The sequence below is a fragment of the Arachis stenosperma genome, chromosome 2 (genome assembly GCF_014773155.1).
Source record: "Arachis stenosperma cultivar V10309 chromosome 2, arast.V10309.gnm1.PFL2, whole genome shotgun sequence".
Classification (NCBI taxonomy): Eukaryota; Viridiplantae; Streptophyta; class Magnoliopsida; order Fabales; family Fabaceae; genus Arachis; species Arachis stenosperma.
The window spans coordinates 106,906,250-106,978,338 of record NC_080378.1 but is presented as its reverse complement, the minus strand read 5'-3'; the positions used below and the strand labels follow the sequence as shown (position 1 = coordinate 106,978,338).

Sequence of the window (72,089 nt, the reverse complement as noted above, 5' to 3'; positions counted from 1 at the left end):
ACCCACAAGAACATCTGACGGTCTTCGAGGCCAGAATGAATTTGGAAGAGGTAGGCGACGAGGTCAGGTGCCGCGCCTTTCCGGTCACTCTGGCGGGACCTGCAATACGGTGGTTTAATAACCTCCCGCAGGGCTCGGCGGCTAGGTTTTCGGACATTAGCCGCACTTTCCTAGCCCAATTTACAACCAAAATTGTAAAGGCAAAGCACCCGATCAATTTGCTCGAAGTAACTCAGAGGTCCGGCGAGCCGACCAAGAAATATCTAGACCGGTTTAACGACGAGTGCTTGGAGATCGACGGGCTAACGGATTCGGTTGCTAGCCTGTGCTTAACGAACGGACTTCTAAACGAGGACTTCAGAAAGCACCTCACCACAAAGCCAGTGTGGACAATGTAGGAGATCCAAAGTGTAGCCAGAGAATACATTAACGATGAATAAGTCAGCCAGGTTGTGGCTGCCAACAAGTGGCAGCCCTCTTACAGTCAAACCCGGCAGCATGGTAGCGGAGAAAGATAGAAGGAACACGCCAGAGACGGCGGTCCGAGCAAGACACCCAGGTCGTTTCCTCGAGTCGAGAAATTCACAAATTACACCCCCTTACCATCCCCATCATAGAGGTTTATCAGCAGATAGCCGAGAAGGAAATTTTGTCGAAGCCCCGACCTCTGAAGGATCGAACCGGGGTAAACAAGAGCCTCTACTGTGATTATCACAAAGGCTATGGACACAAGACACAAGATTGTTTCGACTTGAAGGATGCGCTGGAACAAGCGATCTGGGACGGAAAGCTAGCCGAATTCTCCCATCTCATCAGAGAGCCAAGGAGGCGAGATCGCGATCGCGAGGGAAAGGACAAGCCCCGCGCGGTGAAGCGACGTCATGAGCCGGAGGACAACGAGCACGGCCTTACCATAGTAAATGTGGTAACGGCAAGAAACGCACCCCCAAAATCGAGGTCGGCACACAAGAAAGACGCCAAGGTCCTTGTGGTTTCCTCATCCTCTTTGCGAAGCTCCAAGAGGCTCCCACCCATCGCATTCGGTCCAAAGGACCAATGGTTCGATGAGGCCGCGGAAAACTCTCCCATGGTCATCACGGCCAGAGTCGGAACCGGCCTCATCAAGCGGATCCTCGTGGACACCGGGGCTGACTCGAATATCATGTTTCGCAACGTGTTCGATGCCTTAGGCCTACGGGATGCCGATTTAAAGACGCACCAACACGATGTTGTGGGTTTGGGTGACCACTTCATCAAGTCAGATGGGATAATCTCCCTACCAATATCTGTAGGGTCAGGACAGGGGCGAAGGTCGGTAATGCCCGAGTTCGTGGTTCTACGAGACTCCACGGCCTACAACGTCATCCTAGGGAGGAAGACTATCAACGACCTCGGAGCAGTAATTGACAAACCCCATTTGTAGGGTTTATCTTGTATTGATTTTAGGAGATTTTATCACCTTTTACCCACATTTATTCAATGAAATAGCATGGTTTTGTATATTCTCCTTTAATTGTGCTTAAGAGTGAAAACATGCTTTTTAGGACTTAAAATAGCTAAATCTAATTCTCCTTGATTCCATTAGATGCCTTGATATGTTTGCTAAGTGATTTCAGATTTAGAAGGCAAAGATTGGATCAAGAGAATGAAGAAAGAAGCATGAAAAGTTGGAGAACTCATGAAGAAATGAAAGAACCGGAAAGCTGTCAAGCCGACCTCTTCGCACTTAAACGACCATAACTTGAGCTACAGAGGTCCAAATGATGCGGTTCCAGTTGGGTTAGAAAGCTAACATCCGAGGCTTCGAAACGATATAAGATTTGCCATAGTTGCTTCACGTATGGTGGCGCGCACGCGCAAAGTACGCGCACGCGCCGTTGCTGCCACCTAGTTCACTTAAAGCAACATGTGGCCAGCGATTTTAGAAGCCTTGTGGGCCCAATCCAACTCATTTCTGATGCTATTTAAGCCAAGGATTGAAGGGGAATCAAGACACACTTTCAGACTTTTCATACTTTTCACACTTTAGAACTTTTAACCATTAGTTTAGTTTAGTTCTAGAAGTTAGTTTCTAGAGAGAGAAGCTCTCACTTCTCTCTAGAATTAGGATTAGGATTAGGATTAGTTCTTAGATCTAGGTTTTAATCTTTGCTTTCTTCTACTTCTACTCTTCAATTCCTTGTTGTTACATTCATCTTCCTCTATTCTTTTGTTGTAATTTCCTTTATGTTTTTCTTAGATTTTGTTGTAGATCTAGAATTGTTTCTTCTACTCTCTTTCAATTCAATAAAAGGTACTTCTTAATAATTGTGTTCATTTGATTTGTTGTTGTTAATTCCTTGTAATTGAGTAGTGTAGATTTACTTTTCTTGCAATTTACTATGCTTTCCTCTTATGCCTTCCAAGTGTTTGATGAAATGCTTGGTTGGATTTTAGAGTAGAATTTTATACTCTTGGCTTGGAAAGGTAACTTAGGAACTCTTGAGTTACTAATGTCCAAGTGATTGATGATTGGGAGCCATTGACTCTAGTTCTCACTAATTGAATTGGTGGAGAGTTAGGACTTATGGACTAGGATTGATATAGCTCATTTGACTTTCCTTTACTACTAGTTAAAGGATGATTTAATGGGATTAATCCTTGCCAATTCTCATATTGTGGTTAGTGATTAGGATAGAGATCCTTGACTACCAACCCTTGCCAAGACCTTTTTAGGCCTTAGTTTACTTTCTTGCCATTTATCTTTCATGCTTCTTATCAAAACCCCAAAAATAACTCAAACCAATAACAAGACACTCTATTGTAATTCCTAGGGAGAACGACCCGAGGTTCCAATACTTCGGTTTATAAATTTAGGGGTTTGTACTAGTGACAAACAACTTTTTGTACGAAAGGATTATTGTTTGGTTTGGAAACTATACTTTACAACGAGGTTTTACTTGAGAAATTCTAAACCATCAAAAAGTCAATCGTCAGTAATCAGCACAAAGATGTTGATAATGAAGTTCATCGCTGATAACGGATATGTGGTATCCATAAAAAGAGACTTGAAAACAGCAGTCGCTTGCGACAATGCCAGCCTCTCCTTAAGGAAGAAATCTAAAGATGCATCGAGGGTGTTCCTCGCCGACTTGGACGCTAGAGTCAGCGACAAGCCGAGACCCGACCCGGAAGGGAATTTAGAGAGATTCAGAGTCGGTGACACCGAGGAGAAGTTCACCTTCGTGAACAGAAACCTCCCGCACGACCTGAAGGAACCTCTAATGGAAATGATCAGGGCTAACGGCGACTGGTGCACGAAATTGCAATCACACTTTTGCAATCCCGCACAACTAACCAGCAAGTGCACTGGGTCGTCCAAGTAATACCTTGCGTGAGCAAGGGTCGATCCCACGGAGATTGTCGGCTTGAAGCAAGCTATGGTTATCTTGTAAATCTTAGTCAGGATATCAGAAATTATCAGGATTGATTGTAAAAAGCAAAAGAACATGAAATAGTTACTTGTATTGCAGTAATGGAGAATAGGTTGGGGTTTTGGAGATGCTCCATCCTCTGAATCTCTGCTTTCCTACTGTCTCCTTCTTCAAGCACGCAAGGCTCCTTCCATGGCAAGCTGTATGTAGGGTTTCACCGTTGTCAATGGCTACCTCCCATCCTCTCAGTGAAAGCGATTGCATATGCTCTATCACAGCATAGCGGAATTCAGCTGTCGGTTCTCGGTCAGGCCGGAATAATATCCATCGATACTTTTGCGTCTGTCACTAACGCCCCGCCTGCTAGGAGTTTGAAGCACGTCACAGTCATTCAGTCATTGAATCCTACTCAGAATACCACAGACAAGGTTTAGACCTTCCGGATTCTCTTGAATGCCGCCATCAGTTCTAGCTTATACCACGAAGATTTCGGTTAAAGAATCCAAGAGATAACTACTCAATCTAAGGTAGAACGGAGGTGGTTGTCAGGCACACGTTCATGATTGAGAATGATGATGATTGTCACGGATCATCACATTCATCCGGATTAGGAACAAGTATTATCTTAGAATGGAAGCAAGCATGATTGAATAAGAAACAGTAGTAATTGCATTAATCCATCAAGACACAGCAGAGCTCCTCACCCCCAACCATGGGGTTTAGAGACTCATGCTGTGGAAGGTACACAAAGAAAACGTGTAAAGTGTCATGAGGTCGAGTTGCTACGCCGGTTTGGGCCATCAAATCTTGGGCAAAGTATGGACTATTATATATTGCTGGAAAGCCCAGGATGTCTACTTTCCAATGCCGTTGAGAGCGCGCCAATTGGGCTTCTGTAACTCCAGAAAATTCACTTTGAGTGCAGGGAGGTCAGAATCCAACAGCATCTGTAGTCCTTTTCAGTCTCTGAATCAGATTTTTGCTCAGAACCTTCAATTTCAGTCAGAAAATACCTGAAATCACAGAAAAACACACAAACTCATAGTAAAGTCCATAAAAGTGAATTTTAACTAAAAACTACTAAAAATATAATAAAAACTCAACTAAAACTACCAAAAACATACTAAAAACAATGCCAAAAAACGTATAAATTATCCGCTCATCAGCGACCTATTTGCATGGACGCCAGCCGACATGCCGGGAATAGACCCCCAACTTATGTCACATCACTTGGCCGTGATGGCGGAGGCCCGACCGGTAGCTCAAAGGAGAAGGAAAATGTCGCAGGAGCGAGCAGAGAAGGTGGCCAGCAGACGGCTAGCCTCCTCGAAGCAGGATTTATTCGAGAACTCGACTACTCGACTTGGCTGTCGAATGTAGTTCTAGTAAAAAAGCACAATGAAAAATGGAGGATGTGCGTGGATTATTCCGACCTCAACAAAACATGCCCTAAGGACTGCTACCCCCTACCCAATATTGATGCACTCATCAACACGGCAGCGGGATATCGGTATCTGAGCTTTATGGATGGTTATTCTAGCTATAATCAAATTCCAATGCACCGTCCAGACGAAGAGAAGACAACATTCATAACGCCGGGAGGAATATACTGCTACAAGGTAATGCCGTTTGGCCTGAAGAACGCTGGGGCCACGTACCAAAGGTTAATGAACAAGATATTCAGCGACCTCATAGGCAAAACGGTAGAAGTATATGTGGACGATATCCTTGCAAAGACCACCCGACACGAAGACCTATTAAGCGACCTGGGAAATGTGTTCGCCTCCCTCCGACAACACGGCATGAGACTCAACCCACTCAAATGCGCCTTCGCCATGGAAGCAGGAAAATTTCTAGGGTTCATGATAACCCAGAGGGGGGTCGAGGCCAACCCAGAAAAGTGCCAGGAAATACTCCAGATGAAGAGTCCGGGCTGTGTCAAGGATTTGCAGAGGTTGTCGGACAGACTCACCGCCTTATCCCGTTTCCTCGGTGCTCGGCTACTAGGGCGCTACCATTTTTTAACCTTATGAAAAAGGGGATAGTGTTTGAATGGACCCCGGTGTGTGAGGAAGCATTTAAGCATTTCAAAGAGATCCTCGCGACACCACCTGTGCTCGGGAAGCCCAAGGTCGGAGAACCGCTCTACCTATACCTGGCCATAACGGAGGAAGCGCTAGCGGCAGTTTTGGTACGAGAAGAAGGGAAGGTTCAACAACCAATTTACTTTGTAAGTAGAGCACTACAAGAAGCAGAACTGAGATATAGCAAATTAGAAAAGCTGGCTCTAGCACTGCTAACCTCTTTCCGCAGACTACGGCAATACTTCCAGGGTCACCAAGTGGTCGTGAGAACGGACCAGGGAATCCACCAGGTGCTCCAAAAACTTGACTTAGCGGGAAGAATGATGACTTGGGCCATCGAGCTATCTCAGTACGATTTACGATATGAGCCCCGACATGCGATTAAGGCACAAGCAATGGCAGACTTCTTGGTAGAGGTAACGGGAGACCCGACCGAGGAGGCGGGCATACGGTGGAGGCTCCATGTGGACAGGGCCTCCAACCAAACGTCCGGAGGTGCCGGGGTCATATACGAACAATCAATCAAGTTTGAATTTCCCGTATCGAACAACCAAGCGGAGTACGAGACCCTCCTGGGTGGCTTGATCCTAGCTCGGGAAGTCGGGGCTACGTTGGTGGAAGTGTGCAGTGACTCACAGGTTGTCACCTCGCAAGTAAATGGAAGCTACCAAGCCAGAGACTCGCTGTTGCAGAAGTACCTGGAGAAGGTCAAAGAGCTGAGCAAACAATTTGAGGAGGTCACGGTCCAACACGTTCCGAGGGAAAAGAACACACGGGCAGACCTCCTATCCAAGCTAGCAAGCACAAAACCGGGAGTCGGCAACCGGTCCCTCATTCAAGGCATGATAAAAGAACCAGTAGTTGCCCTCTACCTGACAAAGATAGGCCCTTCTTGGATGGACCCCATCACTAATTTCCTAGAAAACGGCAAACTCCCTAACGACAAGAAGGAAGCTAAAGCGTTGAGAAGGGAGGCGGCCAAATATGCGATCATACAAGGCCAACTGTTTAAAAAAGGACTTAGCCGGCCCTTACTGAAGTGCCTGCATCCCGACCAAACGGACTACATACTCAGAGAAGTCCACGAGGGGTGCTGTGGCCACCACATCGGGGGCAAAGCCATGGCAAAAAAACTCATTCGAGTTGGATATTACTGGCCATCGATGATGATGGACTCCAAAGAATTCGTAAGGAAATGCGTCAAGTGTCAAGAGAACGCCAACCTCCACAAAGCCCCAGCAATCGAACTAAGTCTATTGACTTCCTCCCGACCTTTCGCACAGTGGGGAGTCGACCTACTGGGACCTTTCCCAGTTGGCCCGGGACAAGTCAAATACCTCATAGTTGTCATCGACTACTACACCAAATGGATAGAGGCTGAACCACTGGCCAGTATATCCTCATCCAATTGTCGAAAGTTTATGTGGAGGCAGGTGATAACTCAATTCGGCATTCCAAAAGTCGTTATCTCTGATAACGAGACACAGTTCACTGACAAGAAGTTCGCAGAGTTCCTCACCGGTCTGGGCATAAAGTAGAAATTCTCCTCTGAAGAGCACCCCCAGACGAACGGTCAAGTTAAGGCCGCAAACAAGGTCGTCTTGCTGGGCCTCAAGAAGCGGCTGGCCAACAAAAAAGGTGCATGGACAGACGAACTCGCCTCGGTTCTCTGGTCTTACTGAACAACGGAGTAGTCGTCCACAGGAGAAACCCCTTTCCGCCTGACGTACAAGGTGGATGCAATGATACCCGTTGAGATCGGCGAGCGGAGCCCACGATTACTTCTGAAGGTGGTAGAGGAAGCTGTGGAAAAGGGCCTAGCATATGAGGCTAGGGAGATGGCCCATTTGTCAGAAATAGCACTAAAGCAAGGAATGACCCTACGCTACAACAACAAAGTACTCAAGAAAGAATTTGAACAAAATGACCTCGTCCTGCAGCGTAATGATATCGGACTACCGACTCAAGGGGAAGGTAAACTGGCGGCAAACTGGGAAGGCCCCTACAGAGTCAGAGAGGTGATTGGCAAGGGCGCCTACAAATTGGAGAAGCTCGATGGCAAGGAAGTCCCGAGAACTTGGAATGCAGGTAACTTGAGAAGATTTTATTCCTAGCTCAAACACGCCAATTAGGCAATCCGACGTGCTCAAGGGTTTACTTTTGTTAAGTACTTATTATGACAATAGACTTGTTTAACTACCGATTAATGTTTACTTGTCAAAATTACCTTCCCATTTACTTTTCTCCATTTACGCATCTCACGACAACAGGTTCCTTAGAATACATGTTAAACGGGACAACGATACGGTGTCTCGGGACTGATCACCCCGGGAGCCAACTAAGTTAATGCCATAACAAATGGCTACAGCAAAGCTATAACTTGGCTTCGCCAAATTAGCAACATAATGGTAAACAAACACGAGTGACAAGTCAATACCAAGAAAACGGCAACAAAACCAAATGAAAACGCTACCAGATAAGCAGAGAAAGATAATAATTACAAGCCGGCCAAGCGACTACTAAAGTATATCAAAAAGAAAGTTTCACAAGTTCCACAACAAAATCACAAACCCCATGCAAAAATACAAGAGATCATTTCTTGGGCATATCGACAATCTTGCCATCCTTGATTGTTTTAAAGACCCCGATCGCCGACGTGTCGAAGTCAGGGGCCACGATTTTTACCTGGGCTTTAAGAGTCTCTTCAATCACCAGGATCGCACTTTTTCCCTACTTCACGGTCTCTTTATGCTTCTTCTTAAACTCTTTAACTTCAGCTTGAGCAGCCTTAGCCGATGAGACAGCCATATCACATTCTTTCTCCAAAGCGACCACCCAACCTTGCGCGGCATTGAGCTAGCTTTCCAAAGTCATCTCCCGCTTGGTCAAACGGGAAACGATAGCATCAGAGGTCTTCAATTTTTCCTCGGCAGACGCGGCCTTCTCCTCGGCAGTCTTAAGCTTCTCCTTCGCCTCAGATAGCTGCTCCCGAAGCGTTTCAAGTTGAGTTTTAAATTGATTATTGGCTGTAGCAGCAGATTCGAGCTTCCTACGCAACGACTGCATCCCCGACAACTCGAACTCGGCCTTCCGAGCTATAGCAGCACCACGAAGGAGGGTACGATACATCCACCTCACCTGCCCCGCAAGGTCGGAGCCATGGAAGTGTTCCTCCGTGCCAGGAAGCAACTGGGAGTCTATGAAGGTCCCAGCATCGAAGTTCCTCTCCATCACGGTGAAGGCTTGATGATTGAATTTTTGACGGTTTAGAATTTCACAAATAAAATCTCGTTGAAGTATAGTCTCTAAACCAACAATAATCTTTTCATGCAAAAATTTGTTTGTCACAAGTACAAACCCCTAAAATCTATAAACCAAAGTATTTAAACCTCGGGTCGTTCTCCCTAGGATTTACAATAAAGTGTCTTATTATTGGTTAGAAATGTGTTTTGGAGTTTTGGATAAGAAGCATGAAAAGTAAATGGCAATGAAAATAAACTAACAACTATAAAAGGCTCTTGGCAAGGTATGAAGATTAGAAGTCTTATCCTAGTTATCCTTCTCAATTGTGATGAGAATTGTTCATTGCTACCACTTAGTTAACCCTTACTAAATAAAGGAAAGTCAAGTGGATGAATTGACTTGAGCCACAAGTCCTAGCCAACTCCCAAGGAAAGACTAGCTTTAGTGCACTCCAAACCAATTAGCAATCTCTCCAATTACCAATCAACAAAGGAATTAGGTAATTCAAGTGTCACTAATTACTCTACCTAGACCAAGAGGAACAAAATCTATACTATATCTAGAAGAGGCATTTCAACAAACACATAATAGGCAATAAAAGTAAACAACATAAATTGCAAGAATTAAAGAGAGATCTAACTACAAAGGCAAGAGATCAACAATAGAAAAGCAAAGAAGAACAATTATTATGAATTACCTCTTATTGAATTGAAAGAAAATGGAAGAAACAATAGTAGATCTACAACAAAATATAAGAACAACATAAAGGAAATTACAACAAAATAATGGAAGAAGAATGAATGTAACAACAAAGAATTGAGAAGATAGAAGTAGAAGAAGATGAATTAAAATCTAGATCTAAGAACTAAACCTAATCCTAATCCTAATCCTAGAGAGAAGTGAGAGCTTCTCTCTCTAGAAACTACTTCTAAAACTAAACTATGACTAATGATTAAAAGTATGAAAGTATATTCATTCCCCCTTCAATCCTTGGCTTAAATAGCATCAGAAATGAGTTGGATTGGGCCCACAAGGCTTCTAAAATCGCTGGCCACGTATTGCATTAAGTGGGTCATGTTCCACCATCGGCGCGTCCGCGTACCGTACACGTGCGCGCCTCTATGCGCGATGCAACTATGGCAAATCTTATATCGTTTCGAAGCCCCAGATGTTAGCTTTCCAACCCAACTGGAACCGCATCAATTGGACCTTTGTAGCTCAAGTTATGGTCATTTAAGTGCGAAGAGGTCGGCTTGATAGCTTTCCGGTTCTTTCATTTCTTCGTGAGTTCTCCAACTTTTCATGCTTTCTTTCTTCATTCCCTTGATCCAATCTTTGCCTCTTAAACCTTAAATCACTTAAAAAACATATCAAGGCATCTAATGGAATCAAGGTGAATTAAATTAAGCTATTTTAAGTCCTAAAAAGCATGTTTTCACTCTTAAGCACAATTAAAGGAGAAGTTATAAAACCATGCTATTTCAATGGATAAATGTGGGTAAAAGGTCATAAAATCTCTTAAATCAAGCACAAGATAAACCCTAAAAATGGGATTTATCAGGGCTCCTTCAGGGCTGGAGAATGACCTCTACTTCTTGGGGGTGGGGATGACCCTCAAGTCGTCTTCCTCGGCTTGTTGAGCAGAAGACGAATGCCCGGTACCAGCCGCCTCCTCATGAACAGGAGAGACGCGCGCCCCGTCAGAATTCTTGTCCGACATATCGACATCACGGGGTGAAGGCACTGCCTGATCCTCTTTGTTCCTAGGAGGGGTCTCCAGCTTTCCATCGGCCTTCTCTTCATCACTCTCCTCCAAAAAAGTCTTGTACAAACTCTCAAGGCCTATCACCTCGGCAAACATTCCCACTACAACAAATAAATAAACAAGTTAGTCGTGTAATCGGCATAACTAACCAAAGCAATGATAATGCAAGAAACAAGTCAGAGCTACTCACAAATATAATTCCAGGCGACCTTCCGGTTACCCAAAAGAAGGTGGGGATTCACATGGTTTCTCCCAAAAATGGCCAACAACACATCGGCAATTTTTTGTCCACGGCGGACATCTCCTTGTAAGTCACTTTAATAAAGGTGTTAGACCTCGCCCCAAAACTCCAATACGTCGGGATGAGACGTTCCCCCTCTAACGACAACCAGAAGGGATGGCGGCCTTTGACTGGACGCACTTTAAAATACTTGTCCTTAAACCCATGATAAGAGTCCTCAAAAAAGCCAAAAATCCTCTGACCCTGGGAAGATCGGAAGAACAGGAACCCTTTCCTCGCTTTCCCTTCCTTGGAAGGATTAGTGACGTTGAAGAAATAAAGGAAAACATCGACAGACACCGGCAGCTCTAGGTATTTACACACCATCTCGAAACAGCAGATGGAAGCCCAACTGTTCGGATGCAGCTGCGACGGCGCCACGGAGACCCGGTTAAGGAATGCCATTTGAAAAGCAGAAAAAGGAATACGAACCCCCACTTGGGTGAACATGGACTTATAGAACCAAATCCAGTTGGCAACCCGGGGGGGAGTGGAAGTTGAGCTCGTATAGCCGTTCGTTGGGAGCAGGAACGAAAACGTCGTAGTTGGCTTCCTCGTCAGTTCCGCCGCACAAGTACTCGGCTTGGCGGAACTCGATAAGTTCCTCCTCGCCCATTTGGTTCGGGGAATCCTTCACGTCGGAAGTCACCCAAGCGTACGGGTTGTATCCTGCATTGGAGGAGGAGGCTCGTGAGACGATGCCAGGCATACCTACAGTGGGGCTACCACTTGGTTAGTCTACGAGGTCGGGAGCTCGGAAAAAGCCCAGAAACTACAGTTAACCTATTCAGTAACTAGAATTAAGCATGGCTGAAGCAGAAACTAAGCAAAAGCCTAAAAAGCTAATACCCTAGAATGGTAACCCCCTAACGCACCTACTTAACACTAAGGTCATTTAGCATACATGTCAAACAAACAGCATACATACAGAGGAACTGATGATGAAGGTAAAGTGAACACAAAGCAGAAAAAGAGGAGATGAGTGCTTACCTGATTAATTGTGTTGGCTGAGAGGAAAGCAAGAAGGTGTGAATGCTCAGAAACATGGAGATCACAGTAGGAAATTCAAGAGGATGGAATGAAAATGAGCAAGGAAATGGAATAAAAGTGAGGCGTGAAACTGACTCGAAGCGCGAAAGGTAGGGGTAAAAAGTCTTTACTCACAGGGTTTGAAACGACCCATTATGAGCATTAAATGTCTGGCGCGAAGAATGAGACGACGAATGGTTATCCCCAGCAACGAACAGACACGCGCGTGAAAGACACGTCCTCTCCACGAGCGGCCGATTTAGCGACAACGCTCGAGAGAGGGCATAACACGCCACCAATAGCCCTCACATCCGTTGCTAGCGCATTGGGGGCACTGTTACGGTCCGGCCCAGACCGTTTGCGGGCCGACCCGACCCACTGATTACCCGATCCGAGCGGTCGGGTACGAGCAGCTCAACCAGCGACCTGGACATGCGTCCTTGACAGCTCTTCACTACAGCTGTGTGAAGAAGCTTCGAGGAAGGAGTGTCTGTCCTTGCGGGGCCCACTTCTGACACGGTATTTATGGGGAAGGCCCTACCCCTCTCCCAAGGTACATCACATACCACTCTCTCACTTTTCGCCTGCACACGAGACTGACTAGAGCGTCAGAGTGTCCTTGCAGGTGACACTCCCTCTTCTCCACATAAGGAGCTCGGGATGTCGGCTACTCCAGCTCTACTCTCGCGACTCGGTCCAAGGCCACACCCCGCCTATCCAACCGAAAATTCTTTCAAACCGTCCGATACCCGACCAACTGAACAATATATTTTCAAAAACAAAAATAAAAACGCATGCGATGCCTTCAAAACGTTGAAGGTGTATGTTAAAATATATATAATGATTGTAGAATTAAGACTCTAAGAATAGTAGAATAGAATACTTTTTTTATTTAAATTACTTTATGCTGAGCAACAAAAAACTTATCAACTCCAACTAACAACTAGATACGCAAAAAGAAATTGCATAAAAAATAGAACCGTATTATAAATAATGTATTGTGAAAAAAAATCTATCGATAATAAAATGAGTTTTTGGTGGCAAAAGAACTACAAAATTACCTATTTCTTAACCCAATCTCTCTCTCTTTTTTTTCTCTCTGAAGTGTGATTCTCTAAAAAAAATTCACTATTATTATTGTTGCGGTTCTCTCTCTCACTTCTTTAACTGATTTTTCTTATTTCTTTTTTCTATCTATAAAAATTAACATGATTTTGCTAATTATGATTTTGGTATGATTGAAGCTTTAAACTAATTTGGATTTATCGTTGAAATTTGAATATTTTAGTATCAGATTGAAGATTATTTGCTAATTTATTTTTTTGACTCAGCAATAAAAAGATAGTATTACCATATGCTCCAAAAATATACCAATTTCTTAGAACAATGCAACTATGCAAGTAGAGCTAATTCATACATTTGGCAACTAAAATTAGTGTGACCTACAATGCTACGAGACACATAAAACTAATAACTAATGGCCTTTAATTACTTAAGTAACGTAACTTTATTCACGTACTTCACTACCTATCCCCTTCTAAATTTCATGGTAATAACATTGCATATCTCAGTTTTATTATACTAAATAAATAATATGTTAAAGTGATCTAAATAATTAGAAAATAGAAATAGTAGTCTTCAAAAAATATTTAAACAAACACAGGAAAATAGAAAAAAATCAATCCAAAAAAAATATATTTCCCAACCTCTTAATTAAAGAATCAAATTATAATGGATACTTATTTTAAATATTCGTGACATAAAGTATTATTTATTAGTTATTATTTTATATTTTTAAGTATTAAAATATTTAATTTTATATATTTTAATTTTATTTATTTAGTTGGTAATTTAGGTTTTATGTTAGTGGATTTAGGTAGTATTTATTTTCAAAGATTAAAATTAAAATTGGAAGACTAAAATTCAGTATTATATTTAGTGGATAGAGACTGGAATTAAAATTTCACTCCCAAAATGCAAAACTTTAGTCTTTTTATACTTCTAAAAAGTGGAGACACAAGTAAGAGACTGAAATATCTGGAGACAAAAACTGAAATTTTAATAGCATTTTCTTTAATAACTAAGAGTATTTTAGTAAATATTTTTATTTCATCTCCATATTTATCTTAAATCAAATAAGATACTAAGACATAATTCAGTTCTATATATTTTACACCAAACATAATACAAAGACTTAATTTAGTCTCAGTTTTTATTTCTCGGTCTCTGGCTTTCAATCTCAATCTCCCTTCAAGACGCAGTCTTAGAATTTTCTTTATTTTAACCTAATATGATGAGGTATATAAATACCTCCTAAATTATTGTAGCCATGATAGAGAGATTAGAAGTTTGAAAACTCACTTTTTGATTTGTGACAAAATCATATATAGACAAATGAAGTTAAGTGAGTCCCTCTATTGTTGCATCATGAAATTGGATATAATGTAAAGTGATTCTCTTTGATTCAATTTCAATTTGTCATAAATTATAGTGTAGACAGATTAAGTTGAGTGGATCTTTTTCTTATTACATAAAAAAGTTGAATAAAACATTACAAGACACACGGATACTAGCGTCGGCAAATTGCCTGCCTTTTCTCCTGCTACAATTTGCCAAGTAGCAGCGATTGCCATCCGAGCTCTTCAATGTAACGCAGAATCAAATGGATCAAATTAGCGTCGATTCTATGAATCACCACTGCTAACCCCAACCCTTTATCATATATTTGGTGGTTGTGATACCTAAATCATATCAGATTACCCAAAATCAAGAAAAATAGGAACCTGCAAAAGGAGACTGGAAGTACGCGGACCCTTGTTCTCTGCTCTACCATGTGCCGCTATGTTACCATGGAGTCGCGTGGTTGTCGACTCATCCTCCTTTCACCATCGTCGACCGTTCTCCTCTACTCTACAATGTGTGAAACCCCTAATCCCTCTTTCATAATGTGTGAAACTCGCCCTGTTTTCTGTTTCACCGTGCGCATCTGTGCCGTCTTTAAGTCATGTGGTTGTCTAGACATTTTCTTCTCACCATCGTCGATCGTTTCTCTCTCCTCCACTATGCGTGAAACCCTTACTCCTTCCTCCACCGTGCGCGATTTGAGCTATCATGGCCTCTCTCCTATCACTGATTCGTTCTTCCATCCAAATTAATTTCCTATTTTCATCAAAATTTTTTATATCTTCTTAGTTTAGATTATACTTTTAAGTTAATTTGATTCAGATTCAGATTTATATGATTGTATATATTTTATATATTAATTAACTATTTTTAATTAAATAATCAATTATCAGAATAATCAACTTTATTATAATAGAATAATCAAATTTACAATTAACAAATAATTAAATTTATTTAGTGTTATATAATATTTTTTATAAGATATTAAATATATATTTTTATATACAGTAATTATATATATAATTGTGTTATATTATAAATTTATTTTTTTAAATAAAGAATTGAATACCACCCAAATTTATCCAATAATAAAATAATATTTTGAATGAAAAAGAAAGTTGACAATCAATTTGAAGTTTAACTAAATTTTTTTATTTTAGGTTTGATTTTATGTTTTTCTATAAAATTTAATAGAGGCCTGCTACACATACAAATCTTTTTTACTTACAAATTTTACAAATTAGCACAAGCTCAACAAAACACACGCACATTACTCTCACATTCAAGAGTAAATATATGCAAGTTATTCAACCACTTTCTGTTTCCAAAGCACGTTACTCACCATGCATTATGAACGACTCTTCTTCTTCTTCTTCTATGAAAACGAGTTTCTTGCCAAATTTGTTCGATCTCCTTCGTGCGTTCTCTCTTCGCCTTTTCATTCGTTGTTTTACCTGTGTTTATCACTGGTATTCTTGCTTCGTTTTTTTCGATTTTCATGGTTTCTGAAATCAAGCTTTGAAATCGTTTTGAAGATAATGGAACTTTAGAAATACACCCAAACGATTACAGAAATACACCCAAAGAATTACAAAAATACACCCAAAGAATTTAAGAAATACACCCAAAATTCGTTGAAGTACACCTTATGCATAATTTAGAACTCTTTCTCTTTCTCCCCCTCATTTTCTGCTGCTTCTTCTTTTTTATTTTCTTATTTCATATTCTCATAATTCTTTTTAGAAGAAAAAAATCAAACAAAGAAAAAAATACATAATGTTGCAAAATTAAAAGAAGAACGAGGAAAAACACGACGATGAAGATGAAACACTTAAAAAACGATTTCAGAGTTTGATATCAAAAAATAATGAAAATCGAAAATAACAAAAAAGGAAAACAAAAAAAAAGTATGTAAATGAAAAAAAAAAAGAAGACAAAAAATTTAAAAAAGAAAACACTTTTCAAAAATTAAAAACCTGTTAGAGACGCAATCTATATTCGGATATATGAACCTTACTTCTGTGACATATGGCACATGAGATCTCCATATGATGGAGATATATAAATTAGGTAATAGAACATTAACTCATTTGTGGGTCACATACATACATCATGATTCACTTATTCTATTCTGGTTCTAATAAATTTAGAACAACAAATATTAAACTCAAATAAAATTCTGTAAAACAAAATCATGTTAAACAAAAATTATTTGGTAGCTAAATTTTTAGTATTTATAAATTTTTTATATTCAAATGATATTATATTATCGAATATAAATAAAATAATTCAGACAGAAATTACTTTTTTTAATTTAAAATAATAATAAAAAATATATAAATTATTATATCTCTAACATAATTTATCACGTAAAATTTTTTTTTGAATTTGAGTGATTTTTTATAAATTTTTTTTCTCTTTTTATTTGTATTGTATTTTTTTTAGAAAATAACTAAAATTTAGTTCTAAATTTTTATTTTTTTTAAAAAATTAAATTAATAAAAAATATAAATAGTTATATTCCTAACAAATTCATTTGATATATACCTTTTGGCTGAAGTGTCACATACAATTTAGCATGCATATCTCGTTATTCGTTCACATATATATAACCTTATCTCTTCTGCTTCGGCGTTGGACGGTTAATGTCCATATATATTAGAGTTATAAATATGGTGTATGTGAATAATATAAGCTCGTAATATCTCACCTAGGCCACACAATAATGGATTCACTTCTTCTAATTCCATATCTAACCCTTTCAACATTATTGTTGCTATTCTCTTTGTTTTTCAACAAACACAAAGCTACTAAGAGCACAACAAAAACTCCGCAAGATCCTAAAGGCCTTCCAATAATTGAAAACCTCCTCCAATAATTAGCTACTATATATTTATATATAAAAATATATAGTATTTAATTTATTTTTAATACATATTATTATGTATTTTAATATATATTTTATATAATAATTAATTTATAAAATTAATTTTTATGTATCTATAATATAACTATAAAATAATTATCTTATTAGACAATAGCTATAAAAGTCTCTATTTTATAAAGTGGAAAATTACTATCAAATTCGTAAGTCAAATAAATAGCATTTTCTATTAAATTATTAGGACCGTCTCCTTTCACAGTGCCATTTTTTTTAATTTATGTTACATCTTGACTTAATTAGTGAAACATTACGGTAATTTATGACACCGAAAATGTATCATATATTGTCGCTATATCTAATATTATTTGTATCCTTATATTATATTACACATGAATAATCACCTAATGAATATATTCTAGAGTAATTTTTGGAGGCCAATAATTTTTAATTTTTTATTATTATTTGGTCAGTATAAATATTAAATTATTTTTAATATATAATTTTTATTAATTTATGTGTATAAATTTTAAAAAATATGAATATAAATTTTATTAATTTATATATATAAAACTCTGATAATATAAATATAAATTAATACTTACTAAATACGAACTAAAAATAATAATATTTATTAATTATATAATATTATTCCATATTATATTGTATATGTTCTCACAATATAATTGATTAACTTCCTGTATAAGTTGAATCTGTGACTTTGTCATCAAATTTATTTAGCACCACTTTATTCACCTATAATTTTTTTTACTGGCACATCTTTTTCGTTATGCCTGTAGGACAATGAAACAATACATTGTTTGCTTATCCCAATCACTCTTTATAACCATGAAGACGAGTGAGATCAAAGGGTCCGAGCAAAACTTTGCATTATAACATTGAGTCCCTTTTCCACTATGAGAAATTCCCATGGATCCTTTCCATGCCATTTTCTGATGAGCAGGATCCTCTTTTAGAGGCAAGCTCAGAGCATACTTTTATGGCACTGGATTGAGGAAGAAGGAAATAACACTAGCTAAGCTTTCAGAGAGAGAACGAAAATTTTAGAACATTTTTTTAAGGTAGGAAAAGTGGATATATTACAATGTTCATTCAAGTCTGCTTACAAATGGGGATGAGCACCTCCTTTTATAGAGGTCTCTAGATAGAAGTGATATCTCACGAAATCTGAACAAACCTATCTTACAATGACAACTGGAGGATAAGGATAAGCCTTATCATGAAATCTAAACAAACCTATCTTACAATGACAACTGGAGGATAAGGATAAGCCTTATCTTCTTTCTAGCTTTTCTGAGACATGTGACAAAAGTCACTTTATTTTAGCACACTCAATAATTATACATAGTGGGGCCACTGCTTTAGTAAAGGGACGGTTTGAAATAATCTTCTGGAAGGGTCCCATCTCCATCTGAAAATGATGAATCAGAAGCTAGATTGACGATCCCTAAATCCGTATCCGGGTCTTGTAGGTAGAGAAACGGGTCTTCAGTGTTTCTTTCATTTGGATCTTGGGCATCTTGCAGGTATGGGTCGTATGGGTTTGATTTTGGGCCTTCAACATCATCGCCTATTCCTGCATCAACTCTGGTTGGGCTTGGTGGTAAAGCATACACTCTTCCACCTAGATCTTCAGAATTCAGATCTTCTTCAGAATTTCTGTTTGGAACATGTGTTGACGTGCTGGGCTGGTCTCTTGGAGCATAAAAAGAGTATTGTCCAAATTGATTGATTATTCCTGAAGTTATGAATCTGGACTGAAACTCCTGGAGGGTTATTGGGGGAACATCTGATCGGAACGGAAGTCCCTCAATTACATCTCTTTTTCTACATAGTCCAGGCTGCCAAAGTTTGTAAAGGTATTTAGCCAAGGCATTTAAGACTGTCTTTTCATCAGTAGGCCATATGGTAGAATACCCGACAATATCAACTTTGTTCATGGTGTGTGCATTTGTAGTATGTGCTCTACATTCTGTGAAATAATCTCTCTGAAGGGTGACAAAGCAACAGAATTTCCGCTTTGTCTTGGAGGGTTTATCCCATAATTGGTGTTGCTCAATCATGTTATATAACATCCCTCTCCATGCCCCAAGTGGTGCATACATAGTGAATAACCGGACTAGGTGAGACTGGGCTTCAGTGCGGTTACACAGGATGTGATATACAGGGAATAGTGGTATTATGATAGCACATGGATATAGGGAAGACAGAGCCCAGATATACCACATCGTCTCTTCTGGTATAGGTCCTTGGATTATTGGTATGGTGCAAAAAGGGGTATCCATGTCAAAGTACCTTGGATTTGGACTAATTTGGGTTATAATGAGGAGCTGATGTAGCCAATAGAACAAAGTTTGCCTGGCTAGACAGGCTATCTGAAATCCTGTCTGGGGTTTTGCTTTGAAGGGAAAAGGACCAAGTTTCCTTCTGTATCGGTTATCGAGCAGTGGACAATCAAGGAATGGAATGGTGTATATAGGATTGTGTGTACTCATGGTGCAAATATAATGGATTGGTTTGAGAGGTGGTTCTGTTGGTTTGGGAGGTGACTCTTTGGTTGGTCTGGATAAATAATCAGCTAGTGTGTTTTGGTGACCTTTGATGTGTTTCACTTCGAATTTATAGCGGGAGAACCAATCTTTCCATCGCAAGAGTTGAGAGTCTGGTAAGATCTTTTTCTTGATGTCCAGCATTGATGGGAAAGAGGTGTTATCCATTTCCACAGTGAAATGATAAGAACTGAGGTGGAAATTGAATTTTTCTATCCCTCTTTTGACAGCAAGAATCTCTTTGTAGGTGGCATGGTAATGTTTTTCAGATTCTTTGAACTTCCCGCTGGCATGTGCACAATAGTGTCTTGTTCCATCAATCTCTTCAAGTAGCACGGCTCCCCAAAATTCATCACTAGCATCTGTCTGCAATATTCTTTTTCCTGTGCTGGGAATCTTTAAAGGAGGGGGGTCCTGTGCTATCTTCTTCAGGTTTTTGACAGCTGTTGTTTGTTCTGGTCCCCATGGTGGGGGCTTCTTTTGCAAGAGTTTTGACAGCTGGCTGGTGTGTTTAGTCACATCTGGGATAAAGTCTCTGATGTAGTTGACGATTCCCAAGAATTGTTGGACTTGTTTGACTGTCATGTCCTCATCAGGGAAGTTGATTAGCCCTTTGGCAATGTGTTCTCCTGGTTGAAAAAACCCATCTTCAAAAACCATTCCAAGAAATTCGATTCTTTTCTTGGCAATTGAACTCTTTTTTGCTGATAGCATGATTCCCTGATCCTTGATGATTTGAGTGAATTGGGCCAGAAGCGTCTTGTGGGCTTCATTGTCTTTTGAGAACAGTAATATATCATCAATGTAAATAAGTGTGGAGTGTAATATGGGCTCAAAGATTTTTGTCATGGCTTTTTGGAAAAGAGACGGGGCTACTTTGAGTCCAAATGGCATTACTGTCCATTGATATTGGGCTTCAGGGATACAGAATGTTGTCTTGTATCTATCCTCAGGGTGGAGCCCAATTTGCCAAAAACCCGCTTTTAGATCGAACTTGCTGAATATTTTTGCTCCACTTAACCTTTGTGTAGTAACTGAGATTTTTGGTAAGGGAAACTTGTCATCTTGTAAGAAGACATTAAGTGGCTTATAATCAATAACAAGCCTCTTCTTCCCCCTGTTCTGCTCAGCCCTTTTTTCAACATAGAATGCTTGACATGCCCAATTGGATTTGGTTGGTTCAATGAGTCCTTGAACAAGAAGAGCTGCACATTCAGCCTTTGCCATTTTTAGATCTTCAGGGTTCATTCCTGAATGCGTGGCTTTTGTTGGGTTGATGTCTTCATTTTTTTTGAAAGGGAGACGAACATAGAATTCTGGATTTTTCCACAAAGGTGCAGGGTGGTTGAATTGGTCATGACTATCGCAGCAAGCACTGATAAGTAGTTGCTGGATCTCCCTGTATTCTTCTGGAGCTTCTTGAATTTCAAGAATGCTTTGCATCCCTAGAAAAGGCAAAAACTGTCCTTTATAAGTTAGGCCGGTGGGTTTGATATGCATTCCATGGGTCTTGAAGAATGCATCAAATCCAAACAAAACATCTTTGTTTGGGAGGTAGCTTCCCAATACTCTGAGCCAAGTGATCTGGCCTGCAAATATCTCCAATCCAATGGGCTGTTTGGAAATAAGATTGATGGTGAAGATTTCACTGTTGGCTGCTGTGACTTCGAAATAGGTACCCACATTTCTTTTGGCAAAACATGTGGTCTTAAGACAGTGGCGCAAGATCCAGTATCTAGCAATGCAACAGCCTTTGTGGGTTTGTCATAGATGGATGTCTTGACCTTTAGATCAAAATGGGGACGAGGAGTACTATCAATTTGCTTCATTCCTAAGGATCCAAGGTATCCAAGTTCTTTTTCTGGGAAATTTGATCCTTTAGGAATCTTTGTGGTAATGGAGGCTATCGGTGGCGCCAAGGAAGATATAGAAAAGATTGACCTTCTTGGTGGAAAGTCTTCTTCTGAATCAGAGTCTTGGAAAACATATTCAGTTTCTCCATCTTTAACTTCTTGTTCTTCAAGTACTGATTCAAGGTCTTTCCCATCTTCAATGGAAGCTGCTTCCATTAAGGACTGAAGCATTTTTATCTCCTTTTTTGTCTTGTGAGGGCATGACTTAGCAAAATGTCCTTGTTTTCCACAGATGAAACATCTGTTTGACCTAGTCTGAGGTTTCCTTCTCTTGAAATAACGGTACTTTTGCTTCTTCCTTCCCCTTCTAAAAACCCTTTGGTGGAATGCCTTGGTAGGCGTTTGCCAATGGGTCTTTTTCTTGGTCTTGCATTCACATGTGCTTGGCTCCTTGCATTTGATCTTCAAATAGGATTTGCTGCATGCTCCTTTGAGTTTGCTCGAATTCTTGCTGAGCTGTTTGAACATTTGCTGCTGTTCACACAATTTGTCAAGAGCGGCTAGAGCCAATTGGTATATTTCTCCAATGGTAGTGGTTGCCACTTCTTTGCGAAGAGCCATCATCATTCGGTGTAGCTCTGGCTGGATTTCATCTGGCAAGGATGCGATAAAGACTTGTTTAAGTGGCGGATTATTATTTCCTCCAAGAGGATAATATTTAGCAGCCATCTTCTTGTAGTGTTTCTCCAAGTCTTTTCTGTTGAGTGAGCAACATTTCATTTCAAAGTATTCTTGAGAATTCCTCTTCTGAATGATTGTAATGTCTCCCAAGAATTCTTGGTGTATTATTCCTAGGAACTGCGAAGCGGTACCATTGATGAGTTGGAGTCTTTCATACTCAGACAGGTTATTCACCCATTCTCGGAGGTTGTCAGTCATCCGATTTATGAAGTCTGCAAGGACTTGGCTGCTTGTAAGGTTTGGATTGGCCATGGTGGTTTCAATCCAAGCACTGAATTCATTTAACCTTTCTCTGTACCTTGCTGGTTGAATGTCATCAAAGGTGAACCATTTGTTAGAAGTTTTAACTTCAAAGGATCCTGTCTGTGTACGGCTAGATGAAGCCGTTGGTTCATCTCTTTCAGAAGTTACTCCTTCCTCTTCTTCTTCTTCCACAGGATTAACCATGGCTATTGCTGAAAGATCTGCTTTGTAGTCTTCTTCAGACCAATCATCTGTTTCTTCACAGGTTTCAGTAGTCACCTCTTCAGATTCTTCATTTGTCTCTGTGCTATGTGCCTCATTATCTAAGGAGATCATATTAATTGATCGTCCTGGAGCAGGCGACCCTTCTTTGATGCCTTTATCTCTTGCAAGAACGTTTTCTTCTCTGAAAAAATTCCCTGGTTTCCAAGAAGGATGAGGCTTGGGTTGATGAAAGGATTGAGACTGTGATGAATGACTTCGTCCTTGGGGAGAGATGGATTTTTTAGTGTTTGCTTGTCTGGCTAAATGATAAGTGGATTTGAAAATGGAGTCATAATCTGGAGTTTCTGGTGGTGAATATGTTGGGGGAAACAAAACAGGTGAATATGAAGGATATGGTTTAGGATACATGGATAATGAGTCTATAGCCAGTGCTTGAGGTATTATTGCTTTATTTTTGTCCATCTCAATTTGGCGTAGTTGAGCTTTGACTTGCTCTAATTCTCTATTTTTCTTGTGGAATTCTGGACCAAAGTACCTACTGTCAATATAGGTCTTGAGTTCTTGGTCAAGTTGAAAAGCTTGTGTAGATAGCCGATTTTTGAGATCAGCAACCTGTTCTGCCATGGAGCCTATTTGTGCTGAGAGATCCTCAGTTTTTTCCACAAGAGTGCCGAGAGTGTGATCAATTCGGAGTAAGACCTTATTTTGGCTGACTGCATTGTCTGTATGCCAGTTAAGTACTTCCTCTTGAGGGGTTGTCGCCTGATGTCCATGAGGAGTAATTCCTTGAGGAATCACATAAGGTCTTCTGGTGATTTTCTTTTCATCAGTCTGAGTCACCAGAGGTGGGAATTCTTCTTCATAAGATCTGAGAGTAGCAATGCATGGGACAGTATTGACCGAATGAGAGAAATGATCCATTGGGTCTTTTCTGGACAATCCTGTCTTTTTGAGCATTGGTTTCCTTTTGACCATTGGAGCCGTTTCAGCATCGTCAGGAGGCTCAGGTCTTTTGGAGGAGCAAGAAGTTGGAAGTAACTTCTTCTTCTTTTTCTTTTTCTTCTGTCTTCTCCCATATTCTTCCTCATCAGTGTCACTCCATTGGTTAGCACAATCACAATCAGAATCACACATAGAGGGATCAACATCCCATATAAAGTGGCCATTTATATGAGAAACATAAACAGGTTTCCTGTTCTCATAAAAATGCACTGGTGGATCATGTTGGTTGTGAGTTGTTTGCACCTGAACAGGAGAGATCATGTTAATTCTTCTGAAAGATGGTCCTCGCAGTGAGGTTTGCTTGGTTATTCCGGGTTTCTGAAAAACAGTGGTCACCGTTCCATCACTATTATGAGTAATAGTTGGTGGTGTTGTAGTATGAACATCCATCTGTTCTTTCGGAAAAGCTTTTTCATAATCAGTAATCCATTCCAATGGAATAATAGAAGAGAGTTCATCAGTGGTGATCATTCTTGGAATGTTTACGATTGCTGGTCCTCTTGCATTATCTGTGAACATGAATAATGCTTCTCCTGTAGTGTTTGGGAGATTGAGATCAAGAGCATGATCTTGAACTCTATAGAGAACTTGATGATGCAGGGTGGCTTGTTCAGCATTTGAGTCTTGAATTACTCCAACCAGCTGTATCTGAATCTTCAGTCTCTGGCATATCGTTGGATCTGAGAGTCTCATAGTGAAATTAGGGGCTATAGTAAGAATGACACTCCCATTTGAGAGTGTGGTTACTAACGCTCCTATTAATGCATGCTGGTATTCTTTGAAGGTGGTATCTAAAAGAGCAACTTTGGCTGTTACAGGAAGGGATCTTCTCCCATGAAGAGTGAGAATCAGCCTAACCGCTCCTAGATGTACATGAGTGTAGCCCTGGTTCAGATAACTTTGGATGAGTTCTGGAGGAATCTCCAAGGTTATGTACTGTTCAGCAGTAGTGGCTTTTAGACCACACTGTTGCATGTGTGAAGACTGGATGACTTCTTTAGGAGGAGGAGAAGGGTTTCTGTGGATGAGATGGCGGATGGAAGTGAGAGTTGATTTCTTTTGCCTTTGGTAGAAAGAATATGGACTTATGAGAGGATATTCAGTGGCTGGGGTTCGGGAGTCTTCTGGAACATGAGTAAATTCTACTAGTTGGTCAATTTTATTGCCAAGGATTTTCTTTAAGCTAGTGGGTAATCGGTCTATACTCAGAGAGGTAGAGTGATGTATGGGTTGTGAGGAGCTTGATGAGTCTGTAGAATTCATGGCTAGTGATTCTCTCCTACTTGCTTTCACTAGTAGTACCTTCTTCTTCATTATAAAGTAGTTGTATATTTTAGAAATAGAGTTCTCAAATAATTTTTCTCTCAACTACTTTTATTTTTATTATAGAATTCTGTTAGGTAAATAATATAGGTGCAAATAACGTAAATAATGAATTGTATTTTAGACCTATTAAAATAAAAAATATTCTATCTCATTTTTTTAAGTGAATTTTAGCTTTTCATCTTCCATCTTTCTCTTTTTTTATCGCAACTATTTCACTCCTTCCTTCTTTATCGCGTTGTCATCAACGCATCTCACTATCGCCATCATTATCGGAAGAAGCAACACGTTGCATCCGTCGTTATACCTTCTTCTCTTATGTGTCGCGATGTCCCTGTGCTCTCTACAATCGACGCTATCGCTGCACCTTCTTCTTCCGTTGCGCTCCTTCTTCTCCCTTACGTGACGTCACACTGTCACCGAGTCAGAGGTCTTATTCTATCACTGTTCTAACATTGCATCTCTGTCCTTGTTTCTACACCATTGGACCGTGTCTTTGTCACTTTCATTACGTGTCGCTTTGTTTCGTTTACTCAAATAGTATGACACAAATAAACATCCGCATATTAGTGAAAAGAACTATTCGCATACATAATAAAATAAATATTCTGCAAAATATGTGTATGTAGAATCAAACAAATCAAATAAAATACCAATCGTATACCCAAATAAATATCCATTTTAAAATGAAAAGAACCATTTACATACATATATATAGTAAAATAAATATTAAACTTAATTCATAAAAAAAACAAATAACGAGAGCAAGAAACACCAGAATTGCAACACAGTAACGACAATAGCACAATATTACAAAAAAAATAATTGTGACAAAAATAAAAAAATTATAATTATAATTAAACTTAATTACTTAAAATTTTTATTTTTAAAATTAAAATTAATTTTTTTAACCTATTATTTAGGTTGTTCGAACAATATGAGATAATAATTGTACTTTTCTTGTCAATTACATTGTAGAGCGTTCTCCATGATTTGGATTGTCGCTTCCTTTAAGATGTTTGAGGTCACACAGTCTAATAATATTTTAAAATTAAATAATTATGTGCAACAAAAAACATGATAGACAATAAATAAAAATATATAATTAATAATACTTACACTTATAAGAATTTATTTGGATAAATTTTTTAAAAAAAATTGAGTTATTTTTTTAAAAAAATTTTAAAAAAATAAAAATAATTTTATATTTGAATATCTCATAGAAAAAAATTTTTGTTTATTAATTATATTTAAATAAAATAATATAAAAATATTTTTTTTTATTTATTATGTAAAAAATATTTTTTAAAAAATATTTTTTTAAAAAAGATTTAAAATATAGTTTCTCAAAAAAATATTTTTTATTTTTTTAGTACTTTTACTTTTATTATTAAATATTTGTCAAATACGCTAAAAATAAATAATAATATTTTTTATTGAAAAAGGAGATTTTTTAATCAACTTAACGACACCCAAACAAGCACTAAGAGAATATAAATTACTCTTATAACTTAATTGACACAATTAATTTCTCTTTATAACTATCTTCTCTCATTTAGTTATACCAAAAATCCATTCCAAATTTAATGTAAATCAAATTCCAAAAAACTCTCTTTCATTATTATATTACATTCATAATTTTATAATTTCACTCAAATAAAAATTTTAAATTCTTATATTTTTAACTCTAAAAAAAATTCAAATCACCTCAACATATTTTATAAAAAATAAAAACATCTTAAATTTAATCAGTCACTGTTTATTAAAAATAAAAAACGACCAAAATTATTAGTTTGTGACCTGCAAAATAAAATAAAAAATGATAAATTAGCACCAATTCATTGGTTATAGATATTATGTGTTTAAAATTATAGATGTTATATGTATAAAATTATGGATGACGTTAAATTAAAAAATTTTAATAATTTCTACTATACAACTCATATTTTATATATAGACTATTATAAAATAAAATATAAAATATAAAAAAATTAAAAAATAAATTTTTTAAAATAATTATTAACTCATCATGTTAAAATTAATATATAAGCATATATATGAATATTAAATAAAAAAATATTAAAATAATTAAAATCATCACCATTACTGTATATATGAGATAATTTGAAATATAAAAAGACACACAGTTTAAATTTTGAAAATATTAATTGTAAAAATTTGTTTATTATATAGACATTATATATATGAAATTATGAATATTATGTGTACAAAATTATGGATGTTATTAATATAAAATTATAAATGTTATATATATGAATTTATAAATTTTATGAATAAATTTGTCAATTGAATAAATTAATTTAAATATTTGGTATTCTTTTTTCAAATTCAATTATGGTAAAATTTGAAAACATATGTGATTAAAAACTAGAATAAATCATTCCACTTTGAAAAAAAATGAAACAAATTTTTAAATTATCGAGGACGGCAATTTAAAAAATTATATGATGATTTAAATATATAATGTCTTTAAAGAATATTAAAATAATTTAAAATATACAATAATATATAATTTAAAATTAAATAATATTAATTATAAATATCTTTTAATTATAAAAGTTATATATATGAATTTATGGATGTTAAATACTAAATAAGGAATATGCTTTTATTATTATAATATAAATTAAATGACATAAATATAAATTATGTGTATTTATTTAATAAAAATATAAATTGATAAATGTATATAATTATAATATGCTATTTAATATATACAATTAATACTTTTATATACAATAAATATTATAATAAAAAAAAGACGAGTGAAAAGATAATAAATAAACATCGCTCATCTTATTAAATAAAATAAAAAATAGAATATTTTGGCTATTTTTGGTTTTCTAAGTTTGGTTTTCAAATTTTTTTCATTTAAAATTTGAAATTTCAATGTTATTTTATAAATTAATAATTTTTAAATAATATTTAAATTGTTTATATTATGAATATTTAAAGTACGCATTAATCTATCTCACAATAATTTTTATGAGTATGAATATGATAGTTGGTGTTTTATTTTAAGTGTTGTATTATATTTGATCCTTCATATACTTTAGTTGAGGTTGTTTTATATAGTTTGGTATCTACAGTGATGCCACCTCTCCCCTTCTGGTCGAGAACCTTGCAAAAAAAAAAAAAAATTATATGAAATAATAATTGTACTTGTCTTTTCAATCATATTGTAGAGCGTCTTCTATGATTTGGATTGTCGCTTCCTCTAAGATGTTTGAGGTCACACATGTGGTCCTAATGCTGTTCTATAAATTTCTAAACACTCAAGCAAGAAATTAAAGCATCAATAATAACTTTTCACATGGTGTCCCCACTTCTCTTAATTCTATTCCTAACTCTTCCTTTCTCATGGTTTTTCTTCTTCTTTCAAAAACAAAAGAACAAAACCTTTCCACCAGGTCCTAAAGCCCTTCCAATAATTGGAAACCTTCACCAATTGCATTTTCCTACCCTTCATATTCAACTATGGAAGCTCTCAAAATTATATGGTCCTTTGTTCTCAATCAAACTAGGTTTAAGGCCATGTCTTGTTGTATCCAATTCCAAAATGGCCCAAGAAGTGTTGAAAACTCATGACATTGAATTTTGTGGAAGGCCTTCTTTTCTTGCCCAAAACAAAATTTCCTACAATAGGATTGAAATTGCATTTTCAGCATACAGTGATTCTTGGAAAGCAATCAAGAAAATTTGTATTACCCATTTCCTTAATTCAAGTAGTGTCTCCAAATTCTCCTCTATACGCCAATTTGAAGTGAATCAAATGATCAAGGAGATATCAATTCAAGCTTCTTCTAAAAGTGTGATAAATTTGAATGATGCAATTTTGTCACTTACCAACACTATAATTTCTAGAATTGCTTTTGGAAGAAGCTATAAAGATGATAAAGGAATTATTGTTGCTAAGAGGTTACTTGGTCTGCTTAATGAATCTCAAGCTTTGTTAGGAGCATTCTTTGTTTCTGATTATGTTCCATTCATGGGGTGGATTGATAAACTTAGAGGTATGCATTCTCTTCTTGAAAGAAGTTATCAGAAATTTGATGAATTCTTGCAAGAAATTGTCAACCAACACCTTGATCCAAAGAGACAAAAATCTGATGATGAAGAAGAAGAAGATAATGTCATTGATGTCTTATTGAAGCTGAAGAATAATAAGGAGCAGTCATTTCCATTTGATCTCACTTATGATCACATCAAAGCTGTGCTAATGGTATGTAATGTTATTTTACACTTTTTTTTTTTTAATTTACGTACTCTATCTTCTTAATTTCAGAGAAATTTGATTTGAAAATCTGTGAAAATATTATTTGGTATCAAATTTTCCGTGAGATTATTTATAAAGCAATAAAACTACTAATCACTTCTAATCATATCTTAGATTGTTTCAATTTGAGTTTTGTATTTAATTTATCTAGTATACTAATTTAGGACAAAATTCTCTTTCTCTTTTTCATTATTTTTTTAAAATTATTTCTAATATTTAATTTGATTTAATTAAAATTTATAAAAATATTAAAGACAAACAATATTTTTTTATCATTTTTTTTATTATTAAGTACACATGTAAAATTCATCTATTAATATTGTAAAATTTAGATTCCATCTACTAAGATATGTTTATTAATTTAGTGTATGAAATAAAAAGTAAATATATAAAATATTTTTCAATTACTATGTCACATTGTAACATAAAACAAATGAAAATATGTCGGTGAACACTCACATATAATTGTTTTTATGTGAAGTTTATAATTGAGAGAGGAATATTAAGGAGTCAGCAGATTTTGTAATTTGTAGTCATTATTAGTCATTATAAATGATTTTAATGGTATAAAATTACATCTAATGATATAGAATTATTCTTTTTTTTATAGTTAAGTACTGACAAAATTTTAATAATAAAAATGCTAATTTCCTAAACTTTTTCTAATTTTGAGAACTATTAAATAATAATTTAATTAAATTTATTAAATTATCTAACAATTTTTAAATATTAATTTCACATCTATCTCATGATTTAATTAAGAATAGACCACAATTAGAAGCTATAGGTTGGCTAATGTATGTCGCCACATTTATATCACTTAGGTTCAATAATTGAATATATCATAATTTATGTATATTATCAATAATGAAGTAAACGACAAGAAATATCATTTTTTTATATTTAATTATTTATTATCGACCAATTTTTTTTTTTTTTTTTTTGAAGGACATACTTATTGGAGGGACATATTCAAGTGCTGCCACATCAACTTGGGCCATGGCTAATCTAATGAAGAACCCTAAAGCAATGATGAAAGTTCAAGAAGAAGTTAGAAACTTCTTTGGAAGCAAAGGCTTTGTTGATGAAGATGAAATAAGAAATAATAATAATAATAATGTTCTACCTTATCTTAAGGCAGTGATAAAAGAGACACTTAGATTAGTGCCACCATTACCACTATTATTAACAAGAGAAACAAATGAAGCATGCAAAATAGGAGAATATGAAATTGAAGCCAAGACATTAGTGTATGTTAATGCATGGGCAATTCAAAGGGATCCTGAAATTTGGAAAGACCCAGAAGAGTTTTATCCTGAGAGATTCTTGAAAAGTTCAATTGATATTAAGGGCCAAGATTTTGAGCTGATTCCATTTGGTTCTGGAAGGAGAATTTGCCCTGGATTGAATATGGGAGTTGCAACGGTGGAGATTATTGTTGCTAATCTTCTTTTTTGGTTTGATTGGGAGATTCCAATTGGGATGGAAGACTTGGATAATAATGAAGTCAAACCAGGGATTGTTCATAGCAAAAAGAATCCTCTTTATCTTAGGGCCAAGAATTATTATCATATGGGAGTAATTAATGAATGAATGATGGATGGTAGCTATATATAATTGCTGGGGCATAAAATAAATGTAATTTGGTAGGAACGTCTTTAGTTAAATTTCAGCCTACTATAATATTGAAATAATTTAAGTAATTTAGCCTTCTATTTTTACATTCAGCTAACTTTGTGACTCTTTTTTTCTCTCTTTTTTGTCATTTAAAAATCATAACATTGAACGGAACCTTTGCAATAAGACTATAAGGTAGCGTTTGGTGGAGAGATAGAGACAGAAAGACTGAGACTGAGAGACTGAGACTAAGAGACAGGAATTAAAATAAATCTCAGTATTCTGTTTGGTGCAAAATGGGAGACAGAAATTGAAACAAGAATGAAATTCTAATTTAATTTGCACAAAGGGTAAAATTGAAATTAATTAATTGAAATGAAAGTATTTTAGGTATAAAATGTTATTAAAGTTCCAGTCTCCATCTCTAAAAATTTCAGTCTCCTATGTCCCTACTTTTTGGAGGTACTGAAATAATGAAATTTTGAAGATAGAGACAGAAATTTTAGTACCAGTCTCTAAACTAACAAATACGATACTGAATCTCAGTCTCTCAGTCTCTGTCTCAGCACCTGAAAACAAACGCTACCTAAGAGCTACTATCCGTGTTTCACAATGATAATCACTTACTTTACTAATATACTAAAAATGTATCTTTCAGGATATTTAATAAGTTGCATTTGAATTTTATTTTTGAAACAAAAATACAAAAATCAAATAGAAAAGCAAGAGACGGATTTTCTGTCTCAACTCTCAGAAAGTATCTTTCAAAGTAAATCTCTAAAGTGATTTTTGAGATTGATATTATATATTAAAATAATTTTTAAAATTTTAATTATATCAATTATGTTCTTAAAATTAATAAAAATATATTATATTAATTTTTGACTCAGTTTACGTTAACGCGTGCCGACGTAACTTAATGACATTCAATTTATAAAAAATAGCTCCTTTAAAGATATTGAAAATTTTGAATTTATAAAAAAAAATTAGTGAAAAGATTAATTTAGTGCACAATATTCAATTTTAAGGACTAAAATGAGTTATTTAGAGCAAAATTAAGGACTAACTTAAAATATCTACAATGATGACATAACGGATGATACATGGACAAATAATATTATAATATGTGGTATAAAATGACACATGGTCAAATATTATTGTGACGTGTGATCCAGTCGTTCATGTCAGCATATCGGGTCTTACTGATCAATCCATCATCACACTATTACACGTGGTTAAACAATAATGTGACACGTGGCATTAACGATGCACATCATCAAACTATGTCAATATGTCGTTAACAAAAAATAGGTTAGAGACTAACGTAGTGTATTTTTGTTAATCTCAAAAATATAATTAGTATAATTAAAATCTTAAGAGTGATTTTAGTACATGACTATGTTTGGTTGGAAGGAAAGAAATAGAAAGGAAAGAAAATAGAAAGAAAAAAAATTGAGTGGATTTTTATTTTCTTTATATGTGTTTGGATGAAAGAAAAATAAGAAGGAAAAAAATATTATAAAAAATAACTTTACCCTTGTATTATAAAATATATTAAAAAAAGTGAAGGAATAATATTGGAAGTTGTGAGAAAAAATAAATTTTTTCTCCTTTTTCTTTTTAACATTGGAGAGAAAAAAATTGGTGAGTTCTACCAGTTTTTTTTCACCCCATTTCTTTCCTCTTCAATTTCTCTTCATAACTAAACAATAAAAAATAATCATTTTTTTTTCTCTTTTCTTTCCTCTTTTTTCTTTCTTTCTATTTTCTCTTCAAACAAACATAATGTGGGAATTTAGTCATCTCTGACAATATCCCAACGTAATGGTGTCAATCACAAACTTGGATCACAGAATGTCCTATTTACAAGTTTATATGCTTTCACAAATTAAGTCCAAAATAGTTAACCCAGTAACTAACATTTTAGGTAAACCCAAATCTTTTTCTGATTTTCACAATAAATATTGGGTCAACCCGATAGTTTCAAGGTCACTACGGTACTGAATTGATATTTTTGGGTGAAAATTTTGAGCCCACCAAGGCCAGGCCCAAATTCCCAAATATTCCACACAAGAGTTTCAGGACCCCCAAAAAAAGAATTCAGAATATTATTCCAAAAAAAAAAATTGCTTATCAATTTTTTTTAAAAAAAGAAAATACCAAAAAAATACCAAAAAAATTTAAAAAAAAAAATCCTCAATCATAATCAAATAATAATAATTATTATTATTAAAAATAAAACAAATTAAAGTATCTCCGGCAACAAAACTCCTTTTATTAGATAAATAAATCTCAATTTTTTTATATTCGTCGATCAAAAACCAACAATTAATTTTGAGAATAAAAGACTAGTAATAAACTCCATTGTATACACATAATTCAAAAATAAACTTTCTCAATTTTTTTCAATTATTTTATCAAATATAATCTTTTATAATTTAACATCTTCTCCCACATTTTTTTTCACACTTAAAAAAAATATAATAAAAAATTACACTGAAAAAAACAATTAAAAAAAATTCCCCACATAATATTTAAGCAATCCAAAGTACTAGAGGCAGAACAGCTAACCAGCGCATTTGCAGCTGCCGAAGGAGACAGCTTGGTACGATTTTTTAATTTATTATTCTTTTTTGTTTTAATAATAAGAATAAGAATGCATAGTTTTTGAATTTGGTGGTCAAACTTCCATTGTTACGCTTAACCTGTGTTTGAATGTTGGGTGTTGAGGGTGTCTTTTCCAGAGCAATAAACACTTACACATATTTGGTTGCACTGCACCATGTAGTGTCATGAGAGACACAAAAACAAGATTAGAAGGTGCCATTCAGAATAATAATGTATATGCATATGTATCCTTACAGATTCTATATATTTATTAGGGTTTATTTTCTGGTGCAGTATCATGTTCATCATCTCTTCACAAATCAGTGAATCATAGAAAGAAGATTTGCATGATGTTGATGTTTCAACTTTTTAATTTGAGTCACTGGAGAATGTCAAGACAAAATACGTAACAGTAAGAACCTAATGTTTCACTTCAATCTTAACATTAAACCAAGATTTATACAATATATATATATATGATGAGTGGATCAAATATTTGAGTGATTCAATTACTAATAATAGTAATCATCGTTTAATTTTGAAAAGAGACAAAAGAAAATCAATCCAAAGGTCAAAGTTTTTATTTAGTATTTATTAATTATTACTAAAATAATTATATAACTTTTATGAGAAAATAATAAATAAATTTTTGAACTTTGAATTTGAAGATAAATAAATCGTTGATTAATTAAAAATATAAAAATATTTATCACATTCTAAAATGTAAAACATCTAAATCTTTCTAAAAAAATTATTTATTTTCATATATTTTGAATGGAGGAATTTGAGTGTCTGACATTTTAAAATATGAAAAATATTTTATATTTTTAATTAGTTAAAAATTTATTTGTATTCAAGTTAAAAAATCAAAAATTTATTTGTCTTTTTCTCTTTTAGATATAATAAATATATATATATATATATCTATAAATATCATATACATAAAATTATGAAGGTTATGTACTTATGTTAAATAAGATTATTTTCGTTATTAAATTTTTAGTATTACCCATTTTTATTTCATTTCCTGAAGTGATATATGGCTGTCATGAGAATCTATGCTTCAGTTGGAATTCTACTTGACACGTTAGTATTTAATATAAACAAGCTAATAATATGAACTAAAATAAAATATTTTCTCATTTTTTATAGACTACAATAAAAATATGAATCAAGGCAAAGAAAAAGAAATCAAAATAATATTATAAAGACTAAAATGTATTAAACTCTAAATTTTAATATCATTTGTCGAATTTATTTATCATAATAAAAATAGTTGGCTGGAGAAAAAAAGCATTGATCCATTGACCATTATTCATAGTTTTAAACCATAATTATAGAGTGATTATAGAACAAATTATGGCCATGATTTAAAATTATGACCTAAATAATTGGTAAAAGAATGATAACTATGATTAAAATATCGTAATTGCAGTTAAAAATCGTGACCATGAAATTATAGTTATGCTGAATTAGATCATGTGGTAAAAAAAAAAAAAAAACTATTAAATTATAATTATGATATTTCTTAATTATAATTTCGGTTTTAAAACATGACCTTATTAGATCAATAGATCAAAATGTTGTAGGGAAATAAGTTCTGCCACTAACAAGGACATCATCTATCAAAGTATACATGGATCCGTGATACACAAATTCTGGCTACATTTAATTTACACTACTATGGAGTGTGTTATATATTCATAAGTAATAATAAGGTAATGTAATTCCTAAATGTGTATGTGTAGTGTCAATCAAATAAAATTTTGTACCTTGGGATCAATAATAACGATGTTAACATTTGCATGTCATGCCAACGTATGTTTTAATCTCTGAGAATTTGCAATTGTTTTCTAACATTGACCTTGTCTTTTTTTCTGTCTCTCTTACTACAATATTATCATCTTAAATTGATCAAATTATGTGGATAACGATCTTCTATTATTTATATTCTTGGCGTTTCTTAGAAACAAAACATACATGAATTTTAAGTCAACAACATACATGGTTCCACATGAAGCGTGTGTATGTGCATTCATTGTTCTAGGTATTTGCTATTATGTTTAAAAAATTATTATATATATATATATATATATATATATATATATATATATATATATATATATATATATATATATTCATGTATGAGGGTGTGTAATTGTGTATCATCAATACAAAATTACGATTCAGAAGTGTTATTTCAGTTTTCTTTCCCTCTTCTCTTTCTGTTACAACTTCTATTGTTCATCATAATTTTTATATTATCAGAGAATCAAGAAGATTATTCTTGATCCATAATCAAAACCTTGACCTTTATGGCTGAAACATTTAGAATTTGATTCTTGTTAAATTTTAATAGAACATTTTTTTAGTATAAAACAAAAATAAAAAAATATATGTAAAAATTTAAGTAAATAAAAAAAATTGCTTGAAAGACAAACGTGTTATACATATATTCTTATCATGTTAGATTTTATGACACAACCGCCTAACACATGTCTATTATTAGTTATTATTTTTTGCTTTCCCTTTAAACTTTTAAGATGCGTTAAATCTATTTCACTATTTTTATTAATTATTTGGATCACTTTTATTATGAAGTATGATTGTATGAACGTTGTTTCCATTATTTAATATTGTAATTTTGATTTTAATGTATTAATAATACAAAATATTATTTACAATTATTTAATTATATTTATTTTTTAATAATTATTTATATAATTAATATAAAAAATAATTATTTTTATTAATATGATACTGGATAACTAAATATACATATACAATTTCTTTAAATAAAAATAGTTTATAATAACAATACATCAAAATTAAATTTTTATTTTAAACCATCAAAGAGAATAAAATAATTGAACAAGAAGTCAAGAACAGAACCTAACTCCGTATTCTCCTTCTTTATTTATTTTATTTTATTTTTTTTTTTAATTTTGTTAGGGATGCTGGGCGTACCCTATGGTGGTGTTAGAGTCAGGATTAAGGCCGCCGTAGGGCACAACCCCGGGATTGTGTCATGTGCCCCTTTTCAATGCTCTTACAATATCTTTGTCAGGATTTTTTCTCTTTTTTTCCTAGAAAATGACTATTAACATTCTCAAATTGGTAATGTTTTATCTCCAATTTGGATTTTTTTTTAAAAGTAAAATTGGATAATAATATTACTTCAATATAAAATATATTTATTACAAATTTCTTATTAAATTAAAGTAACAAGATTCAATTATTTTATAAAAAAATTAAAATATAAATATAAAATTGTAATGTATTTATTATATATTTATTAAAATTAAAATTTTAAAATTGGTGACCGAAGAATTAAAATTAAAATTCCAGTGTTCACTGATTTTTTGAAGAAAACTTGATGTAACTAATAAATTTGGCGCTAGCTGTCCCATCAAATTAGGGTAAGGACTAAGGAGTAAGGACCAACGTCCTAGATTTAGGGAGTATTTAATAAGTATTTAATTATTAGATTGGACTTTGATATTTTTTTAAAGGAACTTGGATGTTAATAAAAAAGGTAAGATGTTGGGTTTTTTCTCTCTTTTGTGAGGTCCAAACCCAATATTTTGGGGGTGTATTCTTGCATCCTAGTGTTACAACCCTAATTCAGTTTTTTTGAGGTTTTTTGAGAGAGAGAAAATAGCCACCAAGTGAGAGAGAAGAGTGAAAAACAGAATTCTCGTTTTTGCCCAAAGCAGTAAATTTCAAATAGCAGTTTCTCAGTTGTTCACTGTTGGATCGGCTTGAAATTTAAACTGCGTGCTCTTATCATCTTGTTCTTCATTCTGATTGGTGGAGATATTGATTGGAGGTTTGCAGTAGGAGAAATTGGTTTCGCAAGAGAGAAATTAGGTTTCCCGTTTTTACACAGAGCAGAAATTTTGGAACAGCAGTTTCTCATTCTTTCACCGTTGGATCAACATGAAATTTGAACTGTAGATTCTTTACATCTTGTTCTTCATTCTAAACGGTGGAGATTTTAATTGGAGGTCTGCAGAGGGAGAAATTGGCTTCGACATCAGCTCTGTTTTTTTGGGTATATTTCATCTTCTTGCCTATTATTTGTGAGCTTTGGTGCATTGATGTTTTGGCTGGTTATTTGCACATTTTTGTGCTTTGTTTGAGACTCTCTTGTACCTCATTTGATTATAGTGGAGCTATTTCATTGGTCTGGACGACCCGTGGTTTTTACCTTTCACATTGAGGGGGTTTCCACGTTAAAATCTCGGTGTGTTCTTGTTATTGCTTTACTTGCTATATTTGCTTGTTATAGTTGCTGCCATATTGTATTGTGAGTGCTTCCATATTGTTCTTGTGTTGGACATTTGTGTCGTTTCCGCTACTAGACTCTTTCATAAGACTCTTTTTTTTTTTAATAAATATAAGTACGATATAGGAAATTGATCATATATAAAATCTCATATGTTATGTTAAAACTCTATCCCCAGGGAAAAAAAAAACAATGATATATAATTGACAAAAAGAAATTTAGAAAATTATTAAGAAATAAACAAATAAGAGAAGGTAATATGACTTATTAATATTCAAGAACTTAGTATTTTATATTGTACAATTCTAAAGAATAAAATAAATAAGTTTCGCAGCTCTAATATTTTTACTTAAATCTATTTTAAAAATGTCATATGGTGTCGTAATTTTCACTCATGCTCTTGATCAGTTCTCAGGTTGAGGAGCTAAAACTGGAAGGTTTATGCCACGACTAGCCAGTAGCGACATTCAAATTTTTTGCTTGGAATAAAAGTTGGAAGAATATGTATAATTTTGATTCAAAAATTCTAAGCCTAGAGCAATTATTGACCTAATTATTCAGGGAATATAAATTGTTAGATAAACTTAACATAAATAATTATCTTAGAGGCAAAACACATCGCAAGTACTAGACGAATATTTTTATTTTGAAAAAAAATTATAAATTACTTTTTATACTCAATAAATAAATTAATAATTGTTGAACGTATTCTCTTATAATTACTAACATTAAAAAAATACTTAACTACTATTTTGATTATAAGTGACAATTAATAATTATTTATTATAATAATTATTTTTTTAAAAAATTACTCATATTTTATTTTATTTTTAAATTGAAGTTTAATTATTCTATTAATTTTTATTGTTTTACTAAATTTTAAGGGTGAATATTCATCTCGATCTTAATAATTTTTTTAAAGAACTATAAAGTTTTAACACAAAAAAATAGTTATTTTGATTCTTGCTTTTTAATCTTGTGAGACTAATTAGCTTTTACGTTAATAATCTTTTTATAAAATATGTTTATCTGATATGTTAATTATTAATATATCTTATATTTAATTTTTATAAGTAAAAATAATTTTAAAAAAATTAATATTTCTCAATTTTACACATTAAATTTAACTAATATATTTAAAAATAACCAAAATATTAAAAAAACTAAATGTCCCTAACAATTATCAAAAAAATACAATGAGACTTCTAACAAAAAACCTTTATCAATCCTAGTTGGCTATTAACGAATAAATTAATAGTGTAATATATCACATAAATTTAATTTATTCCGTTAATATAAAAAATATTGATAAAAAGACTAATCAATCTCATATAAATAAAGATAGAGGGACGAAAAGAATCTATTTTTAGGACATCGTTGTCTTTCGAAATAATTATCAGAGACCATTTAAAATTTTTTTAATTTTAAATTAGATTCTTATACGTTTTTTTTTAACTATATCTCTATATTACTTTTAATTTTGTAATTAAATTTTTATGATGTCAAAACATTACAATTAATAGAATATTTCTTTTAAAATACATACGATTAAAAATCTATTTAAATTTTAATTATAAATACACTTACTTTATAAAAAAATATTTAATTAATTCTAACACTCTTATATTAAATAATTATAAAATAAAAATAATATAAAAATTCAATTACAAATATAAAAAATAATTAAAAATTTAATAAAATTATAAAAATAAACAGAATAATTAAATCTTTAATTGAAAGGATCCAACTTGATGGGAGTGTGTAGTAAATAACGGGGAGAGTGAGAGTGGGTTGATATTAGGCCACAAAGAAAGAAGGCTGCCACTGCCACCTGCAAATGCTGATCAATGAAGACACCGTTCATGTTCTCCGTGGCTCTCTTACTTCCCTTTATTTTTTACACTCTTTTTGTCTCTACTTTTTTTTGTCCTCTTGTTAGTTTTTTTTATCTTTTAACGAGTCATTTTATAATGTAATATTACAAATTTTATCATAAAAAATTTAAAATTAGATTTTTGTTAATTAAAAAATGAGTATATATCCATTTTGGTCCTTAAAAAATTTTAAATTGGACACTTTAATTCTCAACTAAAATTAATTACTCGATTGGTTTCTAACAATTAACTCCATCAGTTACTTAGGTCCTTTATTCCGTTAATTCTAACGGAGGACAAAATAGTCCCTGATAACTCTAACAGGGAACAAAATGGTCCCTGATCTCCTTTGTTCGGAAACAACACTGTTCTCTCCCAATTTCCATCATATCTCGCGTAACACTAACAGTCTAGCACTGTAACTTCAAACTACACAATGCACATTCTATAAATTTAATGTTCACAAGAAAAAAAATCCTCCACGAGTTGAGTTGCTGATGTGGTTTGTAATTTTAGAAAGATTGAATACTAGAGATAGATTATGTAAGTCTAAGATTGTACTAGAAGTGAAATCCTTTTGTGTCTTATGTAAGGATAGATTGGAGACGGTACATCACTTGTTTTTTTCATGTGATCGTATATGGAAGTTATAGGGATCAATCTTGGTGGATTGGAGTGTGATTTGGTTTTGGCCAGGAACCACCAAAGAATGCTTTGGGATGTGGATGGATGGAAAGATAAGGAAAGATATGAAGGAAGTGTGGATGGTGTTATTTTTTTCTGTAATATAGTGCACATGGAAATGTAGAAATAACATTGTCTTTAATAATGGAGTGTTGGTATTAGAGAAGTTAAAGGAGGAAGTTGTAGAATGCACAAATCGATGGTATCAAGATCGACAATATAGGAGTAATTGATGTACTTATGAGTGCAAATATCAAGTCTAAGGTGAATAAGAAGACATATGAAGTTGATCTTTGGTGTATGGTTTATTGATCTATGAAAAAGACCAATAATTCTGCAGAGTAAAAGTTGGAAGGAGAATGATCATGATTTGATGTTGTATAACTGATCGGGTTCATCTTGAAGTGTCTTTGGAGGAGCTAAAATCATTATATTCTTTTGCTCCCTGTTTGCTGTTTTATGCTAATTTTTATGTTTTCGTTATAGTTATTGCTCTGTTTTTGTTACTGTTTTTTGGAACTACACCCACTTTGTTTAAAATTGGGTGAAGATGTAATTATCTAAAAAAAATCAATCAACTTGTTCTCAACCAATTCATACTTAGGAAACTAATCCCTATGTCTCTCAAATAGTTGTCGTCTTCGATGGATCCCATGAATTCAGACAGCAAGTCATTTGTTAAGACTCCAGAAAAGAAAGAATAAAGCTAAAAATTTATGAAGTGTGTGGTCCATGACATATTGAGGTAGGTGCAACACGTGTGACAATTACACCATGGCTTAATCTTGGAGCTAAAGAGGAGGAAGGAAAAGATGGAAAAGAAGACTATAAAGGTGAAGAAAGAGAGTATGAATGTTAGGGTTATGCGAGATATCATAAAAATTGGGAAAGAATAGTGTCGTTTTCGAATAAAGGGGTCAGAGATCATTTTGTCCCTTGTTAGAGTTGTCAAGGATCATTTTGTCCTATGTTAGAATTTTCAGGGACCATTTTGTCTTCCGTTAGAGTTGACGGAGCCAAGGACCTAAGTGACTGACAAAATTAATTGTTAGGGACCAACCGAATAATTAATTTTAGTTGGAAACTAAAATGTCTGATTTAAAATTCTTTGAGGACCAAAATGGGTATATACTCTTAAAAAATTATTCTAAGACAAATAATAAATATATAAATTCAAAATTTATATAATTATTTATAAATTTTAATTTTATTTAAATTTTTTAAGTGTTTGATGAATATTTTTATAAATATTTAGAATTGTCCTTTAATTATAAGGTGAAAGAAATTAGAACATATCCCATAAAACTTCTCACTCCTCAGAGAAAACGATCACTTACTCAAATTAGTACTAAGATTTAATATATACTCTACAAAAAATTATATAATAATAATAATAATAATAATAATAATAATAATAATTCCATAACATTAAATAATTACATCTAAAATGAGTCCTAAAATTATTTTAACGAATCGTCATAATATTTTTGTTAGAATGGATAAGACATTTGTCGATTTTTATTTTTTAGATCAAATAGATTTACATAAAATAATTTAAATAGAATTTATAGCTAATTTAATGTGGTTCATATAAATTTTTATTTTTATGTTTTATTTATTTTAAATTTTATTTTGATAATAAAAATTAAATTTTAAACTTTTATTATAAAAATTTTGATATTAAATTATGAAATTATTTAACTTCTAAAAATTTATTTTATTTAAAAAATATATTAATTATATACGCTTATAGAGTAAATGATAAAAATACTAACAAGACATACATATAGGGTAATTTACGTGGCTAATAATAAATATATTTATATATCTACTTTTTATTATTTTAAAACGAAACATAAACACTGCCAAATATAAATGCTAAAGAAGAGGGAGTAGTCGAGTAGACTAGACAGGCATTGCTTGATTTCTTTTTTGTTGGGTTGTGTTAATCAAGAACCTTATTGAAAAGTTTCTAAATCTATCTAAAATATCGGTATTTTATTAATTTTAACTGACGATTTTTATTAATATATATTATATATATTTTATAATTAAAATTAATAATTAAAAATATTAATATATTTGGTACACTTAAAATTCTTTTTATATCTCCACACCTTTTGAATCTTGCCATGATAATATGATATGGTTTTAGTAACTTGCCCTATTGCCACTAGACATTTTTTCAATCATTTAATTTATTGTTATTATTATTATGGATAACTGAGAAAAAGCACTGTTTGTTGTCTTGTCATTTAGCATTTGGCAATGTAGGGATAGGACGCAAGCAAGTAGGGCCATTCAAAGTTAACCATATGGTTAGGGTTCTTATAGGGTTTTTGGAACATGGACTCTTATTGCTAATACAAAAGCAAAAACTAAAGGGAAATATAGGTTTAAGATATTATTATTATTATCTATTTTTATCATAGTTATTAAAATTGAATTGATAATTAATCAACTAAATTACTGAATTATTGAGTGATAAATTAAATTAATTGATTTGGTTATAATTAAATAATTATATAAAATTTTATTTTATTTTTATATTTTCGTGATAAATTTTTTTTTTAGTTTTATTTATATTAAATCAATTATTATTTTTAAATTTTAATAATTTATCAATTAATTTATATTTATTATACTCTTTAAATATTTATAAAATTTATATTTATTATATTCTTTAACTATTTATAAAAAAATTATAAAAATAAAAATATATTGTAATTAAAAAATATATTTTTAATTTATAAATATAAATTAATTTTATTTATGTAATATATTTAATAAAAAATATCATGTGTATAAAATAATATTTTTTATAATTTATCGAGATTTTATTAAATTTGTCTAGGTTGGTTTTAGCCCATTTTTATCGAATTTGATTAAATTTGGTCGGATTAATTACTTGATCAATTTAAATGATAATCTAACCGAAGTTATTAGATTTTCGGTTTGACTAACCGGGTCGGATCGAATTTGATTACTATAGTTTTATCTTATTATTTTTATAATACTTACGTTTGTGGGGAAAAAGTCTAAATTACAAATAATTTGTTAATTATAATAGTATATGTTAGACATAATTATATAAAGAGATTTATGAAAGACTATTCAACTATTCAATGAAGCTAGTATGTTAAATATTATTTTTAAAATAAATATAAATTCACACTCTTATGTCGTAATTAGATTCATTTTTGTAAAATAATTTAACTATTTGATAATATATTGTAGAATTGAACTTGTTTAAATCAATAATATAATGTTTTACTACTCAATCTATTCACTCAATTTGTAGAAAGTTAAATAAATTTATAAGGTTGAACTTTGAATCTTATTGTTGTCGATAATATTGTTATGTTTATATAAAGTTTGTTATAACCCTTAGAATTTTACTATAGAATACCAAGAAATTTTTTTTTCTGTAGCTATTAAAATTATTTAAATGATCATTAACCAGTTATCCATAATTTATATATTATTATATTAATAAAAGTAATTAAAATTTATAATTATTTAAAAAATTCATATGCCAGTAACATATGGTTATTTATTATTAATTACTTTTATGCAAATGATATGTCAAATATATATATATATATATATATATATATATATATATATATTAGGGCAATTCACTTATTTAAATAAAATGGCAGAATCCTTTACCTAAATGTGCAAAACGGATTGTTGTTACGTGCATGTGCAAAAATCCTACTCTATGTAATCCGTGGCAACCCACCACGATTTTCGAAACGTGCATAAACCGTGGCAGGTCCCAGCAGTTTAGGGTGAAACATTATTGAGTGTAAACCGTGGGAGGTCCCAGCGGTTTACGAAGGAGGCGTGGCAGGCATAAACCGTGGTAAGTCACCACGGTTTATGAGGAAAGTGAATTGGTCATAAACCCTTGTGGGTTACAACGGTTTATGTAGGGTAAATAATGGCCATAAAACCTTGTAGGTTCCCACGGTTTACAATGACGGGAACTCTATATATATGTGGGTGATTCAAGCTCCATAAGAGATCATTCTCACAATGGCTAGTGAGGAAGAGAGTTTTCTTGCCTTAGTGCATTGCTTTGGGAAAATAAAAAAAAAAGGCAAAAGCCAAGGTGTGAAGTTTACCGACAGAGAACCACTGAGTATTTTTATCCGTTCGTCGATGAGTTTGTCAAATTTGAAGAACAGCATCTTGGAGAAGCTTGGCGTGTTGGGTAGCAAGTGGGTGAAGAAACTATTCTACAAGATTCCCATGGCGGTTGTCTCGACCGGTGTTCAGTATGAAACCTTTGCGGTTAAGGCTGATGAAGATATTAGGGTTTTGTTCTACTGTGTAAGGAGTTTTCCAGAGATTAGAATCCATGAGTTGTTCGCGAAGTTGGAGGTTGATGTCGATAGTTCTGGGGCATCTGCTCCAGTTCCTAGCCCAATTGCCGCGGGTGGTGCATCTAGTTCGATGCCTGCGGTCAGACCGTATCTTCCGCCGATTCAATCACCTTCGTTTGCGGCTGATTTAGACCGAACGGAGGTTATTGGTTCTGTACCTTTGGAGAATGCAGCAGTCATTAAGCCTCCCCACGTTGTGGGCACCGGTGGTGGCCTGGTACCCTATATCGAAGACTTTGGTGGACCTGATCAAGTAGAGAATGCAATGCGTGACGATGAGTCTGACCAGGAGCCTGTTGATATCGTTGGTGACAGCGACGATGACACAGGTGGCGATCCACATGCGCAGCATCGGCCTTCAAGTTCTGGTTCTCATCAGTACCCTCCACACTTCTCCACACTAAACTTGGATGCTCTTGGTCAACAGGAAGACGGTGGTAACACAGTGGGGGGATCTTCTACAGAATTTCAGATTGGGCAATCATTCCAGAGTAAAGATGAAGCTGTGCTGAGTGTCAAGGACTATAGCATCCGGTGAGGTGTTGAGTACAGAGTCATCGAATCAGATCATTTGAAGTATCATGGAAAATGCAAGGAATTCGGCAAGGGATGTAGTTGGTTGATTCGTGTAGCGCTTCGTGCATGAAAGGGCACTTCGGAGGTTAGGAGGTACAAAAGGCTACACACATGCCTCGCAACTTCTATTTCAAGTGATCACTGTCAGCTGGATTACCACGTTATCTGTGCGAGGATTCTTCCTATGGTTAGGGCAGATGCTGCGGTTACGGTAAAGGTACTTCAACAAGCGACAGAAGCCGATTACGGTTTCAGGCCTAGTTACAGGAAGGTTTGGATGGCTAAGCAGAAGGCAGTGGCACAAATATATGGAGATTGGGAAGAGTCTTACGCGGAGTTGCCACGTTGGATGCTAGGGGTCTAGGCGACAATGCCGGGAACAATCACGGTGCTGAAGACGTCTCTTGTTCGGATTGGTGGTGGGGTTGATGAGTCCACGGTATACTTTCACCGGCTTTTCTGGACATTTCCACCCTGTATCTAGGCATTCCGGCATTGCAAGTCCCTCGTCAGTATTGATGGTACCCACTTGTATGGGAAGTATGGAGGGACGCTGCTGTTGGCGATAGCTCAGGACGGGAACTCGAACATCCTCCCGATAGCATTTGCCCTTGTAGAGGGCGAAAATGCAGAGTCGTGGTCATTCTTCTTGTCCAATCTCCGAGAGCATGTGACTCCTCAGGAGGGTATCCTTGTTATCTCTGACAGGCATAATGGGATCAAGGCAGCGCTTGAGGCACCTGAGACTGGGTGGCTGCCTCCTCGGGCTTTCCGGGCCTACTGTATTAGGCATGTGGCTGCGAATTTCGCCCTAATGTTCAAAGGTAAGGACTCAAGGAGGATGTTGGTGAATGCTGCCTACGCAAAGACTGAGGCTGAGTTTTACTACTGGTTTGACATCATGCGGACTGAGAATCCAGCAATGTGTGACTGGGCCAACCGGATGGAGTATGACAAATGGACCCAACATGAGGATGCTGGTCGACGGTTCGGGCACATGACCACAAACATCAGTGAATGTGTGAACACCGTGCTAAAGGGAACTCGCAACCTGCCGGTCACATCGTTGTTTAAGTCAACCTACGGGAGCCTTGCTCAGCTATTTGTGGTATGGGGACAGACAGCAGAGGCAGTTGGGCATGAATTCTGTCAGGCATTGGTCAAGGCTATTGATCGGAACCTAAGAGACTTTAGGTGCTTCACTGTGACATTATACGACAGGCATCAGTCCGAGTACACCGTCGCGGAGACAACACCAACCGGGAGCTTCTTGCTTGGTAGCTATAGAGTTTCCCTTAAAGATCACCGATGCGACTGTGGCCACTTTCAGGCGCTGCATTATCCTTGTTGCCACGCCATTGCGTGTTGCGCCTACTCCCGGCTTAACTGGGTGTCATATGTTCACGAGGTGTATCGTATGAGTGAGGTTTTCAACGTTTACAAGCAGGGGTTTCTCCCACCTATCCCTGAAGGACTATGGCCTCTATATACTGGGCCTACCATCATCCCTGACCCTAATATGCGGCGTGCAAAGGAAGGTCGTCCAAAGGCAACCAGGATCCGTGGCAGTATGGATCAGTCTCAGGAGAACCAGCCGAAGCGTTGTGGGCTATGCCGTCAGCCTGGACACGCATCGTGGACACGCAGTCGATCCAGTGCAAGGCGTGTGGAAACTAATCTCTGTGCCCCTGCATCGTTCCTCGACACAAACTCAGCCCACCTACAATTTTAATTGAAATGATGTCAAAACAAACCATAACACATGCTATTTTTACAATTTATGAACGGAAAATACTAAACCCTACCTGGAAGCAAGAGAAAACCCGAACCGGTCAAAACCAGTGGGCCTCAGAGTGGGAAACCTCCAGAAAATTCAAGACTGTAGTAGCTGTAGCGGCCCAGCCAAGTTAACGACGTTCCTATTTGTACCACAACAAAGACACCTATACAACCAGGCCAGTGCAGCCGAGCCCCAGCTATATCTGCCCAAGTCGTCCAATGATGCTAAATAAAGCAACCAGCGAAGGTGGACCTGGTTTGCGTTCTTGTCCGCAAACATTTATAATAAAATATTTTACAAAAATACTATTAACCAGACTAACAAAATAAATAAGCATAATAAAATATTTTTACTAAGAATACCGATAATAATATTAACATTTACGTAGACAATATTAATAAACGCCTCACATTTTGATTTACAGTAACCATAATAATATCAATATTTATGTAAATAACATTAATTAGAATAACAATACAAATAAACATCATAAAATATTTTTACTAACAATATTCCTAATAATATCAATTGTTATATTAGTATGAATTTTAATAACAATAATAATAACAATAATAGTAACTAACCTCTTCGTCGATATATCCTGCCACGTGAGCGACGCCATTTAGTCGGTACAAGCGATCCTCACCCTCCATTGGCTCCACCACCCACTCCTCCTTCACACCTCCAAAGTTTTCCCAAATCCTCTCAACACAGGAAGACCTTCCTTTTTTTGTGATGATGCAAATGATCCGTCCCAGCTTTCAGCGGATTACTTATATAGCTCCACACACATAAACCGCGGTGGGTTACCGGGTTTTATGTGTAAACCATGTTCCTCATAAACCGTGGTGACTTACCCGGTTTATGCCTGCCACGCCTCCTTCGTAAACCGCTGGGACCTCCCACGGTTTACACTCAATAATGTTTCACCCTAAACCGCTGGGACCTGCCACGGTTTATGCACGTTTCGAAAACCGTGGTGGGTTGCCACGGATTACATAGAGTAGGGTTTTTGCACATGCACGTAACAACAATCCATTTTGCACATTTAGGTAAAGGATTCTGCCATTTTATTTAAATAAGTAAATTGCCCTATATATTATGATAAAATGATTTTCATGTCTAATAATTTTAATTGATAATATAATATGAGATTTATAATAAATTGTATCTTTTATTTAGAAATACGAGTGTACAATTTAAAGTCACAATTTAAAAATAGTTAATCAAACAAATAAAATAAATGCAAATAAATAAAATAAAGAGTTATTATATAAATTAATTTTTTGTAATAAAAATATAATTAATATAATGAAAAATAAAAAATAATTAACCAAATATATTCTATATTGTTTGTGAATAACTAAAAATAAATGTGATATTATATATAACCTAAATTTTTAGAACAAGTGCTCAAATTAATTCTGAGGATTTTTGAGTTGGACACTTTGGTTTTCATATTTTTTAAAAGTACTCAAAAATTATTTTTGATAGAATAATTAATCATTCTATCATTTTTAATCAAATTTATAATGTATTATATAATAATAAAATTTTAATAAATTTTATTATAAAATAATTAAGTTTTAAAAATATTGTTATAAAATAAATTAATTTTATAAAATAACAAAAAAAATCATTTTTATCTGATAAAAATAATTTTTAAAAATAGTGTAAAATATTGAAAAAAATAGTTTGAATGAGTGAGGAGTAAAATTATTGAAAAAAAAAGTTCGTAATTTTACATTACCTCAAAGAACATATTATTAAATATCTGAATTATTCTTAATAAGTAAGTATTTTTTTATATTTTAGTCATAAATAAATTTATTTATTTGTGTTTTATTAGTAGATTTTATATATATAAATTAACTGTTGTTTTTGTATTTTTTTATTACTACTAATGATGATTATTATTATTGTTATTATTGTTACTGTTAATTGTTATTATTAATAATATATTATTATTTTAAATAATATATTATTAATATATTCGTAATCGTAAATTATTATTATTATTACTGTTTTTTATATATTATTAATTGTTATTATTAGTATATTATTAATAATATATAATTAATATATTATTATCATTTTGTATAAAATGTCTGCGACTCAAATTTATACACAGTGTAATCAACTCCTCTAGAAATAGTGTAGTCTTTGATGGCAGATATTACCGATTCTCTAAAAACAAATTTTATTCCGACATTAAACTTATCATCTTTCGCTAACATTACCTTCACCTACGACATACAAACCATCGTTAGTCGATTTAGGCAAACAAAAGAAATGGTAGTGGTAACTTTAATTAACATACCCATATCTACATACTCAGAAAATTTTGAGGCATGCATGGCTGCGAGATCCAAAATTTACATGAAAAACGGAACGCCAAAAGGGTTCTGGATTATAAGTGCATCTGCTGCATTTTGTATCTTTGGATTGCCTGTTTCGTCTCCGTCATCATTTTCATCATCGACTTCGTAATTGGCTTCGAACTCCTCTTTACTGTCGTTGTTATCTTCTTCCCAATCTATATCTCTAAACTCATTAACATTCACTTCCTCGCCAACCGCGTCTAGTCCCGTATGCTGTTTAAACTCAACGTACAACTCTATTATTGGCACGTGAAATCAGGTTTGTTGATAAATATAGAACATCTGCTGCATACATACGTTGTCAGTGATGGGAATTACTTGAAACTGTATCAACCCACCAAATATTTGTACAAGATTTCTGTATAAAATGTTGTTCACTCTCTTGAAAATGTGACTTTATATATTTTCAGAAAGACCATTTTCTAACTTTGCAAAACTCATGGTGCATGGAATGGCAAAGAAAAAGGGCATTCACAAACAAAAGTCACTCCTTCATGTGTGTTTGGTATAATCTCACCGTTATAATACACTCACAAATTTACAATACTTTTCATAGTCTCAACTTCACTTAATCCAATTTTTTTGGCACTACAAAATTGTCAAAAAACTCACAAGTATGAAAGAAAGCAGAATAAAACTGATAAACACGGATGAATTGATAATGGTATTTATAGACAATACTCTCGTTTAAAATATTTTTTTCTTATACAAAACGCAAGTTGTGTTTTGCAACTTTTGAATAAAAAAATTAACAAATACAAAGTGTATTTTGCATTTCGTTCTTCCAAAAAAAATAGAGGTAATGACCAAATCAGTATCCAAAAGATTCAAACGCTGACATTTTGGTACTTCACTATTGTTATTGACAAAATGGTCCTTAAAAGATTTTAAAATTTGACAAGCGTGCCCCCGAGTTCGCCGGAGCAAATCTTCGGCAAGCACAGTGGTGATATTACCACTACGTTTTGATGACATGGCAAAAATCCTCCCCCGCCCTAATTCTTCATTTCTTCCTTTCCAACGTACTTCTCCTTCTCCTTCCCCCTCCCCAACGCACTCTCCCCTTCCCCCTTCCTGATTGCACTCTCCCCCTCCCTAATCCTAATCCCCCATCCCAATGCACTTCCTCCCTCCTCAATCCAAAATCCCCTTTTCTGAATCCTAATCTCCTTCCATTGTCCCTTTGAATTCTAATCCCCTTTCCAACATAGTATCTCACACTATCAACTCACTCTCTCCCAAAATAGCAGTAGAGCTCAACCTTCTCAATCTTACAGAGCCAATGTCATCGACACCGTACTGTCACCATCTCGTTGTTGGGTCTTCTGCGTCCGCCAGTGTCGTCTGTCTCTTTCGTGGCATTGCGTTGTCTATGCGCCTTCACCGCTGTCGCCTTCACTGCTTGTATCTGCTTGCTGCTAGCCCCTAGTCGCTGTCATGCCTCCTCTGTCTGGGTTTCATCTTGGCTCCATCGTGTCGTGCCCCCTCTATGTCTGGTGTTCTTCTTCTATTCTTGCTTTGGTGGTGTCTGTATTTTATTTTATTTTATTTTATTTTGATTATTGTATATGAATTTGTTTGTTTTTTCTGAGTTTTATTGTTATTAATCTTTTTGAATAATAATTTAACCTAAAAATTTGGGACAATTCATGATTTGGGACAATTATGTTGATGTTGAGATTGTTGTTGCTGTGAATTGTGGTGTTGAGGGAGGGAGAAGGGAGTATGCGTTGGGAAAAGGGGAGTGGTGGAGATTATTGTTGCTGTTGATATTAAGGCTATTGTTACTGCGAGTGGTGGAGTTGAGGGAGGGAAGGGTAGTATGTGTTGGAGAGGGAGAGTGGTGGAGGTTGTTGTTGCTGTTGATGTTAAAGTTGTTATTGCTGTGAACGGTGGTGTTGAGGGAGGAAAGAGAAGTGTATGTTGAGGAGGGGGTTGTAATGCGGCGGCAACTATGATGGGAGAGAAGTGTGCGTTGGAGATGGGGGCTGCAACAGGAAGGGAGATGAAAGGGGAGGGAGTGTGCGTTGGGGAGGAAACTTTGAGGGTGGTTTGCTAAGCCACCAAAATATGGTGGCCACATCAGTATTGTGCTTGTTAGAAATTTATTTCGACGAACTTAGAGGCACACTTGTCAAATTTTAAAATCTTTTAAAGACCATTTTATCAATAACAATAGTGAAGTACCAAAATGTTAACGTCTAAATCTTTCGAGTGCTGATTTGGTCATTACCTCAAAAAAATAATAAAATGCAAATGTCAGACACAACCTGAATTTTGTAGGTTGTCATTTATAAAAATTATACAAAAACTAGATGTCACCTGCATTTTAATTTTGACATTATATCAATGTAATTACTTTACATACATCTATTTCAACATTAAATATTATATTTTTTTATATAAAAAAATCAGCTAATATTTAAAATATTTTATTTTTATTTTAAATATTTTATTTTATTTTATTTTAGTTGTCTGATCAAAATTAATTTTTTTTCATTATGAGGTAGCGACAAAAATTATAATTGTTGGAGTCAAAATAATTATTACAATGATTTGAGAGTAAAAGTAACATAGTAATAAGAGAAAAATAAAAGATAATAATAGAAACAAAAATATTTAAAAAAAATAATTTTAATGAGTGAATTAATAGAATAAAATAAAATAATATGTTCAAATGTTAATGAAAAAATTAAAATTTAGTTGTTGAAAATTATAATATTCGATTTAATATTCTTAAAAACTAACCATTTAAGAATTTATTATTTCTTAAGAAGGTAAAATGGATTTTTATGAATGAAACCAAACCAAATCAAAAGCAATTAAGATTTGTGTACGACACAATCACACAATATCCTTCCTTACTTTAAGTTTGTATTATTATTATTATTATTATTATTATTATTATTATTATTATTATTATTTCCCTCTCACTTTGTCTTTCATCTCATCTCATCGGTAACAGTAACTTTTCCTATCAACCCGACCCTGCAATCGCCGCTTCTCCCTTCTCTCCCTCTCTCCCTCTCTCCACCTTTTTCAAAAATCCAATAATAATAATAATAATAAATAAATAAATAAATAATTATTATTTACTGTGTGATCAGTGATCACACACACGCACCCCCACTCTATAATTATACGTCTCTTCTTTTTTTTCTCACTTCTCTTCAAGCAAGCTCAGTACTTAACACACTACTAAATAAAACACATTCACCATCATCATCATCATCATCATCATGGTTGGTATCATTATAATTATTACTCTTTGTTCTTTCTCTACTTTATTTATGATGACTACTTATTAACTCAATTCAATTCAATTATTCACAGTTGATACCTGTTCTTCCTTCTTCTTCTAAACAACATCATGACAATGGTGGTGGTCTTCCCCGGTGGCTGCAAGTGCTTCTAACAGAGAAGTTCTACAACGCTTGCATAGTTCATGAAGAAGCAAAGAAGAATGAGAAGAACGTTTATTGCTTGGATTGTTGCATCACTCTCTGCCCTCACTGTTTAGCCCCACATCGCTCTCACAGACTCTTGCAGGTTCCTACCTTCAATTCTTCTTTCTTTCTTTCTTTCTTTTCCATATTATTTTTCAATTACTGAATTATTATTATTATTTTTTAAATTGCAGATTAGAAGGTATGTGTACCACGATGTTATAAGGTTGGATGATGCTGCAAAGTTAATTGACTGCACTTCTGTTCAAGTGAGTCCATAACTAAATTTCATACTCAAAAAGGAAAAAAAATATTTAAGTAAACTAATTAATTAAAGAAAATAGAATTTTGAAGCTTCTTTAATTTTCACTTTTATGTAAGTATAACTACTAATTTAGCTCAGTAATATGAAAATTTTGTAATTCTCAATTCAGTTTTTTTTTTAATGTTTATGTTAGTCTTAAAAATGAAAATTCATTCATGAATTAATTGACAAAAATATGGTGATATATGCTGCTATTTTTGCACAAATAAAAAACATGGTTATTAACTATAATTGGTTGTTCTCTTCTTCTTTGTGTGTTTGATTTTGCAGTCATACACAACGAACAGTGCAAAAGTGGTGTTTATAAAAGAAAGGGCACAGACGAGGAACTTTAGGGGTAATTCCGGCAATTCGTGCAGTACTTGCGACAGAACCCTGCAGGACCCATATCAATTCTGCTCTCTCTCTTGCAAGGTTAATTTACTTAATTACCCTTTCTCTTCATCTCTTTTTCTCTCTTGGCCTAAAAAGAAGAAAACATAACTTGCTTTCAACTTTCAACCCCATAACATACTCACATTCCAATTCCATGTTACTATTATTCCCATTCTCTATGACTATTCATCTGCTTCTCTAGCCTCTTTTTCTATAAAAAGTTGCATTTTTATTTTATTTTTTATCCATGTTCCCATGCTACCATGTCAATTTCCTCCTTTTTCCTATCTAGGCTAAATCTTTTATGGGATTATATTTGACAAGTGCTGTGTTTGTTAAGAAAATTAAAGTTAGAAACTTTTCATTTAAAAGATATATTTTTTTAAAGTTCTTGTTAAATCAATAGTTCTTAATTTTTATATTCCATAACAAGTACCCATACATAACGAGAATCCTCTTTAAAAAAAGTAAAATATTTAGCGTTTTTTTACTATTAAATTTGTTTAAATTTGAATACATATTTTTTTATTTTCTTTTTTAAATTTAGTTTTCTTAACTTGTTTATTTTGTATTGCTTTCACAGATCAACTATCTTATTGGAAGTAGGGGTAGTCTCTCCGGGTACCTATATGAGTGCAACTATTTGCCCTTCAATGAAACCGGGTTTGATGATGGTCAATTGACAACTGACTCGGTTCTTGAACCGGCTGGTTCAGTTTGGACCTCATCCGGTTCAGGTGGATGTGTTGGTGGGGTTGATTGTAAGACCACCCTTGCTTGCACTGCCACCACAGAAATTGTGAGAAAAAAGCGAAGTTCCGGTTCGGCTAGTCGTCCAACCGCACAGGTTTGTCGACCGGTTCATGACATTTTGGTTGGTCTTCCGAACCGGAGGAAAGGGACCCCACAAAGGGCCCCTCTTTATTAAGTGATACTATTTTCCACTGAGGGTGGAGATTGTGGGGGGAAATTTTTCTTCAATTTTATTTGATGGTAGAAATTGGAATGGAGTGTTTATTTCATTGAAAGACATCAAGGACACAAAAATTTTACCTCAACAATTTTACTAATTTTTTGGTATTTTTGTGAAGTATAAATGTTTGTGTTCAGTATGTTTTATAAGAATTTTCAAGACAAGTAGACCTCAAAATTCGTCTTTGAGTAAATAGTTTTGGGCACATTGGTATTTGAAAATTAAATGGTTTCTAACATCTAATAATTAAGATCTTAAAGTTGACTATTATAGGTGATATTATTAACTTGACAGAATTAAAAGAAGATTTATTTTTTACTTTTCAAATATTAATGTGTCCTGTTATTTGTTCAAGGATTGAGTTTGTGCGTTTACTCCTCCATTCTCTGCCAATTGAAGATTTAAACAAAAGTTAGATTGAAGAAAAACCCTCCCATTTTTGTGTATTCCACCCTTAATATTCTCTAGTTTGAAGGAAGTTAATTGTTATGTACTAACCTCAATGTGGGTATATGGTCTTAATTAATGGGTTTTGAGTATAGTGGTCACAAAGATCATCATCATAGTCATAGTATATGCATTCTGAACTTTGTAATTAAGATGATTGCTAAACTAGCTATTTATGACATCTATCTGAGGTTCAATTTAGGGTTCTCATTTTGTCACCTTATATATATGGATGGATGTTATTTTGTTTAATTGGCACTTTTTTTTTTAATTTTGTTTATTTTAAAATCTAAATTTTAACTCATAAATCTTTAATTTTAATTTTTAAATTATAAACTTAAATACTAAATTTGACTAATTAAAAGTTTCCAAATGAGTGAAATGACCATATCCGTCGATTATCTTTGGAGATTAATATTTAACTTTTTATAATAGCACATTAAGAACTTATTTAGCGGGCTAATATAAAAATGTCAAATAATTTTAAAAAAGGTATAGGGTACTAACATATTATTTGCCAATTTATTGTCAACAATGATTAGTTATTATATTTTGAACACATATATAAAGAGATACATCCAAAAAATATATCTATAAAGATATTTTTATTAAACACAGCTATAAAAAAGACATTTTATTAGACACATTTACAAAGATACTTTCATTAAACACAATTATAAATAAGAGTTGACAGATATTAGCAGAAATGGTGTTGGTAACGTACGGGATTGATTTTTTTATTGCAAACTTTATTAATAACTGTTCTAAGAATAAAATTATTTGAATGGTTCTAATCAGCCTAATCCAATGCAAAATACCACCTCAATTTGATTAAAAAAACTGCACCGAATCATTTTCTAAATCCGAGTCTAACTCGAAATATTTTTAGGCTAGACTGAAATCTTCAGACTGGGTTGGATAATGAAACACCTTGACCTTGTTGACATTGCTAACTGGTTGACCCTCCATCATGGGAATATTGTTGTAACTTGTAACCACTATCTACGACAAAAATGTCTTTATTCTTAGTTATATACCTATATTCTTCAAAAACAAGGGGTTATAGATGGGATCCTTGAAAATGAAGGGGAGAATGGAAGAAATGGACTTTAGGGTTAGAGTAACCCATCAAAAATCATTCGAATTATTTTGGGGATGATAAAAATATTTTTAAATTTTGTTATTAATAATAATAGGGGATGCTTCTATAAAAACACCTATAAAAAGACGTTTTAAGTGTCTCATTATTATTGGACATATTAATGAACCGATTTTTTTTAATTTCTTAACAAATTAGAATAAAATTGATTTTTTTATAACAATAATAATAAATTCAATTTTTTTAGGGATCTAATTGTATTTTTAAATTTTTTAGGTATTCAAATGTCTGCAAAATAAAAAGTCAGAGATATATTTATCTTTTTATAAAAAAATTTAAAAAATTCGATTTAGATTGTGTAATTCGATCGGATCAAACTGGATCTAATAATTATAATATAGACAATTAAATTTATTAAAAAATAAATTATTAACCAATTTAATAAAATTATTCAATAACAATATAACATATATAAACATCTTTAAAAAAAGACATTTTTATTATCTTTATTAAAATAATCTCTAATAATAATACCATCAAATAATTAAAAAATATATAAAAAATGTCTAATCATAATCAAATACTTGCCTTGTTAATAGAAAAGCGTGACATGAATGACTATCATAGTATTTTATGTGGTAAAAAAATCTTTGATATGGCCAAGCCGAGTATATGATAAGTTGTGTGAAACTTAATTAAGAGCCTGTTTAGGAAGTAGCAGAATCTACTTTTTTTTTTTATTTTTGGATTATGAAAAGTCATAATCTATGTGTTTGGCATTATTTTAAAAAAAGTTTTTAATTTCTCAAAAAGTTAATTTGCAGCTTTTTGAAGAAGTAGAAATATATGACTTCTTACTTCTCGAGAAGTCATTCTACCACTTACTTAAAAAAAATTAATTTTAAAACAAAAAAATCTACTTTCCTTCTTGACTCTATGAAAAATACCGACCCTTTATCACTATTTTCACACAAGGTCTGCTAGAAGCACTGACCTTCCACCATCATTCTCACGCAATGTTCCAAGTCTCACCATTTTTACAGACAATATTACATCTGAACAACTTACTGCATATATTCCTTTTAAATTTTTTTTATCATTTTATCACTATTTTTTATTATTAAATTTATATTAAAGTGTGGTATAAAATTTCAGTTTTAATTTTATTTTTTTCATATGTAATTTTATAGCTTATTATTATTTTTATAGTTAATTATAACAAGTTCTTGACCTCAATAAAGGAGAAGAGAGTTCTAATAGGAGTAAAAATAAAAAATAAAAAACAGTAATAAAATATACATTAACACGCATTTTATATTTATTTTTTATTTTCACCTATCATATCATACACAATATTAGTGATTAGGTTATGTAAAATCAACATTCAATATTAGAAAGTATTTGTTATCATGGTTATTTTAATATTCATTCTCTTTTATAAAAAAATTTATTTTTGAGTTATTTATCCAAACGCTACAACTTTAAAATAAGTACTTTTATAACTAAAAATTCAAACACAAAATAACTTATTTATAAGCTGCTTTTAATAAAAGTTCTTATGTTTTAAGCTCCTTTTCCAAAAGAACTTATTTAAGTTATTTACCCAAACTGGGGCTAAATCCGAATTAAAACGGATGTGTATTTTTGTCACATTTTTTAATTATTTAAAAATATTTTTATCGATAATAAAATTTAAAAAATATTTTTTTTGATAAAAAATAATTCAAGGACATTTTTGTTGGGTTATCCATTATTGGCAAAGTACTTTTTTTATATGATCCTAAAATTAGTTTTTGGTTTCTGATTTTCTTGTTTAGTTTTTGGTTTCAAATTTAAGTGTTTTGAATCCAAGTTTGAGAAATAATAAATACTTATACGCACCTTTTTCTTCCTTTTTTTTGGACTAGTTTTTCTTTTTAACTTCTCTTTGTTTCAATTTTTTTCTTTGTGTGTGTGTGCATGGACAACTGGCCCAAAACTTACACATGTGTCATAGATCTCTTAATAATTCTCTTTTTTTAGTATCACCAAAAAATAATTCTATTTTTTTATAGAAAAAAAAAAACAAAACTTCCTTCTGAATATTTATTGATCAAAGTTGAATTAGTCAAATTTTTTATTCATCGAGAAGATTTGATGAACTAGTAGGCTTCGTCCAAAACGAATCCCATTTCATTGAGTGTTAATGAAATAACACCAAAACTAATCTTCTTAACATGATAGTAATATTAAGGTGTAGCTAATATTTATTTTATATGTTAAAATTATTAATTGCGATTTTTTATAAAAAAGAAAAAAATTTAATTTTTAATATTTATTATATATTTATTAAAATAAAAATATCTATTAATAATAATTCCCTTATTAATATAAAAGTAAAGAGTAGGTAGAAAAATTTGCTGAAAGGAACTAAAAAGAATGCTACTATATATCTATAAGATATAGTGATATACATCAGTAAATGATTTTGTAGTGGTTTGACCTAAGTATGGCCATATCTAACAAATATCATGATTGGTTCTAGTTCAAAATATTTTAAAATATTTCTTTTATACATAATATTTAGATAATATAAATTAAAAAAAATCTAATGACGATGTAATTTTTTTAAAAATAATTATAATATCAACTGTATTAATTAAACTTAAATCTTTCTATATGAAGACACTTTTTTTATATAGATAAATTTTTATTTTTTTTGTTCTAAAAACATATTTTTAAAATATAATAATAGAATATTTTAAATATATTTAATGTATTAAAAACTTAAAAAAATTACTTTTTATAATAATTTTTATAAAATATTTTTTATAATATACTTATTTTTACTGCACAAATTAGCAAAACTTTTTTAGGTAGGACAATTATAACAAAATCTACTTTTAACAAAACATTGGCATTGATAATAGGAAAATAATCCAAGTTGTAGCATATGGGAAATGAAAGTAGCATCATTAAGATGGTGCGGCTATATGGGCCCAGAAATATTATTATAATCCTAAGAATAGACTCGAGAATTGATGAGAAAAGGAGCAACTGCAGCAAAAAATAGAGCCAGTTAGTACCCTACTACTGTTCACTATGTCATGTCTTTTCTCTTTTCTCTGTGTTTTCTGTCTAAACCTTATAGGACCCCACCTCTGCTAGCATGGTGACAAAATTCAAACCCAGCTGCCTTTAATTTAATGCACTTTGTCCCTATCCCCAATGCTAATGCAAATTGTTATGCTTCCACAAAATATTTTTGTAATCACACTAATGTGTCTAATCTTAGAGTTTGTGTCTGTTTTAGGCAATTTTAAATTCACATAATCTATTGTTTCAAGAAAGTCAAGACTCAAGAGCATTGAACATTTGAACACACTCCTATGGTCCTATATATATATATATATTATCATGAAGCGAAAAAACCGAGAATGTAGCCATTTGGTTAGATTTTAAAGCAATCAAAAACAATTTATTAAGACAAATTTATGTAGCATTAGACCATTAGTAGAAGAATTTTGTTAAACAGGATATATATTAGTACTTTTTTCCCAAAATATTGTTTCTTACTTTTTTAAATTTATTAGAAAATTAATATATTTATATAATTTTTGTTAACTATATTCATTTTTTTAACAAACCTAGAGGTTAAAGGAGAACAGAGATAAAATATGTATAATATAAATATTACTAATGTCTTTTTTTGAAAAAAAAAAAGACTCTTTCATTAATTAAAGTTAATAAATTTAAAAAGTAAAAAATATAATTCTTATGAGTGTCTGAATTTATTTTCCTAGTATGTTCATACAACATCCATCTACAAGGACTTTGAAAAAAAATAGCATATATATTAAATTATTAAAATTACTTAAGTAGAGAGAAGATATGATCATGTGATATAAATATCCTGCTTAGTAAATTGTGAAATGATTATTACAATGTGAAGGATGATTGCTATTCAAAACCTGTAAGGCGGTAATATACCAGGGAAATTAGCAAGAAAAAAACTCAGTACTTTTTGTTGCAGGTAAAAATGGATGAAAATTTCATGAGTTCTTGTTACTCACCAAAATACTGATTATAAACTTAGACTATTTCAAATTGAGATAACACACGCTGTCCCAAAAAAAAAAAAAAAATTAACACACAACTTATAGTATGAAATCATACTGTTTAAGACCAAGGGAATTAACTAATAAAAAAAAACTTTTATCAACATTTAGCTGCCAAGGGAAAAGATTAAGGTTTGATAACTATGCTAATGTTTGTCCTCCTTAGTGAGATTGTAATAAGAAGTTAGGTAGAGATTGAATGAATGGCCAGAGAATTCAGGGTTGAATGCTAGACTTTGCTATTTCTAGTGCAATTTTATTAGAAAACTAATCATAGAAAGAAAAAATATTTTAAACACTAGAGAGTAAACGACCAACAAATTAGATTTGAATAACAAAAAGAATAGTATGCTTTATAAATTATAACTAGTCACATATTTGGCATCAGATGCAATATTTAATCTGGTAATCAAGTTTAGCACCATCCATTGAAAAAAGATACAACAGACACATAAGGTAACATACGTAAACTGATTTCATACAAGTATTTAGGTCCTGAAATATATCTTGTTATGAGTTTGAACATCAAAGATGTATTGGATTTATCATGATACTAAAATCTTCTAATTCTAAATGACCAAACTCGTTCAGTTAGGCTTCTGCAGAATAATGATGCGATGATGGCCAACACGAGTCTCATTGATGCGGCCAAGGTGACGAAGAACCTGCAGAAACAGCAAAGACAAATTATAGCACAATCAATTTTTCCCAAGAAATAACAGTTGAAAGTGTAAAACACCATATACACACTGCTTGCTTCCCAAGTAACTAAGGTGGAACAATTAACAGTTATCTTATTGAGGAAATTGGCAAATGAATTCCTTGAAGAGATGACATAAACCAATCAAAAACTTGAGGACTAATATGTTAACATCAATATTTTTCGGGAAAGAGAGTAGAATCAATGCCACAATCAAGAAGAACTTGATTTGTTTTCAGATCCTTGACATAATCATTATCAGAAGTGAACTGTTGAATAGCAAAACAGAACATTTATAATGTAAGAGTTAAAACAATCAACAATCATGGATTCAATTTTTTTTTTTTTTTGGGAAGAACTGAAGCAAATTTGAGATGGATAAACAAGAATACTCACAGTTAGTATTGCCTTTCCAGTATTGTCAAGCTTCAGTGATGGTCCTTTTATGTCAGCTTCAAGAAAGAAATGTTTTCCCTTAACCCCTTCCATAGTTGCAATATCTCTAATTTCCTGCATTTTGCAACATGAACGAGAACCTTCCCTTTTGCCATAAATGAAACAAGAAATAACACATTAAACATGAAAATTGATGCTTCACTCACCAGGGCTTTCTCCCACAGATTTTCTGCCAACTTCATGCACAAATAGAACAAGTTGTCAAGAATTTAAAGAATGTACTTTGCAATTTACATCTAAAAAGAATTTGATTGTTAACCTTCTTTTTCGGGGCTATGATAAGTTGAGCATTTGCTTCAGCATAGGATGCCATGTCATTGATTGCTGCATTCACCTTCTCTAGAGTAAGCCTACCTCTCATGTATCTAATATCAGTCACAAAGTGTTAGATATGAATTTCATTATCAAAAGCCAAAGCACAAAGGTATCATCAATTAATCAAATAATGAGAAGGGAAATGAATTTCAAAAATTATTGTAAACATTTCAAATGATATACGTGCCTGGAAAACTGCTGGATTGCTCCAACAAATTTTCATTTAAAGACCAGAAGCAATTTACACAGATGTTGTATAGTCTAAGCTGAACTCAAATTACTTACGATGACAAGGAATCTAGTTCACTTGCAGTAACATGCCACATTGGTGGTGAACTGCGACCTTTTTTCTCCTTAAAATGATGAAACAAAAGAAAATGTGAGACCACATCAATTTGAAAACATAGCAAGTCAAGGAAAAAAATAATGTAACATCTTTGAGAACAGGTTACACTGATTGTCAAGTTGTAAAAACAGAAAAAAACAAACAATAGAAGAAAATAAAATGAGAAACATGAAATGCAAAGAAATGGAATAGTATCAAATTGTTAATCACTTGTGCTGTTTTAAATACTAAATAGGGAAGAGTTGGGAGGATTGAAGAAAATAATATCTGCACCAATAACATTTTTCATTTACCTTAGGTAACGGAGCAGGCTCTTCATTAACCTTCAAATTCAAAGCCTCCAATCCAGGGTCTTGTACAGAAAATTCAGGTAACAAACTGAAGAACAAGACTAGAATTCAGCACAACAGGAATGTTTATATTATATAAAATATATCCGAATTCACAATAAATTGTTGCACATTACAGCAAGGTTAAAAAAAAAGGTGTAATTACCATCTACTAGTATTTGAATCTGAAACTGTCACCCTATCGGGCAATTGAGAGGGAGCATGAAGGGACATATTCTGTAGTTTCTTTTGCTGCTTCAATGAGGCACTGATCAATTTCTATAAGTAGGCCAGAAAATTAAACCAAATTCAATGGTCATTCACTTGAACATAAACAGTTTTCTCAACAAATCATTCATCTTTTCCTCTCATCTTCCAGATAATGTTAAGACAACCTTATAGGACCATAACAATTCATACATCATCCACCGCTAGAGAACCCTATTTGGTCATTCAATGGTAAATGATGTGAGTCTTTATGATGTACTACGCACCACATATCTTACACATCATATATATATACAAAATTATTTACACATAATATTTTTCTTTTACTAATAGCTATTATTGTATATTTTTAGCTGAAAAGGGGTTTCCATTATAAGAAGTTAATACAAAATAATCCAACACAATTTTGTTTTCATATAGTCTCTAGTGTAAATAATTAATGATTAATGATTGTACCTTTGTAGCTGGAACAGCAAATGAGAACCAAATAAAACTATATCATTATTTCCATGAGGCCTCAAACGAAGCAACTCACACACACACACAGAGCAGGAGCAGCAGCAACAAACCTCACCACAAATTAGAGGAGGAGAACAGGAAAGGGGGGGGGGGGGGGGGGGTGTCAAAGCAAAATATAAAAACCCAATTGCCCATACCATTCATTTGAAGCAAATAAATAAACACAACAAACACGGTGAACATAATGGATCATATCCTCTCATGTAAGTATCAGCAACCAACTTCAAATTCATTAGTAGATAGAATTTTAAATAGCAGTGTTAGAGAGCCCGAATATATTGCTTCAATAGTTCAATCAAATATCAATGTGTCAAAGCAATTGTCACATTTGGTGACATATCTTGAGGACATGGAAAGAATTATCAAAATATTATAAATGCTCGGATCACATGTCTCTGCATAACTATCTAGCTATGAAATATTATGAAACTCTCAACTGAATTTTGCGAACTTTGGACATTTTGGTAGAGATCGAAAACTTTAAAGGACGAAATTGACCTCAATTGCCAACTATGTAGGACTAACTTGAAAATTTACTCAATAAATTTGAAATTTTCACGATCTGCTATGTGATGTGCAAGTAATAAAGTAAAATAAATGCCTTGGTTTTGGGAATGGCTTGAGTCTCTTCGCGGAGGCGATCCTTGATGGCCTGAACTTGAAGCTCCATGGCCTGAACCGCCGCGTCCACCGCCGACAGGTCAGCCATGCTGCTCGCCGGAAACACTACACCAAAATAATTAAATTGAATAAAATAAATAAATAAATAACGGCTGCGTGGAACGGAATCTTCTAGAATTATAGAAAAGAAGAAGAATTTGAGTAAGTAACTGTTTCTTGCAATGACGAGCTCCTGAAGATGAGTTATGCGAGCGTTGAAGGAAGACATCAACGATTCAAGCGATGATCCAGAAGCTTCGGTGGTTGAATCCATCATCATCATCTGTTGAATCGAATAATCCAAAGGAACCTTTTTTCCGATTTGAGAATTGAGAAAGACGAGTGTTTCAAAATGCTCTGCCACCGCTTCGGCGCCAAAATTGTTTCTTTTTTTTGCATTTGTATATTGGGCTTTGGACAAAAAGAGAAAGCTCATGGATCATAGAGGTTTAGTGCCTCCTCTAAAGGCCCAACTAAACATTAAGAGGCCCATTTTGTAGGCCTGTAAAATTTTCTTCTAAACAAATATAACCCGCTATTAATATTTACAAAAATACTTTGAGCAAACCAAAAAAAAGTCACTAAATCAGTTATATATATAAATATATATTATTTAACTTATTTTAATATATATTTTATATTTGATATTTATTTTATATTGATAATTAATTTTTTATATAAACCTAATATGGTTATAATGTTTAATTTAATAATAATTTGACCCAAAAAACGCTATAAATAGTAGGTTAGTGGTAAAGAAATGGGAATAATATTTATAAAATTCTATTATGAGTTTATTTTTGAAATATAAAACTTTTTATATGATTATTCAAATAAATTTATATATTTAGATCATTTTTAAGTGATATATTTGAATATTAAATATTTTTATTAACGTGATAATATAAAATTAAATATATTTATTATAAAACTCTTTTGTATTGTCAGTATATTAAAATTAAATTATTTTATTATTTTGAAAATTTTTTTTGTCAAGTTGCCTCATATTGAGTGCACCAGGGAATGGGATCAGTTCAAGTTAGAAGCATTCTGATGTGGTTTAATGGTGTGTATAACTAGAAATATATTTGATGTAACCATTTTCAATACGAGTTCATACGTTTCATTCAGAAATATAAAAAAACTTTCCGACAAAAAGAAAAAAAAAAGAGAGGATGGGTTTGCTTTAGTATATATAACACAAAAGTTGGATAAATAATGTATTATTATTATATTTTATTATTATTATATTATTATTATTATTATTATTATTATTATTATTATTATTATTATTATTATTATTATTATAAGTTTTGCATTTCCCAAAGAGACTAAGTAAAATTAAAAAAAAAATGGGTCATAAAGTATTGTACATGCCAATATATTTCTAAATTAAAAAAAAAAACAAGACTATAAAGGATAATCATGGCTATCTAACTTCTAAATTTCCCAAGTTTGTAGAATAATATTAGTTTAATGGCAGACAAGAATACTATCCAACCTGTCACAAATATGTACATTACTACATGGTTATCATTATCAATATAAAAAATGGGTCATAAAGTATTGTACATGCCAATTAGATCATTGCAAATATATATTCTAAATTAAAAAAAAAAACAAGACTATAAAGGATAATCATGGCTATCTAACTTCTAATAATTTCCCAAGTTTGTAGAATAATATTAGTTAATGGCAGACAAGAATACTATCCAACCTGTCACAAATAATGTACATTACTACATGGTTATCATTATCAATATACACACAAAAGTTTGTCGTAGTTGCTATATCATAGATCTCTTGAATAGTATTAGCCACATAAATCAAGTCTTATAATAATGAGTTTCTGGAAATTGTGCCCTTCATCATCCCGTGTCTTGTTGTTTGGTCTTTGATACATGTTGGATCTTCCTTAATTATGTCTATTAATTCTCTAACAACTAAATGATTAGAAAGACTCCTCTCACAATATATATACATCATTCATCAAATTATATGCCTCCTGAGGAAGATCCATATAGATCTAGAACTTAACCTTAGATGTGTAATCTTCCCTTAAACAATTCAAAGAGTCATCCACACCCTCATGTAAAATATTCTCTAATTAATTAAGTTCTTATAAATTGGTGTATTTCATATTTGAGGTCCTAAATTCGTTGTTACATATATAACTAATAATATGATTATTTATTATTTAGCTTTTCTAATGATTTTTATGCATTAAGGTTAGTTAGCTCCCTTATCATAGATTGTTATATTTACGAAGCATTTTTGGCATGAATCCATGAACCTAATTAAGCATGCAGTCCCCTTCTATTGAATAATAATAATAATGTATTACACTTCACTTGAGGAATGATGACATGACTCAGTTCTATACTTAGTTTAGAGATCAAGATATTCAAGAACTTATTATTATTATTATACCATATAATAATATTGGAAATGCCGCATTTTTTGTTGTTACCTTCATAAAGGACTATGAATGTATGTGATAATGCTTTGTTGTGATAGTTCCCATAACCTAGTTTTAGTTTCACTTTTCTCAATCCCTATTTGTCTTTTTTATTGGGATTTTATGTTTCTTTCCGAGTTGAATTCATATTATATTTGCTTCATAGGAGACAAACTTGAAACTGTTGCATCTTATGCCTTCGGTGTGGAACACCATGGCTTCCTCTTGCAATTCATGTTGCTCTAGGACATTATTTAATTAACAATATAAAAAAAATCTAATATGATTACTAATTAGTATTTTGACCTAGCTAGCTACCTATAGTTGTGTATGTCCATAAAGACTTTTTACAAGAATTATTAAAGATTATGTTCAATGAATTAAAGCTCACTCTTTATAACAATTTACTTCAATAACATAATAGAGCAATGCTAGGGGGCAGCAATTTTTGTGATTGTTAGCCATCAACTAGCCATCAATGATGATTTGATGGTGTGAGATTGGTGTGAAATTTCATCCAATTGCTCACCTTCCTCTGCTGGTTATATGCTGGCCAAAATTCAATAAAACTGCTGGTCCCCTAGACTTTTCCAACATAATATATTCAAATGAAAAAGTATTGATAATAGTTTCCTGGGTAATTAATGAAATTTTTATTTCAATATGGTTAACTTTCGGATTAACAACGTTAAACTTTTTTCGAAAATGTTTGGTAACAAAAAAGAATTAGCTAACATTTATTTTATTTAACATTTATTAATTATTGTATTTGTTAATTGTTACAACAATTAATAAATATTAAATAAGATAAATTCTGGTTGTTTTTTAATTTTTGTCTTTCTATTATTACCGAGATATGAACAAAGGTTGAATAATATATTTACTATGATGCATGGACATTGACACGGACAAGGGACACGATACGACAAGGGACATGCCGACACGCGAATTTTAAAATTTTACATGACACGGGGACACGCATACATATAAAATATAAAGTATTTTTTAGATAAATCGAAATTATATTTTGATATTTTGTTGATATTAAAATATAAATTAAAATTTTTAATTATTTTTAATGTCTTATTTTAATTATATCAAGTATTTAAAATATTTTTTGTTTTAATAATTAATAATATATACTATATCTAAAATTATTTTAAGAATCTATAGTAAGAATAAGACTGGATACGCTGACACGTGATGGTATTTAGATGTGTCCAGGCGTGTCCGGAGAAGAATTTTTTATATTTTATTAAGACGCGGTTGGACACGGCAGACACGCGTGTCGGACGAGTGTCCATGAGTGTCGTATCTAAAATGTGTCAGACACGCGGATACGATAACTCAACAAATTGTTCGTACTTTATAGTATATTTATAATGTTGTAACTCCTTATTCTTTATATAACCACTACAGCAAAAACGGAGGATAACGACAGTAAATCACCGCAAATTGACAAAATAAAGGCTAATATTCATAATTTTATATATATAACATTTGTAATTATGTATTTATTATATCTTAAATTATATAATTATTCTAACAATAATTAATAAATACTAAATAAAATAACTTTAAATTATTTAAGCTAATGTTTTATTGTCTCTTAAATATTATTGATACAGAAGAAACTGATATTATAGAATTTAAATTTTTGTTCATATACACTAAAAAAAGTTCGGTAATAATATATTATTGAACATTTGTTTATACTTCTGTAATCCTAGAAAGACAAAAAAATATTATGTATATTTACCATTCTATTATTGAGTATATTGAGAAATATTATGGTAATTAGTCACATAATCATGTTTTATATAATCAATTAATTGATAATCAATTTATGTTTGTATAGTTTAGTTGAAAAATAATTTTAAAATAGATGGTATGAAAAGGTTACTTCTGAATAGATAAATTACAAAAATATATATAAAAAATAAAACTATCTTAAAAAGATAAGGAGAAAAAATTACTTATCGGCTAAGTTTGTCCTCAATTTCTTCTTCATTTAAACACAAATTTTCAATTATAATACGATCGATTTTTTTAAAACCATACTTAATATTTTCTTTGAAAAAACAGTTTTCCAAAAAATTAAAAGAAGATTTGGGCCGAATTACTTTTCATTGAAATAATGAACTTTAATTTGGAAATTAATAGTTTAGGCAAAATTAAATTAATTTAAGTTAGTCTAATGATTAGTTCATTAGTTCTTTTAAGTAAGTGTAGGATTTAAATTTTATCTAATATATGCAATTCGTCTACAATAAAATTCGTCTACAATAAAATAATCTTTGGCCTGATAGATTTAAAGAATATTGTGAATAACAATAAAAAATTTAAGTTTTTTTTCGAGGTTCTAAAAATCGGACTAATCATAAAACTGTTCTAATTACGGTTTCACTAATTCAATCAGTTCAATCAAAAAATTGCACTAATTCAACCGGTTCAATAAAAAAATTATTTTATATTAAAATAATAAATAAAATATAAATAAATACATTAATTTAACAATTTAACATTTAATTTTTTTATTATACCGCTATTGAACTTATTTCTTCTCTGATTAGGGGTTGCAAAATATACCCTACTTGCGAATACCTGCGAGTAAGGTAAATTAAAGAGTAGTGCATTTTTATTATACCGCTATTGAACTTATTTCTTCTCTGATTAGGGGTTGCAAAATATACCCTACTTGCGAATACCTGCGAGTAAGGTAAATTAAAGAGTAGTGCAAATTTGTCTGTAGTAGGGTATGATACAGATTTAGTGTATATTAAGAAAGTAGGTGTTGAACCCACAACCTACTCCTTATAAAAACTTGTAATAACCATTAAATTAGCTGTTTAATAATTTACTAACTTAATGCATTTATGTTTTTTTATAAAGTTAACTTAAAATAAAAAAATTAAAAATAAAATTCGTATTGAAATATCACATATTACGCTAAATAAATTCAAAACTCCTAACGCCGTTTCTTAAATTATGTTCACTCAGTTTTTTATTAGTATGTATAAAATTTGAAATGATGGAATTTCATATTTGCTTGACAAATTTTGATTTTCTACAAGTAGGATAGGATTTAGAACGTTAAGGTGCGGGTAGGATAAATTTTAAAAAAATGTTCAACCCATGAATAAAGTTAGGATAGAGCTCAAACTCTATCCTATTCTACCTTACCCATTGCCAGTCCTATCTCTAATAAAAGGCTCATTATATTGAACAAATAAAAACTCATGCTTTCGCATAATTTTAACAAAAATTAGCAATATTTTCAATAGATGACAGACTGATCACCCTTTTAACAACGATTAACAAACTTTTCCAAAGAATAATCATTCAACAATTCAATTCGAATAGTTGGCAAAATCTTAAAGTGAAGAATAAATAAAGAATCGAAGAACAGAAAATTCAAAAACATTCTAGCAGCACAATATTACACAGAAAAAAAGCACAAAATACAAAACAGCAACACAATGACCAGAAGAACGACCAGAGATGACCGGTAAATGAGAAGAGGTGTTAGAGACTTGAAACACGAGCATCAAACGAGGAAGAAGAGCGGCGGAAGCGCCATTGAGTAGATGAAGACGACCGACAAGTCAGTAGTGCGACGGACGGTGGCAGAAGAGCGGGTAAGTAGACAAAGACCAGCGCTGACGGCGAACTCAAAGAAGACGCATCAATTGTTGGATGACGAAGAAGCGTGGAGCCGCGGATGACCTGGAAGAAGGCACGATGGTGTCTGAGCGCAACGGAGGGCGGGCTGCTGAGTCAAAACTTTGCGGAGATAGGGAATTACGGGTGTGGAAATAGGCTAGATCAGACGACTTGTTATGTAGTCAGTTGGCCTGAATCTGTTCTGTAACTTGCTATAAAATTTTTTTAAAGTACTAAGTTTGGTCTATTATTCAATTTGATCTGGTCTGAAATCTGTTAGAAGGTCTGATAATTTTTTTTACAAAAATAAAAAATATTATTTTAAAAAATTTATTTTTTAATAAACATATTTATATGTAATATGTCATATTTAATATTTATAAAAAAATTTAAAATATTTAAAATATACAAAATTATTTATAATTAAATATAATAAATTTAAAATATCTCATAATTTTGTTAATAATAAAGAAATTATTTATATAATAATTATGTATTAACAGGTCTAGGCACACGCCAATAAGACTAGTTAGTGAATCTTGACCTGACTTATTAATATAATAAAACTTTTATAAGAATTTGAGTTTGTGCCTATTTTATAACAGTCAGATCAGACTAAACCGGTAAGCCGTCTGGTCTTTTTCCATTCCTATAAAGATAGGATTGTGTTTTGGGGGGTGGGGGATATGAATGAGAAGATGGGGAAGGAAAAATTAGCTTTTTTTAAGAAAACACAAAATTATGTCATTTCATGAAAATCGGTCAGATTCTAATTCAATTCGGCCAGTCGATTCAGCGATTTGCAAACAATTTTATAATTAATGATTTTAATGTTCAATCAAATTATAAAGTAGTTTGATTCGTAGTTCGATCTGTTCCACTGATTGATTTAGTCTGATTTTTAGAATCATGTTTTTTTTGTTGCATATGAATTTTAATTTGGCTAGGCATCGATGAACAAAATATGGAATGGGAATCTACTTCACATGCATGAAATTATATTATTTCTAAACTCTACATGAAAATTGTGGAGGACCAATCAAATTAATCCTCCTCAGGGAAGTAGTAGCGTTTAATTTTCCAAGCTAAGGTACCAAAATAGGAATGGCTGATGATGAGTTATTAGTTATGATAGCATTGGATCAATGGATGGTGAATCATGAGTAGTATTTACATGAACCAGCAGAAAAAATAATAATACCAAAACCATGTGCGAAACGAGAGATTTTATTATGATCATGAAGCATGGAAAATCAATGTTGGGACCTAAATAGATTGCTATCATTTTCTCTCATTTATTAAGAACCAACCACCACCGTCACAAAAAATCAACTTGCAATGTATTTACTATGTCATTTTCTTTGCTATCACGCACATGCATGCATGAAATCATGCAATTATGTATGTACCACAATTTTTGCTTCTTCCTACAACTATGAGCAAAGAAAAAATTTTACTCCTACAACATTCAAGAACTTGTTGGAAATGTATTGAGAAAGCATTAATAATCATATACATCATGATGAACAAATAATACATATGTAAAGATTGCAATGTTAATTGTTGATGTGATTATTACAATATTATGGTATTGTTGCATTGCAAAATAGCAATGTTAACATAAAGATATACAAAATTGAGATTTTACCAAAAATTAAAAGAATAAATTAAGTACGTAAAGTAAGAAATGGTAACAAGATTTATATTATAAAATTGTTTGATTTTAATAAAAATTATTTAGAATTAGTTAATTAATTTAAAATTATAATATCAAAATATTTTAAAAGTTAAATCAAAATTCTGATTTGTATAGACATTCTAATAAAGTGAAGCGGATTATTATTGTATTAAATTACAATGTTAATGATGATTAGATGCTTTAATGAAGTAGAGCAAACATGTGTCTTTTATAAAGTAATATGATTGAAGAATGAGAATCTGATCCGTGAAGCATGCAGTTTTATTGATCCGTAAAATTAGATACTCATTTTCGATATGATTTAAAAACAAATTTAATCATATACATTAAAATCTCTCTATAAATAATTTTTTTCTCAATAATTATAATGTTTTATTAAAGCAATTTTACTCAATTTCATAAGA

General features: G+C 32.6%; 5 protein-coding genes across 5 annotated transcripts; 4 read left to right on the top strand and 1 right to left on the bottom strand.

The window, feature by feature from the left end:
- The first annotated feature begins 432 nt into the window (after positions 1-432).
- Positions 433-1,423, top strand: LOC130963414 (uncharacterized). The gene is made up of 2 exons (XM_057889534.1): positions 433-559; positions 618-1,423. The coding sequence occupies exons 1-2, from the start codon at positions 433-435 to the stop codon at positions 1,421-1,423; spliced, it is 933 nt and encodes a 310-aa protein (XP_057745517.1).
- A 26,960-nt stretch (positions 1,424-28,383) lies between these two features.
- On the top strand, positions 28,384-31,079 carry LOC130962076 (6,7,8-trihydroxycoumarin synthase-like). Its single transcript, XM_057888170.1, has 2 exons — positions 28,384-29,298; positions 30,301-31,079. The coding sequence occupies exons 1-2, from the start codon at positions 28,390-28,392 to the stop codon at positions 30,943-30,945; spliced, it is 1,554 nt and encodes a 517-aa protein (XP_057744153.1). The 5' UTR covers positions 28,384-28,389; the 3' UTR covers positions 30,946-31,079.
- Positions 31,080-45,759: 14,680 nt separating this feature from the next.
- LOC130963413 (uncharacterized) lies at positions 45,760-47,121 on the top strand. Its single transcript, XM_057889533.1, has 2 exons — positions 45,760-45,828; positions 45,874-47,121. Exons 1-2 carry the CDS (start codon positions 45,760-45,762, stop codon positions 47,119-47,121), a joined length of 1,317 nt encoding a protein of 438 aa, XP_057745516.1.
- Positions 47,122-50,523: 3,402 nt separating this feature from the next.
- Positions 50,524-55,186, top strand: LOC130963411 (protein RGF1 INDUCIBLE TRANSCRIPTION FACTOR 1). Its single transcript, XM_057889532.1, has 6 exons — positions 50,524-50,572; positions 51,260-51,468; positions 52,884-53,099; positions 53,191-53,265; positions 53,592-53,735; positions 54,280-55,186. The coding sequence occupies exons 1-6, from the start codon at positions 50,524-50,526 to the stop codon at positions 54,622-54,624; spliced, it is 1,038 nt and encodes a 345-aa protein (XP_057745515.1). The 3' UTR covers positions 54,625-55,186.
- A 5,496-nt stretch (positions 55,187-60,682) lies between these two features.
- LOC130962182 (spindle and kinetochore-associated protein 1 homolog) lies at positions 60,683-64,189 on the bottom strand. Its single transcript, XM_057888309.1, has 9 exons — positions 64,037-64,189; positions 63,807-63,931; positions 62,625-62,737; positions 62,423-62,507; positions 62,069-62,136; positions 61,728-61,833; positions 61,615-61,644; positions 61,409-61,522; positions 60,683-60,977 (listed from the first exon to the last, which is right to left on the bottom strand). Exons 1-9 carry the CDS (start codon positions 64,146-64,148, stop codon positions 60,900-60,902), a joined length of 831 nt encoding a protein of 276 aa, XP_057744292.1. The 5' UTR covers positions 64,149-64,189; the 3' UTR covers positions 60,683-60,899.
- Positions 64,190-72,089: the final 7,900 nt, after the last annotated feature.

What these genes read in the sequence shown, in the direction of transcription:
- LOC130963414 (XM_057889534.1), top strand. Translation starts at nt 433, where the DNA reads ATGAATAAGTCAGCCAGGTTGTGGCTGCCAACAAGTGGCAGCCCTCTT. An exon ending in GGTCCGAGCAAGACACCCAG is followed by an intron (nt 560 to 617) that starts GTCGTTTCCTCG and finishes TCCCCATCATAG; the next exon opens with AGGTTTATCAGCAGATAGCC.
- LOC130962076 (XM_057888170.1), top strand. Translation starts at nt 28,390, where the DNA reads ATGGTGTCCCCACTTCTCTTAATTCTATTCCTAACTCTTCCTTTCTCA. An exon ending in ACATCAAAGCTGTGCTAATG is followed by an intron (nt 29,299 to 30,300) that starts GTATGTAATGTT and finishes TTTTTTTTGAAG; the next exon opens with GACATACTTATTGGAGGGAC.
- LOC130963413 (XM_057889533.1), top strand. Translation starts at nt 45,760, where the DNA reads ATGCCGGGAACAATCACGGTGCTGAAGACGTCTCTTGTTCGGATTGGT. An exon ending in GTGGGGTTGATGAGTCCACG is followed by an intron (nt 45,829 to 45,873) that starts GTATACTTTCAC and finishes CCCTGTATCTAG; the next exon opens with GCATTCCGGCATTGCAAGTC.
- LOC130963411 (XM_057889532.1), top strand. Translation starts at nt 50,524, where the DNA reads ATGGCAAAAATCCTCCCCCGCCCTAATTCTTCATTTCTTCCTTTCCAA. An exon ending in GCTCTCACAGACTCTTGCAG is followed by an intron (nt 53,100 to 53,190) that starts GTTCCTACCTTC and finishes TTTAAATTGCAG; the next exon opens with ATTAGAAGGTATGTGTACCA. An exon ending in TTGACTGCACTTCTGTTCAA is followed by an intron (nt 53,266 to 53,591) that starts GTGAGTCCATAA and finishes TTGATTTTGCAG; the next exon opens with TCATACACAACGAACAGTGC.
- LOC130962182 (XM_057888309.1), bottom strand. Translation starts at nt 64,148, where the DNA reads ATGATGATGATGGATTCAACCACCGAAGCTTCTGGATCATCGCTTGAA. An exon ending in GATTCAAATACTAGTAGATG is followed by an intron (nt 62,508 to 62,624) that starts GTAATTACACCT and finishes CTTGTTCTTCAG; the next exon opens with TTTGTTACCTGAATTTTCTG. An exon ending in ATCTGTGGGAGAAAGCCCTG is followed by an intron (nt 61,523 to 61,614) that starts GTGAGTGAAGCA and finishes TGCAAAATGCAG; the next exon opens with GAAATTAGAGATATTGCAAC.